The 72,089-nt window shown below is 40.8% G+C and overlaps 1 protein-coding gene across 3 annotated transcripts; it reads right to left on the bottom strand.

Moving 5' to 3' along the window:
• Positions 1-43,415: 43,415 nt before the first annotated feature.
• On the bottom strand, positions 43,416-71,402 carry IRS2 (insulin receptor substrate 2). 3 transcript variants are annotated; one of them, XM_057397225.1, is made up of 2 exons: positions 67,820-71,402; positions 43,416-44,816 (listed from the first exon to the last, which is right to left on the bottom strand). In XM_057397225.1, exons 1-2 carry the CDS (start codon positions 71,340-71,342, stop codon positions 44,812-44,814), a joined length of 3,528 nt encoding a protein of 1,175 aa, XP_057253208.1. In that variant the 5' UTR covers positions 71,343-71,402; the 3' UTR covers positions 43,416-44,811. The 3 variants fall into 3 exon arrangements, with proteins under 3 accessions (XP_057253208.1, XP_057253206.1, XP_057253207.1); XM_057397223.1 differs by lacking the exon at positions 43,416-44,816 and adding an exon at positions 64,007-66,187; XM_057397224.1 differs by lacking the exon at positions 43,416-44,816 and adding an exon at positions 66,047-66,504.
• Positions 71,403-72,089: the final 687 nt, after the last annotated feature.

Here is a 72,089-nt window from a genome sequence, read left to right as displayed (position 1 = left end):
TGGCTGGAGTCCACAGTGTTATGTAGCTTAAGAACAGAACAGCCATACTAACATCTTCTGTCTGGAGATGGAGAACACACAGAAAGCTGCAGTTTTCCTCATCAAAGGGTGTATAAACTCTCCTAGCTTGTGAGAAGGAGGACACTCAGAGGAATGCATCTTTTGGCCCCAAAAACATAGACAGCCAAAGCCCAGGGAAATTAATCAAAAGCCTAAGGAAAGATGTTGACTGAAAGAGATATTGAGGAATACTTGGAATGCAGGAAGACTGACAGAAGGGGAAGTAGAAGACCACCTGTCGTAGTCCAAACTTTAGAATCATAGAATTGCTAAGGTTGGAAAAGATCGTCAAGTCCAACCACTAACCCAACACTGCCAAGTCCACCACAAAATCATGTCCCTAACTGCCGCATCTAGGTGACTATTAAATACCTCCAGGGATGGTGACTCCACTACTTCCCTGGGCAGTCTGCTTCAATGTTTGACAACCATTTTGGTGAAGAAATTTTTCCCAATATCCAATCCAATTCACCTCCCCTGGTGCAACTTGAGGCTGTTACCTCTTGTCCTTGGGATCTGTTACCTCTTGTCTTGTATTTGTTGCTTGGGAAAAGAGACCAGCCCCCACCCCACTGCAACCTCCTTTCAGGCAGTTGTAGAGAGTGATAAAGTCCCCCCTGGGCCTTATCTTCTCCAAACTAAATAACCCCAGTTCCTGCAGCCATTCCTCTTAGGACTTGTGCTCCAAACCCATCACCAGCTTTGTTGCCCTTCTCTGGACCTGCCTTAGCACCTCAATGTCTCTGAAAGGCACAGAACTAAATACAGCGCTGGAGGTGCAGCCTCACCAGTGCCGAGTACAGGGGGATGATCACTGCCCTGGCCCTGATGGCTACACTGTTGACGAGACAGGCCAGGCTGTCTGGGCACACTGACAGCTCATATATGGCTGGCTATTGGCCACCACCCCCAGGGCCTTTTCTGCTGAGCAGCTTTCCAGCCACCCTTCACCAAGTCTGTAGCACTGGATGGGGTTACTGTGACCCAGTTGCAGGACGTGGCACTTAGTCACATACGACCAGTAAAAGGGATAAGAAAAAGATGTAAATGGTATGGAGGAAGGGACTATGGTTTTCTCCCTTTGGATCCATTATTCTCCTCTTCCTTCCTGTGTCCTTTTTTCCCCCCTATTATTTTCAATAGATTCTTCTATAGATGTAATGTGACAGACGTAAATTCAAATAAAAAGCCAAATCAAAACAAGGCTTTTGTAACATAAAGCTGATCTATCCTGCTCTGTAGAGAACTCTACTGCAAGCTGGCCCCTAAAAAAAAAACTACCAAGAGTGACTCACACTCATAAGCATTGGCTGATCAATGGAAAATTTGAGGAGTCTTTTGTAGGTATTTGTGTATGAGAAAATGCACATAAAAGAGACAAAGAGCAGGAATGTGTTGCTATTAGATACTTCACTGTGGCCTAATGAATCCAATGTGTAACAATTATTCTGCACTCCAGAAGGCATGCTGTGTTACTCCTCTGGTACAATTGTTTTGGTCCTCTTATCAGAGCATATGTTAATAGCTTAATGCTACTTCAGTTGAGAGCTGGAAATTGCTAAGAATTTCAAAGCTCCATCAGGGAGGAAGAAAGGATGGTAGATGTCCCAGAAACACCCTACAGAGAGATTTAGCTCTTCGCTACATTTTTACCTTTAGACTGTTTTTTTTTTTTCAGGCACTTACTATTTTCCCTCAACCTAGAGAGACACCTATTTTCAGTAACATCTCTTAGTGAAGGAGAAAAAAAAAAAAAAAGCTATTCATATACACTTACATTAATCAACTGAAAGTAAAATCTGCTTCCAAATTAACATCAAATTAATAGACCAGAATAGCCGATTAGCCTAAACACACCAAAGTGCTGAATGAAGCTGTTCAGGTTCTGAAGCAAAGCAACTTACATGCTTGCTTTGTAAATCACAATAAAGAAAAAAAGTGATTCTTGTAGTACTTCTGGCAGCTTTTGTATTTTGTCACATATATTCCACCTCTTGATTCCTCAGTCACAGAATACTCTGTTTATATTATTAAAGCCTTTAGAATAATGAAATATGTATCAGGAAATATCAGTAAATACAATTAAACACTACGCAGTTGCATTAGAGCACTAAGAAAAAGAACAAAATAATGTGATCTGCAGTGGCATACTTCTTTCTGTCTTTATTTTTTGTCAGCATTTTATGCTCCTTGATGCACTGCTAAACTCATCCCCAGGAGGAAAAAACAAATAAAATAAATTTCTTCAAGAAGGGATGAATTTGTGAGATCCTGTAAGCCCTCTGGGAGTTTTCATGGACATGTGTTCAAAAATGCACTGCAGGCTAATAACATCAGCTGATGAGATACAGAAAAAAATAGTTAATGATCACACTTCTGCTAGGTTTTCAGAAAAAACGGGAGTTATAGGAATGCTGTGCAAGAGTGACTGCAGTGGATAGAACAACCTCACATGCAGCTTCCTTGCAGGGATTACTTCTTATCAGTGCAAAGTAGACTTTGTTAGATCAGGAAAACAGTTCTCAGATGTCTCTAGTCACTGTTCCCTTAGTTGTCCTTCACAGTCTCCTGGTTTGGCTTTGGTTTTGAGGGCGTAGGAGCAGGGATAATCCATCCTGATGAAAGGTAAAAAAAAGGGTGAATTGCCATCTCTACGAAGCCATGCTATTTTACCAGGTATCTTCTTTGACCAGGGTCAGTAGCAGTACCAATTTGCACTCTTTTAGCAAATGCCTACATAAACTATCTAATGAACCCTACTAGGGCCAGATTCAGACAGCAAACACCACATCAGGAAGTGCTACAGCAGAGGGATAGGTGACAAGTGAAAAGAAAGGGGTTGCAGACATGCCCTCAGGTAAATCTGCACATGAGGATTGATCTCCACCTACAAAAACCCATATGTCCTCCATGCTCAATAGCATAAATCCGCAACACCACTGAATTTTGGAAGCACCATGCAATTCCAGGTCAGTCCCTTGAGAAATAACAAGGTGACAGAGGAAAGGCTGGCAGAAGTGAGACAGGGACTGGCAAGGGTATGGAAGGGCTGCTCCATAAGAGGAAATTGACTTGCCTGTGACCTCTCAGCCCATGAAGGAGGCAGAAGAATATGACAGGAGTCTTAGGAGACAAGAGTGGCATAGAGGATTGAGGAGAAAATATTGTAGTACAAAAGCTGATATTTCTTCAAGACAAGTTTCTTTTTCCTTTTTTCTTTTCCCACATAATTAAACTAAGGGACTTGTGGCAGCTGCAGGATGGTAGAAAGCCAAAAACATACATAGATTTAAAGCTGACTCTGCAAACTTACAGGAGAATCTATTGTGAGCTAGTAAGAGGCAACATACTACCTTTGTGCTAGGTAGACCGTAGCCCACTGCTGTTGAAAGGTACAGCTAAAGGAGCATTCATTATACTCTATTTGTTCTCATACCCTCCTCTCATCATGAGTTACTGAACTGTGTCAGACATTGGGATAGGGAGCCTACCAGACCCCTATGGTCTGTCTCTATACCATTTGTTCCTTACATTCTTACACAAACTAGATTTATAATGCACAAGCTCAGATCCAGCAAGAATCTGTATCAGTAAACAGTGGCTGTTGCTTGTGCAGTAAAGGATCAAGAGGCATGGCTGTATCAAAAAAGATTATTTCCCCCCCCCCCTTTTTTTTATGGCTCTCATAGCACCAGAAGTTTCCAGTATTGAGAAATATCTGTGTACATGTATATATCACATATATTTGGTATATATTTATACCAGTTACACCATGGGCTCAGAGCAGTTGGTCAGTCTGTATGTAGCTCTAAGCCAAGCACTGATGCCTCCATCAAGCAGCAACCTAGATCATGCAAGTGAACACTGAGAATGAGAAGACAGTAGATGATATAGTCCCTGCAAAGCAAGCGAAAGGATATGTGTAGAAGTTATCCTTTGAGGAAGGTATATGTTTGAAGGGAGTTTGAGGTTTTCCAGTAAGAGAAGGAGCTACAGTTTAGAGCTTATAAATCATTTCATTTGCTAATCCATTTTCATGTGCTGGAGAGTTCAGTTTGTTGAACTAGTATATTTTTGATCAATATTGATATTACTATCACTAAGAAAACCAAACCTTACAAACAGGAAATTTATTACCAAAACATCAGCTAATTTACATCCATTTAACATCTATCTTCACCAATTGTCCTATCTGCAAAAACAACTGTGACATCATTCTGTTCAGCTCCTGTCTGTTTTAAATAATTTTGAGATTTATTGTGTTTATCAGCATTGAAAGAAGCTTCGTGCAAATGTAAAACAACTAAGAAAAAAGAGAGCTCAGAACTTCAGAAAATAGTGTTTTATTTTGTCCAAATACATACATAAAAAAAAAAAACCTTAGTAATTTCTCTGTTGAGCTCAATTTTCTCTGAACTTTAAAAGCACCAAAATACAGCTGAGAAAATAAGTTGTCTAGCTATATTTTGTTTACATTTTATTTATGTGGATCAGCTGCAAAACAGTGTGCTAATGTTATCCATCTTTAATGAACCTTTGTACTAAGGACAGGGAGTTTATGAAGACTAAACACTGCGAATAATATTGGACTTCATAACTAAGTCAGGACAGTAGGACTAAAATGCTTTATTGGATCTTATTCACAAGAGGTTTGTACTATCCTCCTGATATCTTCCTTTCCACTTAATCACTTTTATGAACATGAGCCGAGCCCCTACTGCAGATTGCCATCATTGTCTAAATGATACTTCACTGAAGCTTCAGAAGGTCTCTTTGTTCTGGAGAAAACATACTAAATCACAGCAACTTAACCCTCTTGGTTTCTATTTGCTTTAGAAGGTATTTGTCTCCACTCTTTCCTGGTGGGATCAGATGCATAAACAGAGACATTATTGAAATGTATCTGTCATTCATCTGTATTGTCACAGTCTGCATTGTCTTTAGGTAACTCAGTAAACACAAGGTAATTTATTTGCATTTCCTTAGGGCAAGAAGTTTAGTAACAAGGTTTTGTAACCTAGGTGACTTTGTATTAGCAATATTATTACATTACTTTTATATTCTATAGACACCATTACGGCATTTGTCGCTGTCACAAGTGTCAATAGTTATCTCCTAATTTATAACAGTAGTTGGACCTTTAAAGTGGTTTTTATTTACCCAAGCTCTCCCTTTCATTAGCAGTAACTTGAACCCTTGTGTGAGCAGGAGTCTGAGGGATTTGACAGGACACAATGTCTACCAGGGAATTAAACATGCCATGAGCTGTACCCTGGCATTGAGACCAACCAGCCTACAACTGATGATTGTGTTCATACAACTGACTGTGTTCATACACCTGAATGCTCTTGGCCTCCAGAAGAACTTGCTCACACACAGGCTGCCTATGGGAAATGATCCCAGTGCCATAAAGCTCCCAAACCATTCCCAGAGACTGGAAGAATGCCAGTTGATTTAGGCAGAACCAGGGCAGGAAGCACCCTAGTAATTAACCAGGACAAGCAGGCTCCAGATTACTAATGACATGGACTTTGGTTGCTGTGAGCCTGTACCTCAGCTCTCTATCAGGGATCATGGTACTTCACTAGAACATTCACTAGAGCAGATAGTGGTGATCAGAAGGTGTTGAAATACAATAGTAACGGGAAGAGGCAGCAGGGGTATAGAGGTACTGAAAAAATAAGACACTGTTTTCATACCGACAGTAGAGACACTGTAAAATTCCTTGTAAAATGAATCGAGAATAGCAATACTGTCAACTTAGAGCTTCCTGGTAGTACACTAAACAGCATCAGCGTGCTTTAACTTGCACGAGGGTGAAGGAATGCATCTCTAAGAAGCTACAGTGCATTCAGATCACAGAGGTAATACCCCATGCAGTGCACCACTAAAGAGATCTCATTCGCTGTTGAAGGGAAAGAAGAAAAAAATGTATACACTATGGTGCAGAAAACCTTTCTCTCACAGAAGTTTTCATTTTAATTGGCTTTTAAAGACATCCTCTTCAAAAAACACTGAAAGTGTCTTCTGACAGTAGAAAAACTGCTCCTGCATGTATTAATATGATGAAGGTATAAAAGAAAGTAATTAAAAATTCCGTGAAGCCATTCATTCTGACTGTCCCATATGTAGCAAGACATTTTTTCCCACCATTTCAGAGAAACGTGTAAACAACATGAACTACAATCAATAACATCCTCATCTGCCAGCAGTATTGCCAAGTGACAGCCAATCTAGCCAGCACTGGGACTGACCATTCAGATTACTTTCAGCAGATTGAGTTCCGATGATCAATAGCAAATATTTAACAACCTTACTTCCTGCTTTGCTCAAGCACTAAGAGGAAAACTGAAACCAGTTTGCTGCATGGTATGCTCGCATCACTGGATTTATTTGATCACAAGCACACATTATTGGTTCCCAAGAACTTCCCACATTTGATCTCCACATTCCACAGATTTCACAGAGAAATAGATGGTGAAATCTATAGAAAACAAATTGTGAGTATATTATCACATGTTCCCAAAGCCTGGCATCTGCTTTCGTGGGCACTCAGAGTATCCTGCTCTTTTTATTTATTTATTTATTTAATAGTAATCTCATTACCTTTTCTACTAATCAGGGCAGTCTGAGTCTGCCCAGCTGATTAGCTATTATTATGTCAAAATACTTTGTAATCCTCTCTGATCTCTTCTTAGCAGTGATGCCAGGGCAGTGATACTCTCATTTGAATGTGCTCAAACATGCAATCATAGGAACAATGCAGCATGTTTACCAGTTTTCTACTTCGATTTCTTTATGTCCAGAATCACAGGCCAGTCTAGAAAATAGTATTTGCTGCTTCTGACTTTCCACAGGGGCGAGACAGACTGGGAGGCTGCTCCAGAGCTACCTGGGACAGGGGCAGAAGGAACTTGGAGCTCCCCAGGTCTCTAGTCCTCAGCTGCCCATATTTTTCATTTCCTTGGCTGTCAATGCATAGGTGATGCTACTCGTTCATGTTTTCCCTTGGTGCAGAGCCAAGATCCTGTTCTTAGATCCGGGATCTGGGAAGCATGCTCTGATTCCCTAATCCTCAGTGTTTATATTTCTTGTGTTTCTGTGCCTCAGAATGAGTAAATCAGCAGTTGTCCTGCCTGGAAGTTACTTTTGGGTAGCTGCATCCTGGATCTTATTTTAGGCACAACAGATAAACAAAGTAACAGAAGGGGAAGAAAACAAACAAAAATTAATATTAAATCTAGGAAGACAAAAACACTGCAGTCCCAAATTCTCTTCTGGTAAATCAGCACGGATTCATTGTTGTTTACATCAGCTAAGCAGAACGGAAACTGCTGACAGAATGGGAGCTCAGAGGCGCGTGAGTCACCACTCACTGAATTTCCATACTCTTGTGACCTAGTAATGCTGCTGGGCATTCAGCAGAAGATGCTGCTTTTTCCTCCAAATAAATGATTTTTTGCATTCAGGGTGCATACAGGAGGTTTCCAGAAAGCTTTCTAATAGAGAAGAAACAATTCAGGCTATCAACTTGAAATCACTCAGCCTATCTGAGGCAAAAACTACTTGCCAGGGATATCTGCTAGGGTAAAGCAGTCTCCTAAGGGAAGTAGCAGAAATTTCGTATCTTGACACATCACAACCTACCCTGGATAAAACACTAGTACAAGCATGAGAAGAAACAATCTTGCTTTTTGGAGGGAGATAAGTTCAAACATTGAGCTGCTGAGATACTCTGGAGACAAGTGTGATGTGAGGTCTAATATAAACAGAGCACTTCATTGCACTGTCAGTAATGAACTGCAGAGAACTATCCTGGTTGTTGTACTCTGCCAGTATCCTGTAAAATACTGAACATGATAAATTCTTGTTAGAGAGAACATACAGTAATTTCTAGGAAAAGAAAATAAAATATCTCTGCAATGAAAAAAATACCCCAACAAATATAATTACTTAGGTAAATCACATTGCTGAAAAATAACTAAAGAGCAAACACATGAACTGAAAATCCACCACCAAAACAGTGTTATTTTGAAACACACTCTTCTCTCTAAGTGTACATTCAAGTTGCCTTCATATATACAATTCAACTATCCTTAGTTTCAGCATGTTCTTCCAAACTGGATTTATGGCCAGTATTAATACATTTAAATATCTCACTTTAAGTGATTCATAAAAATTCTTTCAATGTACCAAATTTTGCTCTAATTTGGGCTCAGTGTTCAATATTTTTACTAGGTCTGACTCTAAGTACCTCAAAAAAAATTTCTTCTGCTGCACAGGAAGTTGGAATAAACATTCCAGCCATTTCAAAAAATTGCATGAATGGAATTTGAACATAGAATATTGGACTGGCTCCTGAAGTACTTACCCATAGTTTGCAACTTTTCTCAAAGCAAAACATTTATCCTAAAATCCAGAAACCCATACCAAGTCCTCTGTTTTTTATTAATCCTTCAGAAATGTTCATGGTTGCCTGAAAAGCCTTTCAAGGATCATAGATAAGAAAGAGTAACGTAACTTTTGCTGTAATTAAATTGGAAATCAGGAACTTTAGAGTTAATATACACACAGGAGAGAAATCTCTTTCATTTGTTCTTATTTTCACATAAGAGCAACCTTTCTTACCAAATAATTTATCTACTCTTTACTTTAATTTCCTATCATAGATTTTGGCACATACAAAGCATATCATTCCAACTTAAAATTTTAATAACTTTGAGCATTTGGTGAAATAAATAGAAGTAGCAGCTAGACCTCTTCTCTGTATCATTCATAAAGAACAGAGAACTTGGCAATTCTCTGCTAGGGAACAAGAGACTGAGATGGAAAATATTTCTGAGACCCTTTCAGCTGCAGCATATATTTGTAAAAGCCCTAATGTTTCTGTGCAATCATGACAACAAATTGAAACAACCCCTGCTTCCCCTGACCCAAGCCATAGTTCCCAGCCTTGCTCTACAGCTCATTATTCCCCTGGTTGTGCCTATGCCACTGTGTCTGTAATGATGGGTGGGGTACTGCAGTTGCATCAATAGCATAAGGACAAGAACTATCAGTAACAGTCTTGTATTTCCACAGCTCGAAGCATTCATGGCCACAGGGGAAGAAAAATGAAAAAAACCTCTCAAGTAAATCTTTAGGTTTGGGATTTTTTTAATTCAAAGGACACTAATATCATGTGCAATATGAAAAGTTTCATCCCAGAAAGCTGTATCATCGTCTCATCAAGCCAGTGCTTATTTCCCATCACAATCAAATGATCTATTGTCATGACAATGGATGAAAATGTATTTGTTGCCTTTGCAAAAAAATTTTTTTACTCTATTTCCATATTTCTTTCTATACATTTTTCCTCAGAATTTTTTTTTTTTTTGGAATCACATTAGACTTATTTTAATCATCTGCTCCATTTGTATGCAGGCCTCCATCTGACAGTCTACTGCAACTAAGGGACACTTCTGTATAACTTGTGATATGTCTTACAGTAAAAGCTGCTATCTGATCCATGAAAAATCATTTCTTTGCTCCTTCCACAAAGTGAGAGCTTCTGCCTTTTAGTGGGTGTACCCTGGCTTCTTGTCAGAACATGGCCACTCAGTCAATGGTCAGCTACAGTCCACAAGAGACTGTAAGAAGTCAGCCAACTGAAAATGCAGAACTGTGCCTCAGCCTAGGCACAGATCCCTGTCACTTCTATTTCTTTTGCATTGCACAGGACCAATTTATCCCAGACACTACATATACAGTAAGCAGCAAGTGTTGTTCCCATACAGCAAGTTTTTAGCCTGGTAGACATACATAAAGGGGCAATATCCACATACCAGAAGCTGAGCATAGAGGGGAATTCTACTTACAGTTCTCCTGGGCAATACATTTCTAGTTTAGCTTTTCATGTTTCAGCAATGATTTGATCATTTCTGTATAAGGTCTCCAAAGAAATATAACAATATTTTTTGTTTTGTTTTAAAGGAGTACATAAAACATGAACTGCTGTTGGCTGTTATCATGTACACAGACCTTGATTTCAAGCCATAATGTGGTTTTGATAAATGAAATGGCATTCAGCAAAGGTAGCTTAGATCAAGTCACTCAAATGTTGCTCTGAGTCAGCGAGCACTCCCAGTACCTCCCTGGCTTCCCCACCTTGCTCTAGCCAGATCCTTCAGCCTTCAGCAGTGTGTCAGCATGGAAACTGGGGAGGCTCCAACCACACTTTTTTTACAATGAAAGTTTTACCACTGTCCTCTGTCACCCTCTGCATATCATTACCTGGGGATATAGGGAACCCATTTTTCTCTACAGCTACATCCAGAGCTCTAGACCCAGCAAGGAGCGGTAGTTCTGCTCCATCCATGAGCTACTGAGCCAGAAACCTCCAGTGAAGATCCTGTCTTGAAACATCCTGGCTCTGACAGAAGAAGCTGTCTAGACACATATCAAAACTCTGCCTTGTGCACAGTACTCACTTCATAACTGACCCTCAGCCAGCTGGGTGCCTCTACCTTTTGCTCTTTATACAGCTGTTAATTTCTTTCAGAAGTTGCCTTGCTTGTGTAAAATTTCTTGTATGGGTTACAAAGCAGAACCATGAAGCAATAGTGTGCTTTACGTGGCAATCTGAAACAGGAAGACAAATCCATGATTATTTTTTCCAAAGTATTCAATTCAGCGTAATCTTCAGACAACACAAAAAGAAGAACCTTATTTCTTCTGACCTTGGTTGTTACTTTTTCTAAACAGTTCCTCCAGGCTGAATTTTGCACTTAGTGCAACATTTAATCAACATTTATATTGCTTAGAATTGCACTATGAATGTCTGATCATTTGACTGACTAATCCAATCTTCTCTTTCCCTCTACAACACTGAAACGTCTTCTAAAATGGGGGAAACGTAGTCCCCTGCAGGTTCCATTTCAAGAGAAAAGGCCAGTCTCTCGGCATACATGACTGGTAGCCATCCTAACTGACTCAGCTGGAGCTCTGGAGGGCACTCTGCCTGAAGAAGGCACAACAGCCTCCATATCATAAGCAGACAGCTACAGCAGCAGCTCGGAAGACATGCTGACTCTGTGTGTGCCTTGGCAGCCTACAAACCTCTGCCAGTGATTGGGAGGAGAGGCCTCTTACCCCGCCTCTCATTCTTCTCTCACAGTTGCCAGCATCTACTACAGCAAAAGACCCTATCATGGGTTGCGCTTTGTACAGAGGCACATAACAAGCTTTTGGCTTCTTCTCTGTCCATTGTGGCACCCTCTCTGACCTAGCCTAACCTTCTTAATTCCACCACCTCAGTCACGCTGCCATGTGGTGCTTCTTTTTACCTGTCTCAGCAAACAGGGTATTTCCCCACAGAATGACAGTGAGACTCATTTAATATCTGTAAATCATTTTGAGTTTATATGGAGCAAGGTATAGTTAAATGATATATCTGCACAAGTCTCTAACACTGCATATTGACTTATTTAGATTTTCCATTTAATGATACTCTTCATGTAATTTACAATTAAACGATTCGGTTTTGTCTGCCTGTGGAATTTCTTACACTGAGGTGATAAATCAGACATACCCTATAAAGTGTTTGGAAAAACTGACCCTCCCAAAAGCATGCCTCTGTGCAGGCACGTAGAATCACAGAATTGCACATGTAGGACAAGATTTCTTGCACAACATACAGACTAAACCACTGAATTATGAATATCTCCAAGGAAAAATTTTTCCAGTTATCAGGAACCTTCCCAGCTGCCATAATCTCTCAAAGATGACAGAGTGAGACCTCACAATGGCACCAAAAAAACTGAACAAGCACATTTGGGTGCTTCCCATCCAGTCCCATGGACATGTGTATGTTCAATTGTCTTTAAGGCTCCCTGGCTATATCCTCACAGTATGGTAGCCACATTGCTTTTCTTTTGCTTCTGCATCCATTCCTGGTCACCATTCTTGTTGGTTTACACTGAAGAAGAATAGATCTGAAAGACTTCCATGCCACCAGACCAAGTCTTGGACTAAAAGACTTTTTAACAGCCCAGTTAACCAGTATGTTTAACGCTTTTTCACTGTAAATTTAGCCTAAATTTTAAAGCTTCCAATTCTCATGAAGGGTATATTACAAATAGTCCAGTGACGCAGGCCTAGATATGAATGCCTGGTCACTCAAATGAGCAATGTTGTTGAAAAATGCTTTTATTGCAGTAGCTGCTCACCAACACAAGCTACATGTCAACTAGACTATAGCAGCAGAAAACTGAAAACATTTTTAAAATAGGTTTTAACCAGCCAACCTAAACTGTACTGACAGCAACTACAAACACTTAAGTGGATCGCAGTTGGCTGTAGCCTCTTCCACCACTTTCTGCTACCCCAGCAAAGCTTCCTAAATAAGTGCTATCAGCCACTGGAGTGCTAGGTAATTGCAGAGGGATTTTGAGTCTTTAAGCTATTTGTTGATTCCTGACATCAGCAAAACCACAGAAGATTTAAATCCATCTCCACTTTAAAATATTGTCATACCCTCAAGCAACAAGTAGGGAACTCATCTCAAAGCCAGTGGTTTCATAAGGATGGCAGAAAGTGGAATATGAGGTTGTGGTTCATACAGATAATTATCTGAAGTCATAGTGACCTTTGTTGAATGCTGCACTGAAGAATAAAGAAGCATTATATAAACCGTGCCTCCTTAAGAGAAAGCAAAGGTACATAATGGCATCAAAGTCAGTTGATTCCTAATAGATCCTGTCACACAGGGACCTTTGCTATCAAATAACTAAGTCAGTCCACTGGGTTATTTTTATCTCTAAAACCCTACCTTAGCAGTCATTTTCATACAAAAAGACCTATTAATTCTGATTTTCAGGATTTTAATGTGTATATTTAAAATATCATGAATATTCTGAAGGCTTCACATGTGGAGGTCAGCAAGGGACTGCGTTAGCACTGCCCTCTTTAATATGTATATTAGCCACTGGTGGCTGGGGTGATTGCTAAGTGTACAGCATAAGCAATTTGCTGAAGCCACAGCTCTCTTCCCTGCCATCAAATGCAGATGAAACAGGTTTTTTCTTTACCCTGCAAAACACACTGTCTTCGAGACTGGTAGTCAATCCAGCTAAGGAACTGGTATTAGAAAGCTACAAAGAAAATGAGAGTGAAAGAAGTACAATGAAAAACAGGAAAACAGTGTTAGTGTTAGTCAGTTAGCTATATGTTACTTATTCTCTCTAGTATAGGTTTCATTGCAACATTGACGGAATACAAATTGACACAAAATTCATGTAAATTTATGTAAATGCATATATAAATGAGTTGCAGCCCTCAGGCTCCTGGCAAGTTGCCACAGTGGCTCTGAGCAGAGCAGAGACTTTGCACCACTGTAGTACTCTGAGAGGTGTTATTGTGAATTAGAGTGTGGTTTTCTGAGAAACATTAGTAGCTTTATCAGTTTCTACAAGGAGTTTGCCAGGGGCGAAAGAAATACCACTTTGTGAACTTTCGGCTTCATATCTGCATTAGTAATAGCACTGAGCCTAGGAATAGCGCATGTGTGACCATTACAAACTCTTTCACTTTCTCAGCAGAGTTTATAGCTACTGTGAGACAGAAACACACAGCTCATGAATATGATAAACCTCACTGGCATTTCTTTGGAATCTGCAATAGCCATGAACTCAGAAATAGCTGGTTCATGACCATTATAAACTCCTTTGGCTTCTCAGTGGAGACTTTCTAATAGCCATGAGCACAGAAATAGCTGGTTCACAACCATTAAGATCTTTGTCAAATGTCTATTGGGAATATAATGGTTGTAAGCCCAGGAACAGCTATTTCAGAATTTTTACACATTTTTTTTTACTTCTCCATACTGAAACACAGTAGCATAATCAACAGTAACAAATAATGCCATCATATGGACTTGCTTAGCAATTCAGGGGTAATGCAACAGAATAAAATATAACACATTAAGGTAAATGGCAGGACTAGATTTGGGTAGCTTTCCAAAGCTTGTGGCTTTTATCTGATGGTTTTCCATCTATCTGTCATGGTATTTAGCCCCACTGGATTTGCGTTCATGGAATCCAATCCATTCTCCATTCATAAAGGGAAAGGACAGCTCACAGGAGGTGACACAGACACTAACAACAGCAAGGCTGGGGTACTGGCCTAACAGGCTGATGGGCTGTTCAAGGAGGCAGATCTTCTTATTTTTCCATATAAAGGATCTCAGGATGAATAGACATCTCTACAAAAATAGCTGTGCCAGGTCTATAGATGTACTTGCTGGAGTCTTCTAACTGAAGATGTATTGAGTCTAGTTGGTTGAGTGTTGACCATATAGCCAGATTAAGATAGCTGACTGGTAACTGATAGTCTGCATGAAGACACCCCTCAGCCCTAAGCAACCTACCTACTGAGCCTATGCTCAGGTGTGGCATAACGGCAAGGTAATCTGCTGACAGCCCTCTTGAACCTCAGCAAAACACCTGGTCTGTGAGAAAGAACCTCCTTCCCTTCAGAAGTCTTCTAGACCAAGTATGGGAGGCCTTTGAGGTCCTCACAGATCATTGCTAGAAGCTCTGTATATTTACAGGTGCCTAAATGACAGCTGAGTATTGTTTTCAAGCTTTTCCAGGGGAAAAAATATGACAAGCCCCAACTTCTAATTCTCAAAATAGAAAGAAGTACTTTTGCTCTGCGGCACACATGGACCCCTCTCCCCCCAGCCTCTGACTCCACACCTTTTCCTTCAAATTTTCCTAGAGCTCTCTCCTATGTGACCCCCTAGTTACTGATCTCTCAAGGTCCTCATTTTAAGACACCTCTCATCAGAGAGAGATTTTCTGGGGGTGGAAAGTCTCTCCTTTTCCCAGCTCACCATAAAATGTACTAAGTGGAGACAACAGAGCATATATGTACTGATGACATAGGGGGAAGCATTTAAGTATTTATATGTTCTTCTCCCTACTACTTTAGGGAATTTATTATTTCTTTTAATAAGATGTGTTTGTGTAAATCAGCCCCTCTGGGTCTGTGTGGCTGTAGTTCTGGGACCTAATTCTGTTCCCACTGAAGTCAGAGGACAAATCTCTATTGGTTTCAAATGAAGCAGCCCTGGGCTCTTCAGTGTTTATATTTCCGACTAAGAAATTGTTTTCTTTAGCTATCTGACATCACATGATGCAACCCATTGTAAAAATTATGCGCTTGGTGTGTGTAGATGCAGACAAATGGAGGAGTGATTTTTCAGTGATGATGATAATTCTTGGTGGCACAGCAATCATGGGAGCTAAATCATTGCAGGATAGAAAGCCTCTGGAGAAAGCATGTACTAACATATCAGGCTTTAGAGAAGAGATCACAATCCAGCAATTTAACATAAGAGGAATCAATCATTTCAATTGATTTTACCTGAATTTTCATTGTTTAAAAATCCCCAGCCTTTGGGGGCCTTGGGAAAAGGACAGATGGGGCTTTCAAAAAAGTTAAAGAATGAAATAAAAGATTGGATTGGCAAACTGGCAGGAAACAATAAGAGAAAGAGGTGCCAAAGAATGTTGTTATGGTGGTGCTGGGAAAGGACATTAGTCCCAAGAGAAGAGAGGAGGCGATCAAGGGCCTGATCCTACAAATCTTTATTTGCTTATGTGAATGATCTCATTGATCTTGGCTGGACTCTGTGCCTGGGAAACTATTTATGGAATCAGATCACAGAGTGTTAGAGAGCAAATGCTACCTCATTCATTGCCTAACCTGCAAACATTTAGCCAGAGGTACAGATTAGGGAGTGGTGGGAGAAAAAGGAGGAAGAGGTATCAGAGTAAGAAGAGAAAGTAACACAGATGAAGAGATTTTGCTCTGCTGCTAGCGGAGAGATGTCGTTGATGCCACCTTGTCACCACTTGATCTACTTCAGAATGTATGTTAAAAATTAAATGCAGTTCCTGGGTTGAGGTTTATTTCACCTAAGGCTTAGCCCAAGGAAAGGTCTGCAATAAAGTTATGAAAATCCTCAAAAAATAAGAAATGTTGACACACATGTATCTAGTCTGGTGTAAAAGCCATATCCTACTGATATATCATGCTAGGTCACAATGCACGATGAAACTGCTGAAAAATAAATACCTACTGAAGAAATAAACCTGTCAAAGCAAAAATTTCATCTTAAATATTCATGTATTTCATTTCTTTGTACTCATTACAGAGCCTGCACAGTCCCAAATTCTAAATAAATTTTTGAATGCCTGATTTCTACTGAAACCATTAGGAGTTAAGCAGTTGTACGTCTTTGAGGGCTTGACTTCTAGTTCACTAATATCATAAATTTAACCATGCTCTACCTATTTTCTTCTAACGATGCTTCATCCAGTTTCTTTTATTTTGTTTCACAGCACTGGTAGCACATTGATAATAGATATTTATATACAGGAGCTATCAGGAATGTTTTCCAGCGAAAAAGATTTTCACTTCAAAGAGCTTTGGACTGAGTAATAAGTTACATACCCATTAGTTACTGTAAAAATGGTAGTTATGGTAACTGTATTTTCTCTAGGAACACAGATCTGTATTTGTTACTAGATGCTCCTGTCCTTGGTGACATAAAAGGTTACTTTGCCATCCCTTAGATAAAAAACAAAACAGTAGATGCAGTGTCTTGTATTCTATTGCATAACCTGCTGCTAATCACAGAACAGCTTAATTGTCACAGTGAGAAAGCTGATGCTTTTAGCTCTAGCATTATGCACACTGATGTTCTTCAGAAAATATTATGGAAAGGATTTCTAGAAATTTAAAACGAGAATAAACTTATACAGAGGTTTTTCTTAATAAAAAGAAAAGAAGTGGAAGTCTCTTCTTTAAGTATAGGCTGTAGCGTTCAAAAATAAATCTATGCTGAAACAATTACAATAACTTGCTGACATGAAATCAGAAGACAGAATAAAACTGTATCATGTATAAAACTGGGAAATAAAGTATATTCACTTCTAATCTTTTCCACATTGTAGGCAGATAGGAAGGTGGACAGAGAAACAGGAAAACATGGGTAGGTGACAATAGCAATTTTTTTTAAGGTCCTGAGCAGTATAAAATCAAACTTCTTTTTTTTTTCCCTAGTGTATATTTAGCTTCAGAAAGAAACAGCTCAATAATGAATCATGCCAGAGAAGTCTGTCCTTTCACCACCTGAATCATAGTTTAATCTAAAACCATGAGGATCAGATCTATTTTTAGTAAACATAATGTTAAATAACTTTCTTTGCTTTAATTGAGCTCATTGGAATAATCACTAAACACAGGAAAACAAGGCACAGATTCTCAGAACTACGACTATAGTAAATATGGTCAATATTTGCAATCTTTTCTAAAAGAGAAAAGGTTAATATCTTTGATTCTGATCTCTCCCTGGTTTTGCATGAATGTACATGCAATTCCCTGGCCTCACTAGGGTTTCTACACATTCACCCCAACATCAGTAAGATCAGAAACAAATTCATTTGTTCACCATTCTGAGGAAAATACATGGCTTTTCATAATGGCAGGTTTGTTTGTTTGTTTGTTTGTTTTTAACAAGTATTTTTGTGATCAAACATTTTTCATTTATATTTCAGGTCGTATCAGGAGGTGCAAAGCAAAAACCTAAGTCACAGTCCTCTCTAAGTTCCTAGAGCTAGAATCACATGTAAGAATCATATAATTTCCTGTTATTAATTTAAACAATTAATTGGATTTATTTTCTGTTTTAAGGTTTTGATTATTCATACTCAAGATTCTCTAAAAGCATGAAGTCTGAAAGAAGCGTTAATCAAATTTTGATGCATTTCCTTCCCTTTATAAAAAAATTCCTGTCATTAGGTATTTTTTTTCTTAAGCTATATTTTGGAGGTTTTCTCCAGCTTATGTATCTTTACTCCCTTTACTCTTGTCAATAACTAAAATACTTTCCAAATGTTTTATAGGGCACTTGCTCGCAAGTCCTTAAATTTATCAAAGGGTGCCCACCGCATAAGTATAGGACAGTGTATACTTACAAAAGATGCTCTAGGACTAGTAAGTGGGAGTGCATACACAGGGATGGTAAGGGATAAGGTGGGGCCACAGTAACAGAGCGGTTTGCTGTTTAACTTCCGTGAAGGTACATCCTGGCATTCAAAGACAGACACAGCTCTAAGAACCCCAGCTGTGCTCATTATCAACATCATGTTCAGCACCAGCTTTTGGCACAGAGCCAAGCTCCACATTATTACCACCAAAAGTAGACACACCAACAGTACCTCTTTCTGTTGTATGAAAGGCAGGACAGAAGATGACAAAAACAGTGAGTTACGCATGTGCAGAAGAGTTACCTGCTGCCAGTCATATTGCAGATGAGTATAAGATTTTAGGTTAGGCCTGAAAAACAAGTAAGAAAATTGCTCTTTGATGGTCAATATATTTACCCACTGTGCACCTAAGACAAGCCTTGAGAACATCCACATTTGCTAGTAAAAGCTTATTCAGATATCTAAAATGTTTCTGTTCCATATCTCTAGAGAAGCCACCATTGTGGTGGTGATTGGCACCCTCTCAAAGACTGGAGATCACTAAGCACCAAAGTCTTCCCTGCACACATTCCTCCTTGACTAATCAGAGGAAGAAACAATGATCCACAGGTTTGTTTTCTTTTTAACAGCCATGCAGTTAGGCCATTCAGCCTTGTTGTAGGAGACGATATTCTCAGATCCTACTTAATCAATACAGCTATTCATACTTATTAAAAGGAGCTCATTGTGATGAAATGACAAGGAAGAATTCTGATAAGCAGGAGTCTTCACCTTAAATTAAAAATGCCTCATTCTCTGTTTGCTATATAAATCTGGTGTGTATTTTGGAAATACCTAATATGTGTCAGTTTCAGCTGATGCTCCTAATGTAAATAGGCATAAGAACATTCATCAGAAAACCCAAGTTTTCTGGGTTCCACCACTGCAACTTCATTAGAAAAAAAGACATATTAGAAAACTAATCTGCTAGGAAGTGTGGGACAAACTGATGCTTGCCTTTAAGCTCCTACACTGCCTGAGTTATAGAATTTATTATTATTATTAATTTAACATATTTTAATTAAAGACAATCAAGTACATACCTGAACTCTAGAATGAATTATTATCACTGTCACTGCCTTGAAATCTGTTAATTATCTAGGAAGGATCCATTTGGAGACTAGTTGTACAGATAGTCGGGTACCATATGCCTGATCTGAAGACTTTCACCTAAAATAATATTTAGCTCTTGAATGTCAATACATGAGTACAGGGTCATGAATTTGAATTAAATGCTTCAAAGGCTAACTCATAATAAAATTAAATTCCTTTTTATTTCTCAGGAGGGATCTACAAGATCTCAGGACATTAGTCACTAGAGGAAGACTGCTCTATAATGGAACTTAAGACATTCGATAGATTAAATATTAGAGGTGAAATCCTGACTGCAGTGAAGTCAGTAGCAAAACTCCCTTGGACTTTTAAAGGCCAAGATTTTCCCTTATGTCATTTTAAGTATCTTTGATCCCAACTTTTTCAGAAGATGATTCACAATGACTGCCAGAGTTATGACTTGATTTCAGTTCAGGCATATCTATCTGATACATTTCTTCAGACCTTATAGGAGAGGAGATGCTCAGTACATGTGGGAGCAGGTCCTTCGTAAACTAGCAGTAAAGACTCTTCATTATTAGGGTACTGTTCACGTATCCAGAGAGAGGAACAAAACCTTGAAGGAAAGAAAATCCCCTGCACTCATTTCTTCCAACCACCCTCTCTACCCAAAAGCAATAAAAGAAGTTCTTTCTGTTACCTGCACAAGGCAATTTGACTAAGCAGAAAAGGAACCAACAAGACAATTTACATCTTTGGCTACTAGCCTCCTAATTAAAAAGAAAAAAATAATAAATAAAACTCAGGACAGCAGCACAGTAAGGAAAAAGGAAATAAAGCAGCTCTGCAAGTAAAACAAGCAATAACACATTCCTATTGATTTCGTTAAACAGTCCCAATTATAGTTGGATCCTGATTCAGGATTGATTGTGAGTTATGGCAAAGGGAAAAAGAACAAAGTCCTAGTAACAGATAGAAACCTTTTTGAAATACAGGCTTTAGACTCTGGGAGGGGAAAAATAAAATAAAAATATATGCAAAGGGTATCATGCAAGTTGAGAAATCATGGGTTTATTTAAAGGAGAAATATGATGGATCGGTTTCATTCATGAATTACATTCCTGGATTAAACCAGCAGGATTCTATGGATATAAATTCAAAACCACAGAGAAGCCAACTTCAAAATCAATTTCTTCTTTGACTGGTTTAAAAGATATTGTAATTTCTTGCTAACTCTGTACTGAACAGCTTCTTCAAGTGGGTGACCAAATGGGGTACATTTTTCTGCATTCCTATTCTCACACCTTCATCTGCTTTTATTTCCTGAATGTTCAGTTTCATCTCTATTTGTTAAATCTTTTTATCCTTATCTCATTTGGGGATTTATATACACAAACACAAAGCTTTCACGTATAGCAAGGTGCTTAACATGAAACATTTATAAACACAGGAAGATCTGAGTTAGAATAAACTAGAAAGCAGTATTAGAACCTCTTGTGACCAGTCATCAGCAAAACATCTCCCAGTCACCACTAGAACAGCTTTCAAGCACCTCCTCCCCTACAAGATTACCTCCAGTTACAGAGCTTGCTGAAATCCCATAGTAAACTGGATATCAGCCAAAGTAACTAGGAGATATCCACATGGTTAATACCCCACTTGCCTTACAACAAAATGTTGATTCCATTACGTTTCTGCACAGGGCTGGCTAACGTGACCTGGTAATTCTGTAGGAAAAACACACCTCTCTCTCAGTAGTGACAGCCTTAGTGTTTTATGCACTCTCCTTGTCAAATCAATTGCATTAGGAAAATAAATCTCCTGTGAACCACACAGTTGCAGGTGCTTTTTTTTTTTCTCCTTGCTTTGAAGTTTTGATAGCACATACTTTATATATCTTTGCTAGCTTTTGGTGATGACTTGCATGTTTCTTGGGGCTTGAGAACGAAGTCCTCACAGCCCAAGAATGCCTACAATAGTTCAAAGCAGCACATTTGGAAATAACCAAAGAAATTCTTCCAAGAGCTTCTAAGATAGAAAAATTACCTTGCAGATACATTTTTTTTTCTGAATACCACCTATATAACAGTGATCCAAAAGCATTAGGGTATGCGTCTTTGATCTTTTTTTATCTTTTACAATGTCATAACTGTGGTTCCATTATTCATAAAAATTATAAACCTTATTATGACTCCTTGGAAGATCTTGGTTTCTACACAAAAGAGCTAGACAGACCTGTTCAAACAGGGACAAAATGAATACTAACTTCTACAGAAGCTTTCTGAAAATATTTTGCTAAGTTTCAGGTACAGATCAAGAATTTAATCTTAACACTTTTAATAGACATTAGTATATTGAATAGTGTAAGACAGCATTAGAAATAGTCTAAGATAACAGTATCAGTACCAGCTTAGCAAAGCATTAGTAGCAACTGTAAACAGTGTGTGCTTAGCTTAGCTTTAGTCATGGTAACAAGAAATAAGATGTCTGCAAAGTATCAGTAGTGAGAACATTCAGATGTTTAAAGCTGAATGAGAGCTTTCAATTGGTGAAAACCTGAAAGCTGCTCAGGTTGTAAACAAAGGTGAGTTCTGTCCCCTCTGGCACTGAACATGTATTCCTGATTAAGTTAGATAGAATGTGTCCTAAACGACATACACCTGCAGCAATTTCTGGAATAAATATTCTTCCTTTATGTCTATTATTCACACAATTACAGATCTAATACATCCCATATTACTGTGATATAGGCTAATAACAACTAGGCTGCACTGCATTGCTCTTTATTTGCTTATTTAATCATGCGTTTGAGATTTTAAACAAATTTATTTTAATCTCTTACTGTGAGAATATTGTTCATCTACAATTGGTTCATTGAAACATCCTTATTTCCAGTTATATCTAGGGTTCAGCACAAGTACTCTTTTGCATCAGTGCATGACCTTGAAACTCTGGCTAATACTCATTTATTGAAAGAGATTTTATTTTTAGTGATGCTCTATATTTCAAATAATTTTAATAAATTAGAGAAGGAACACTAACTATTCAGTCCTCCAAAACACATTCACTATGGTGATGGCACAGAAAAGTGATAAATAATCCATGATTTAAGAGTCACCACATCCAAAGTAAAGAAGGGTGTTTGAGTTACTCTCAAATCAACTTTATTCCAAGACAAACATTAAGAAATAGTTACAGAAGTAGATGCATAAATAGTTATGGAAAAGAATTATTTACTGTGGTTCAAATAGTATCAAATACACTGATAACTTGGTTTAAATTCAGATTTAAAGAAATAAAAAGGAATAATGATTATATATGTATGTACTTCAGATCCACTCAAAGGCATTTTTCTTCTTTGCTTCAAATACTGCTAAGATGCTCACATGCACACTATTCTTAGAATGAAACTCTTTTGTTTCACTCTCAGAAGGAAATCCTGTTAAAGGAAAAGGCTTGTGTTGAGATCATACTCAAACTCAAACCTTTACTCCAGCACAGATACCTGTGATCTGCAATTTAATCAGTGATAATTTTGACACTTCTCCTGAAGGGTTATTGGCCCTCCCCATCTAACTTTGAGACTTACTAATGTCTCTTTCAGGTGGAGACCCCTCCACAGAAACAGAAACTTGCTGGGGACTATTTCTGTATTTAATATAAACAAGTCATTAACCCCCTGGGGAGATAATGTTCCCTCCTGCCTGCTGTTCAAAGAATTCAGCTTTCAGTGTATATATCCTTTACAAACAAAAATCTTTATCTCATGTAAACATCTAAGCTGACAATTGTATTTTATACAAGCATATAAAGTACAGTGTGATGTGGCTCATTATGTGTTGTTGATTGAGGGTGGACATAGTACTAGATAAAGAACTACTAGGAGATAGTAGGTTTGAAGGTTTCCTTAATCTGGACTTCGGAGAGTATCATGCTGTACTTTACATTTTCCTATACCAAGTAATCACTGCTATGATGACGAACACTTCTTTCATTCCAAACGTAGAAAATGTTCTTTATTATATATCTTCTAAGTACACGTCAGACAGGTGTAACAAGCAAGGCCCGTAAGCTCCCATGACAAAAGTGCTTCTTTGTTAAAGCTGGATCCCAGGAAAGACTGAACTGTTCCCAGCTGGCACCAGTTCTTTATTTATATGATCAAAGCTGAAAACACAGCTGTCACCTTGATATCCTTAGCCTTTTGTAGTCACTGTTAAAATTTGTATTTACATCAGTGGCTGCAGTTATGCTTCATCTGGTGCTGTACACTACCCACTTGTGTTCGCTGCAGCCTTTACTGAAAAAAAAAAAGCTAAATCCACGTAATTTAGACATTTGTTTTCTCCAGTGGCAAAGCAGTGTAAAATAGTTTGTCATATCCATGTCCCTGGATACTTTGTTCCCCTCTTTGCAAACTCACCTGGCTCACAGCTGCAGCTCAGTACTCTCCCGGCTCTGCCAACTAAAGCACTGTAGGTGCTGCTTTGGTCTGCTTTGGGCTGTCCTCTGATCACAATCACCAGAAGGATCAGAGGGATTTTTTTTTTTCCCTTAACTACTTCTGAAGAGGGTTTTTGATCACCTCAGCGATCCAGTTTGCAACACGTGTCCACAAATAGTTGTATCAGCACAACCAATTATTAGTTGTTGTAGTAGGAAAAACATCACAGAATAGGAATAGCCAGAGGAACGGGAAAAATCAGAACCTGGCTTTACTGATGGGAGAAATGTTACTGGAAAAATGTTACTGGGATGAAGTTTTCAGGGTATGGCTTTGTTCAGCAGGATAAGCCAAATAACTGGAAAAGAGAAAGCATGAGCGCTGTTTAGCTTGTGCCAGGCTGGGCTGTTTGTCTGCCAGCATGGAGGGACAACCAAGAAGTCTAGTACTTCTAGTACACTAAAATGACACTAAAACTCAGCGGAACAGAAAAAAAAATCGGGTTGTTGTATTTGAGTGGTTGGGTTTGGGTTCTTTTTTTTTTCAACTGAGGGAGTTAGCTTAAAGAGGAAGGGAAGGGTATTATGCTTATGAGTGAGAAAAGAAATGAGAAGATGTGTGAAAGAACCAGGGAAGGAAAAGAAACAAGTGAAGAAGGAAAAGGGTGGCATGCAGTCTGCCCCTTCAGGAGTAGCAGTTATTAATTTGGTTCACCTGTGTCAGGAAAACTTGCCATTACTCTGAAAAAATAGCAGCACTAATAAGAAGATAACCAGTGCAATCAATGAAAATTATCCACTTGCAGTCAGGTTTCTTGTTATAATGACAGAAATGGAGCAACATTACTAAGCAAAACTCCTCTGTGCAATGTCATTTCCACAGGGTGGTTCACACTGTTGGCACTTCAGCAGATGGAGACAAGGGGCTACATTCCAACCTGGCCAGGCTGGACTTTGGAGCAGGGGATGCAACAAGGCTATAAATGTGTCTGTTGTCTGACATGATTTTTGAAGGTGAGAGACAAATATATGACATTAAGCCATCCTTCAGGGATTCATCTTCCTTCCAAAACTTCCCAGCATACACATTGCCTTCAACTCTTCTGAACCTTCATTTAAGTCAGCATCATTTGTTGCACATGGCACTGAAGCCAGAGGAAACAGCAGGATGCCATTGCAAGAAATCACTGCAATGATGCTGTTCAGACAGGTTTTGTCTACTTTGCATTACCTACAGGATTCAAAATAAGGATAGACCAGTGACTTTCCTTTGCAGTAGTAACAGCCTTGCATAGGAAAAAGGATTAAGAGGCCTGAAGTCACTGACTTCTCACTGATAAGATTTTATCATTGATAAGTTATTAGAATTCCTATCTGATATGTACCTGCCATTATATGAAAATAGAATTCTTTCAGATTTTTGCTATTTTCATAGAAGGGACTTTGTCATTGTCACACTCCATTTCTGTACTCTTACACTGGAGTTAACCAATGCTCTCTGATGGAGCAAACGGTTAAATGAATACTAATTAGCATCCGATTAAGAAACCCAGAAGAGATTACAGAATTCAGGCAGCCTGGGAAATGAAATTGAAGCTTTGTTCCTACAAAGAAGCAAGGAAAACAGCATCAGGGCCAGCAAATTACTGTGTCTTTTATCATGACTGTGCAAAATAGCTTTACTTACTGGCGAAATTTTTCAAGGTTCTGGAGCTCCTTGCCTACAGCTCATTAATGATAAATCTGGGAGTCATTCCCTAGCACTGCCTCATCCTGCCATTGGGCTTGATTCTGAAAGTATCACCTAATTTTGTACTGACCTCTTTGAATCTGAGGTCCTCAGCACTTTCCTGAGCAAGGCCATAAGCTGGGTAATATTCACTGGTTTTACTGCAAACAAGTCTGCCTTCTGGTGGATTGCTGCTGTTGCTGTTGTTATTATTATTAAGATCAGCCTGCATCCTTCAAAAAGATCATATTCTCCCTGTAAAAAGTAAACAAACCCCAATAATTTCCTCTGTTAGGAAAAGTTTCTCTACTCTCTTCTGTCAGCATGCACCTGACTGCTGCTGTGGATGACACTGATAGCCTTTGCTCTGTTTACTTTAAAGAATAAGCCACTGCTGTTTGATTTAGTTTTTCATTTTTAATCCGTAAGCCCTCTCTTGATCCTGTATTCCAGAGAAAAAGAAACTGAGTTCCTTTGCATTTAATGCTGGGTGCCTTCTGAAGCCAGAGTGGTAGATGTAGATGTAGATGTTCCCAGCAAATTTATGTAATTGAGATTTATAGCAGGGGGAAGAAAAAAACCCAAACAAACATGTGAGCACCAAGTTCCCCTGGCAGCATTAATGTGACAGGTGTACCTCAGCCAAGCCAGTTACCTTTCACTGAACTGTCAGTACACTTGTTTAAAGCTTCTAGCTGCATTGCACCAGTACAGCTTTTTAATTCTAAAGGTCAGTCCCACACACCAAAGTTCAAGAAGACATTTAATGCAAACAAAAAATTAAACTAAAGGTGGCTTTCATCAGATCTGATTTGAACTAGCTAAGCAAGATGAGGCTCACAGGCTCCAAATTTTAAAGAAAAAATCTTGTCAGGCCTGTATGAATTGCAAAATGAATAAGATAGAAAGAGCTATATTCTTCCTTATGCTTGTATCTGTTTAAAGTACTTGGGCTACCAGAGTTACACAGGGAGGGGTTTGATACCTGTGTATGGAAAGAAAAAACCCAGAAGAAGGAGACTTAACATTTCATTCTTAAGGGAGAAATAAGGGCCTTGATCCTTTCTTTGGAAAATTGGTGCAGTTGATTTGGGTGTCCAGAAACTTGTTTTAGATTACAAATTATGAACCCCCAATCCCAGGTCCCTGATCCTGAAGTCACTTTCCAAGTGGTTGTACTGAAGATGCCTAATGAAGCTATGATGACTGCTCCAGCATTTAATATCAAGAGAGGAATGATCAATCCAAAGCCCTGCTATCTGAGGCTGCCGGATTCTTCCCCATATCACTGAAAGGCACACAATGACCTGTGATGACTTGTCAACAGAAGATGTCTCTATACAGCTCATAAAGCCAGTCTAGAAGGGAAAAAAATCCCTTTCCCTTCTCTTTTCTTTCCTTTCTCATCTGGAAGGTGGTAGATGAAGCACAACAGCACTCATCCTTCTCTGACTAAATTGCCTGGGTTTTATGCTGCCAGATGAACAAAGCAGCCACTATGTCAAAATGGATTGGAAACAGGGTAATAAATATGAAATTAAATAGGTTTTTGGTTTGGTTTGATTTTATACATGACCAAAAGACACCAACAGCTGCTCAAGATGTAAACATCTCTTTAGTGTGGAAAATACTTATACAATTTGTTTGAATTGGCTGATCCTCAGCAAGGGAAATAAGGTATTTATATAAATCCTACACTTCATCCCAGATAGCAACACAGAGAAATTTTAATCCAAATGACAAGGGGCCTGGTATTTCAGACTCTGTGTGAGGACTTCCTAATGAATTACCTGTGTCAGAAACAGGTTATTCATTTATTTCTAAGCGATTTTGTCTGATACAAATATTTACAGTTCTTCATTAGGCAGCTCCAGTCCTTGGGCCTCTTAGCTGATTTCATGACACCTTGATGGCACAGTGATCCTGGAAACACCTCTAGGGATGTACAGCAATCCCTGACTATGCTAAGGTAAAAGGAACAGATTTTGAGGTGGGCTTTTCAGTACTTTAAACATTACGCAGTCATCTACAGCTCCAGAGAGCAGGGTTGCAAACTGTCCTTTCGAAGAGAACAGTCTGAACAAACCTGAGTATCAAACTCAACCATGCTGAACATGGGGAATTGGACTCTGTCTCAGAAGTCATCATATCTAATCTTCAAACCTTTCAGGCTGGTTTATATACCATAAAGCAGGAAAAAAAAACAAACAAAATCTCAACAGATTTTTTTTTAATCTCTTCGTTTTCATGTTGCGGTCTTACTTTTTCTTCCTGGGTCAAAAAGGAGTTCAGGTTCATTTTGTTTAAATTGTTCATGTTTTGTGAGAATGAAACAAACAAACAAAAAAAAAATAATTCCAGTTGGAAGCTTGGCTTTCAGGAGTTTAGAGTTTTTCTTCTTGTGGAATGTCGAATGATGTGAAATTTTGCTATCAACTCAAAAGCCATTTCAAGCACAAAGCAACTTCTAGATTAAAAAATTCATCAGTTCCCTTTTGAATGCAAATTTACAGAATGTTTATACAAAAATTCTGTGCATTTCAAGGTACATTCATACTTCTTCACCTCCTTCAATAAGGCTATGCAAAGGCTTAACTTGAAGTGTTTGTTCAAGTGTTTTGCTGCAGAGGAGCCTCTGAGACCTTGATGGGAGAAGGCATTGTTGTGGTGATTTCAGACCTTGAGGCAGGAAGGAAATTGCACATGTTGCATCTTGCAAAGAACAGAAAACAACACTGGCTTTTTCGGAAAGTATAAAGGCAGGCTTTTCCTTGGATTCTAAATGGACAAATTAATGGTCATTGGCAAAGGCAAGGAGAGAACAAGAAAAATGATAGAGAAAGCGAATAAGGGAAGAATAGATGTCTTTTTTTTCTCACAGGTTTTACTGAAATCCTTTCAGACTATTGTCTTTGGATCAAGAAAAATTCCTGACTGATTTTGCAAAACAAAGCACAACTGCAAATGAAAGCAACACTCTGACAACCAAAGAAGTGCTTCCCAACTCAAATATAGTAAAACAAAAGGTCAGGGGGTGGGAATGCATGACTCTATAAAAGAAAAGAAAAAGAAAGAGGGTTTTAGAGGGGTGGAAATGGCTGTAAAGGTGGGAAAGCACTTTTAATTTCCGATGTTTCAGTAGTACATCTATTACCAGTGTTTCACAACCCTAACATTGACTGGTGCACTTTGTAAGAATTTGTGTTTTCATCCTCTGCCCCTATTTTGCATATCAATTGAAGTGTTTTCCTCCAACCTAAGATAGCCATACACTCTTACTGAACAAAGCCAGCCTCCCATTGATGTAAGACAACCTAGAGCTTTCTACAGGAACCCAAGACCACTTGCAATGTCTTAAGACATATTCCCTCCATGCATGTGCAGTGCCTGCACTGCACTGGGCTATCCTTCTAGCCATCACTCAGCCTGTTTTTGTGAGGGGCTCTCTGCCCTCTACACTATGCACTCTTATGAACAGGGACTCACTTCTTTGTCACTTTCTTAAGCCCTTACCCAGGCTGTAGAACCCATAGTCCATCCCAACATATAGGAAATCTGGATTGATTTTTTCATTTGGAATGTCTGAGTTATTGTGCAACATTTGGAAGACTTCCATTTTTGTGCCAAACTGCACATATTTCCACTGAGGAGTGGCCATGCTGGACCTTGACTCATACAGAGTTACCTCACTCAGAGGCATCAAGCAAACACCTCTTGTCTAACAGTGTGGGGCAAAAGCTGTGCTTACTCACATGTACACCCCACTACTAAAGCCAGAGTGTGTCTGAATCATAACCATCCAAGCACCTGACAAAGCATCTTTTACTGCAGACCCTTACACTAGCCTCATTTTCCTTTTGGAGTGGAAGACCATGAGAACTTCTTTATGCTGAGGGTGGCAGAGCACTATAACAGGCTGCCCAGGGAGTTTATGGAGTCTCCCTCTCTGGAGACATTCAAGGTCCACCTGGACACGTTCCTGTGGAACCTGTTCTAGGTGGTCCTGCCTTGGCAGGGGGGTTGGACTAGATATCTCCAGAAGTCCCTTCCAGCCCTAATGACTCTATGATTTTGTGCAGAACCACTCAGAGAAGGGCAGCAGCCAGAGCTCCCTTCAGAAGGGCAGTAATTTCTGCTGTTCTCCAGTTGTCTCCTGCCCACTACACACACAGACACACCATGCCATAGGCTTCACACCAGGAAATACCCAAGACCCCAGAAGAGACCACTTCAGTGCACTGTCAATTCATGGGGACAATGAAGGTCCCCCAAAATATGCCAAAATGTATGTGTTGGTCCCTAATATCTCAGTTTGGTGTACAAGAAAAGGGAGTGCATTCTGACTCAGACTGGAAATTACTTGCTGCAGTTAGGCATTATTATACAAACTTCCACAAAAACCTCAATGAAAAAATAAATATATTTATTGCCTGTATTCCAGGAACCTGACTAAATAAACAATGGGTGTTGCTTACCGTAGGCCAGAGAAAATTCTCTGCCAGAATAAGATTTTATTCATGGTTTAGCTACGCTAATTCAAGAGATTCAGACCTGGCACCCAGAAACTTTAGTTCCACAAACATTTTGGTCTGGCACTGAGGCCAAAAGAAGCAGTCTCATTCTCCCATTGCCTTCATTTTATTGTGACTCAACATTGCTTTCTCCCTTGTTCTGGCATCAGAAGGTGTGTGTTGATGCACTGGACCAGAAAAGGGAACAGACCCATGTTTGAGATAGCCACGCCCCTTTTCCTGGCATAGTTTTCTCCGGGATGGATTTCCCTGCCCAGTGCACTATGCAGCTGCATGAAACCTTGCATGGCACCAGGGATGGCATGGCATAGGGTCAAGGGGGCAATATGCACAGGGGCAAGGAGAAAGTAAGACTGCTTTTTCCACTGGCAGTGCTACGTGCTACTTTAACTCGGCTGTGAATGACGGTGGTGTTGGGGTTATTCTTTCTTGCTATACCCTCCAAATTCACTGGCCAGTTTTGGAAGTGCCTCCTCCAAAGTGCCATGCTCGAAATGGGTAAGAGGATGCTACTTACATTGGATATTTATTACAGTGACTCCATAGAGCCTACACAAAATAAATATAGAGAATATGCTGAGAGTATGCAGCATACATGTGTTACACAGGTTTATAAATGCTTTTAACTATTTTAATGCTGAGTATCTCAATTTGGAACTCAAAATGCTGCATTTTATGAACACTGGCATAACAATGTGTGATCCAAAATGGGAAAGGAACCTAGGTGAGGACTGATCATTTAGTTTTTTCATGATCTATGGCTACCAATAGATAGAGCAGAACCTCTGTTGAAACAGACCTAGTGAAAACTATGTGCTGAATTAATTAATCTGATTTTAACAAACAGTTTAAATAAAGAGTATTTGTTTTCTCAGCTAAGTTCTGGGTAGTCTTTAATAAGGGCGGGGGGGAGCAATATTTTTCTGGGACCAAAATGTAGCAGTTTGGCTGCTGGCAAGAGTCCCTGTAGAGTACACAGAAAAAGAGTGAAGAATTAGGCTGTGCTATTTTAAAAGGCTGCTTTCACTGACTGGAACGTTATTCACTGGACTGCAGCACATTAACACTAGGAGACTATCTGACTTTTTTTGCAGTTCTTAGTAAGAACTTTCATATTTCCTTGTACCAGTCAGACTAAATACTAAGTACTTCCTCTGTGATGCTAAATGTTCTTCTGTGCTGCTTCCTGTGCTCAGGACAGCCTGATCTGCTAACAACCAACTACCTGGCTATACACTTGGGTTTACACATTGCTATTCAAATCTTTCAGAATACAGATACTACCAAATGCCATGTTGCAGGTGGCCTTATGTGAGAACAAAGGTACTGTTTCTCCTTATTAACACCCGTTTTTCAGACAATGGGACTGTCTTGGCAGCTTCACTCCAGAACAGAGATTCAGGAAAGCACCATCATGAAACCTGCACCTCCATTGCTTTCTCTTCTTGTCTCCTCCTCTTTCATCCCCACAACTCTTTCTTTCTCTCTCTCAGACCATGGCTTACTGAGCTCTTTCAACCTGGCTTTCCAGTTTTCCTTTTCTTCTGGAAACATGGCTCACCTTACCCCCACCAGTCCCTCTGTCCCTACAGCCCCGGTCCCCGTTAAGATTCATCCTAGATCCCCACCACACCCTCCTGGAGAGCAGATCAGTGACATGGTTGGGAGACAAGCAGTCAACCATCTACTTCATGCTGATGAAGTAGAGGACTGTGAGGGATACAACTTACAGATTCAAAGGTATAAGACCAAAGGGGATGAGGGTGGGGAGAGAGGCACTGAAGGTGGGCCGCATGGTTAGCACACCACAGAACAGCAGACTGCTGTTGCAAAGGCTACATAAGCATCAGCATTTAATAATTTCGATACTACTTGAAACCACGTATGTTCAGAGATGCAGCATGCTGCCTAGCTCTTCTGGAAATGGGGAAGGCATGGGGGAGGAGGGAGGGAAGAAAGATTTGTTATGATTGTTTTGGATATTTACTGTCTTCTAACTGTTTTTTATATTCCCTTGTAGTGAGCAAGTAGAGTGGTTACTGTACAACATAAGGCTGACTATTAACTGACAAGTAGGCACATCAAATCTGCTTCTTGTCCCCTCAGGCTGTAGTCCCTCACTCTTGGCTCAGAGACAACATTTTGAGCACCAGATTCCTCAGCATTACTTGCAGCTATCAGGGAAAGCAGAGTACAGCATCAGACATGACTTGTGGGGCATTACTTCTTCAGTACATTACCGAGGCAAGTGAGTTCTCTGTTTGGGATTAGACATTGGCCGAAAGACATCATAATGAGAAAATAACAGAAGGTGGAAGAGGAGTTAGGTGATCACAAAAACAGTCTTGCCCAGTACCTGTAAGCTCGTCTTTTCACTGCAGCAAGGCCTGAAAAAGAAGACTGCAATTCTTTGTTTCAAGTGCTTTCCACAAACTCCTTCCTTAGGTTCATGAGAAGAGAGATATAATCTCTGCACTAATGATGATCTTATAATGCCAGGCTGCATTTCACAGGATAGCTAGGAAAGTGAAGTCTTTATAACAAAAAACTCCCAACCAACCAACCAGCCAACCAGCCAACCAGTTAAAGTCTGGAAACATAAGAAAGTAATTCAGATCACTCAGAGCTATTCACCTGGTTTGGGATAATTGTTGTATTTAGTTTAAAATAATTATTTAAAACATTCTGGAGTTCAGACTAGCCCCACATGTCTATTTATGTTTTAAGTTTGAGAAGAAAAGAAAATTATCCATGAAATACTAGCTAAGCTGCAGCATACTGCTGATCCACAACCACTGATAAAGCAGATTCCCACTGACAAACTCTGAAGGCATTTATTTCGTACCTTGAAGTATAACCTTGAAGTATAATATGACAATGGAAAAAGGCTACCTGTTTTCTGGTATAAGGGGCAGCAACAGTAATGCCTCTTCAGCAGAAAAAGAGGGCTGTCCAAGCAAGGAAGATAGATACAGAAGTTAGCCTCACAGATAAAATAATCCTGGTCAACCAGATTTGAAATGACACACTCATTTATGGATAGTGTTGTAAACATGTGTGTGCTTGATATTCTCCAGATTTGGATTATAAAGGTTACACATAGATGAGTTAATCCTCTTCAATGCACAACCCAGTTGTGGCTGAGAGAGATGATCTATCTTAAGGGATTTCATCTTCGAATCTCTACTCTGTACTCAGGAAAGCTCCCTAGGCAGGGCTAACAATCTTCTATAGATCTGCATGTAAGAGGAGGAGAAATACCTTTACTGGCCTCTTGCAGCCATCTCAGTTGGGTCAGTGGCTCACTTCTCAAATGTAATGGGCTCCCTCAGGTTCACCCTAGTACACTGACGATGTGCTTTCCTTCCTACTGAGTAACTTTCTAATGCTCTGCAAGCCCCATGCATTTGATAGTCGTGCTGAGAGCCGAATACCTGCAGCAGCACAGCTTGCCTTGCAAGTTGCCAAGGCTACCCTGAAAACTCTTTCTTCCTTTTCTCTGCTTTGTATATTCTTTTAGTGGTACGCAAATGTCAGCAGTTGTAACCTACTGTAGGGAGGCATCTGGCAGTGATGGCTGCCACAAAGGAGGAGGATTTTGCTGAAGATGCTCTGCCAGCAGTGTTATGCAGACTCCCCTTCTCAATTCACATTTTCTTGGCACCTACACCCCTGTCTGACTGACTTTTAAACGGGCAAAGAGTCAACCCAGCAGATGGGCTGGGTGGCAAGAAACCAAGATGCTATGAATGTACATTGTCTGGGTGTGGAGAGTCAAATTGCCAGTCAGGAATATCCAAGTAGCTGCCTGTCATACAGATATGTGACGACAGCACAGAGATATGCCATGAATAGCCAAGTTTGAATCTCTTCTGTAACAGCAGCATTCATAGACAGAAAAAGTACAGCAAAGTGGCATTGCAGCTGACCATGCTTGGGAGGAATCCAGGAGGGAATTGCAGTGGAGAGGCAAGTCCAGCTGAAGAGCAGCTTTCCTCTTGTGAAAGGACTGTCAGTGTCCCGCATCACGATACCTTCTGGCATCACAAGAGATTTCCTACAGAGCAAGGCAAGCAGTAGAGAGAGTTTATCTTTTGTCTCTTGGGAGCCCTTTAAAATTAGTACAAATTTTACAATAGTACTAATGAATTAAATGTTTTTGCTAAATGGCTCAATGAGCTTTGTATGGTATGCAGTGGCCTTTGCATGCATGGTGTGAGCAGACTAGCCTAGCAATTCTAGTTACCAAGGAAACAGGTTTTAAACTTGAAACATAGGTAGTCAGGATGACAAAGAGCTCTTACACTTTTGGGGAACGCGTCTCTCTTCTGAGGAGGGCATGTGGAAACTGGCTTTCAAAATCCTCCTTGCTGTGGTCACAGGGCTGGTGGAAAATATTGCATTGCTGACCCTGACTCACTAGTCTAGCAGGGGAGGAAACAGAATATATAACAGAAGATCATTACACAGCATTGCCTAACACTTTACCTTAAAAGAAAGCAAATGAGGGTGTTAATTAGACAAGCACTTCCTTTCTTTCAGGGATCCAATCAATCATATTTTTTTTCATCCTGAAATGAGGGGATCTTTTTAAAAAACATAAATCTTTTAAGCCCAAATGCTATGCTTTATAGGAAGAGGAAATTGATCTCAGACATTCCCTTACAGACTGGCACTGAACATAAAGTGTCTTTCTTCCAGAGCGTATTCATCGGTTCCTTCTCTCAATCTGACCTTGAGCAGATTTGATTAAATGATTAAAATAATTTCATTCCCAAATGACAGTTTGTGGGACAAACTTAATTAAGCTCTGGGACTGAGGAATGGAAAAGCGTGTGCTACGCTTCTTGCTTTGTATGAGTTCCTACGCTTAAATAACCACGTGAGGGCCATTGTAAGCCCCTGCAATATGTTGGACATCTGGCCTCCCTGATTCCTCTCAACCTGATGGGCTCCCAGCCAGCTACCCCCCTTCCCTGAAAGTAGCAATTCTACCTGCACTGTGAGCAAAGTCCCTCATCAGCATCTTCTCATTTCAGAGTCCCTCCAGAATATACAAACCGGCCACAGAGAGCTTGAAAACTCATTTGATGCATGTAATAAAAGGGAAGGAATTCTGCTAAATTCATTGTCATCTCATCATTTACAAAATGATACAAAAAAAGTTACACCCTCTGTAGGATAGTGCAGTGAAAGTTGTGAAAGTATTACTTTTTCGCCTCTGTGTTTGATAAGCCTGTCTACACTGTCAAAAACCTGAATCTGATTTCTCTGCTAAAATAGCACCACCGATTTTGGAGCAGCAGTGAAATATTAATGCAGGTTGAGATCTTCAGTATTATTTCTTTTACATTTCTCAGATAATTTTATCCTGGCAGTTTGGAAATATGCAACTTCATTTGCTAACATTCACACTGCATCTAGTCCTGTTGAGGGGCCTCTGGTGCTAGCAGTGTTGGATGTATCATTTAAGGCCTGAGAGAAAACTACAGTGGACTTACTACAATGCTCAGTAATAACTAAGCAATTTTATTGACTTCAGTGGGGCTGCATAAAAATAACTGCTAGCAAAACTTGGCTCAGAAACTTAAAAAAAAAGGAAGAAAAATCCTTAAACCACAAACAGTATGTGGTTCATTTTGCAAACAATTACTTAACTCACCAATATATCAATGATTAAAACAAACCTCCCCCATTCCCCAGCCAGCAACAACAACAATAAAAAAGGACTAGGACAGCAAAATTGCCTACATGGGGTAAACAGCACACAAATAAACTAGAACAGGAAAAACATATTAATGAATCTTCTTTTAAGAGGTAAACAAGATGCTGGCTTCTTGCCAAGGAGGCATGCATGAAAATCAAGTCAGGGATCCCTGAAAGTGCAGCAAAGCAGCCAATAAAGCCTTAAATGAGCCAGACACAGTCTGAGAGATGGCTACACCACACACACACAGCGGAGGGGTGAGCAGAGGGGTGAGTGGCCCACCTTGGTGTGTAGAAGCTGTGTGTGTTGCCAGGGGCTGCTTTCCTCCACCAGTCACCTTTGAGGAAGCTGCTAAAAGACCTCAAGGGTCCCATTCTTGCCCCTCTCTCAGTGGGAAGAGCATAAATGAGAAAAGAATTGACTGAGGCTGAGTTTGATGGTTTGTGACATTTCCCACTGGTGTGGCTGGTTAGAGTGGAAGCAGCTTGAGCAGAGTCTCGCAGATAATGCATCCATCCCATTAGCCCTCCCTGTCCCAGTGGCTGGGGAGGACAGCATCCATTTCTACACTGCTTCTGTATCCACCACCATAAAGGCTATGGTGCTTCCTGTACAATGAACCATTCTCCTGTGTAACACCGCTCTCTCCTTAGCTTGTTTGGACATTTTTGTTTCTTCTCTTGAAAGGCTTGAGAAAAACCTGAAATGAAAAGGAAAGTACAAAAAGGCTCACTTTTCTTTTCCTCAAGTCAGTCATTGTCCAACAGCCACCTTGCAGCTTAATGCATGAGACAGGGTTCAAAAGATTCTGGCCCTCACTGTATCTCAATCACGCAGATTAAGGAATTGGCGGTATGGTTGCACTCAAAGAATATCCAAAAGAATTATGATCAGCAGGTCAAGGAGGTGATTCTCACACTCTATTCTGCTCTTGTGAGAACCCACCTGAAGTGCTGCATCCGCTGTCCCCAACATAAGACGGCTGTGGACCTGCTCAAGCAAGTCCAGAGAGGGCCATGAAGATGATTAGAGGGCTGGAGCACCTTTTCTGCAAACACAGGCTAAGAGAATTGGGATTGTTCAACCTGGAGAAGGGAAGGCCCAGGGGAGATAGTATAGCAGCCTTCCAGTAACCTCAGGGGACTTACAAGACCCTCCCTGGAGAGAGACATTTTACAAAGGCATGTAGTGGTAGAATAAGGGGCAATTGCTTTAAAGTGAAAGACAGGAGATTTGGGTTAGGTATTAGGAAGGAATTGTTCTTTGTGAGGGTGGTGAGACACTGGCACAGATTTCCCAGAAAAGTTGTGGCTGCCCCACCCCTGGCAGTGTTCAAGACCAGGCTAGATGGGACTTTGAGCAACCTGGTCTAGTGGAAGGTGTTCCTGACTGGGGCAGGGGGCGTGGAACTGGAAGATCTTTAAGGTCCCTTCCAACCCAAACCATTCTACTTTTCTAAGATTGTATGATAAATGCATGTGCATACAGCAGCAGTTCAAGCTCTAAGGCAGGAAGATTAAATCCTTAGTGGCTGAGATAAGTTGGAGGTCCACTTGAATTTCATTCAGGGGACAACTGATTTTCACCTTGCAAATATTCTCTGTTAGAGGACAAGTAAAATAGTCACTCACTCATTAGCAAAACAAAGCCAACTAACCAACATCCTCCACGTACATGTCAATTGGTACACCAACATCTGTCAAACTATATTCGGATGCACACAAAACATGAGATTTGTTGTGTAGTAACAAGTATAATTAGGCCATTATCACAGTATCCATTGTTAAAAATGGAATGCTGCTTCTGCAGAAGAGGAGAACCAGAGCATTTCGCTGAACAGCATGAGAGAGCTTCACCCACAGAGCAATGATGCACCTCACACTGTATAGATATATCAGTGGATATTGTTGCTTTACCCATCAATTTGAGGGCAATAACAGTGTAAAATAACAGCATTGCTGGAGCTTAGAATTTGCAGAAGGCAGACAGTTCAATGGCTGGAGAATGTAAAGGCAAGTCCAAACATAAATGAGGTTCTTCTGACTATGACCCCTGGATGTTTCTCCCAATCTGAATGTCTGTAAATGAAAAGCCAAGATCAAGGTGTAATCCGGCAACAAAGTCCTCCAAATATGTCACATACCAAGTGTGCTTGTTCAAGAGCAGGTTTCCAAAACGAAAATTATGCTGTCTTGAATTTCTTTGTAGAACCACATCTCTGGTTTTGAAGGCATTAGACTACAGCTGCTCAATTAGAAATCTCATTTCCTTTATTCCTTTAGAACAGGAAAATCCTGGGGTCTGTTACCTTCTGAGAAATACAAAGTCAATAAAGTAATGAAATGTTTATACAGTCCAAGTATTTCCTGTGAAATATTAAAACCATTATTTTATTAAAATAATATAGAATCTAGCACTTGGATATTAATCATGCTGCATCAAAGGCAGAGGAGGAAAATATTCCTCATTTGTCAAGTCAGTTACTGAGAAAAGACTCTACTCAAAGTAGAAACACTTCCATATTTGTTCTTTAGATAAATAAGATTAAATTTTAACCTTTACTGTTCTGAAACCTTTAAAGAAACATTCATTTATCTGCAGCTGAAATGAATATTGGCTTGTTTTTTTGGTTTATTGGCTAAAGGCACAGACTAGCATGAAAATTCCTCTCTGCTTGCATTGACACATTGAATAGGAACAAAAAAAGCCAGTCATTTAAAAGCAGTTTAGCCTTGAGAAAATGGGCAGTCATTGTGAGGTTTGGCATTCTAAGGAAAAAAAAAATGTTCTTCATGTATCCCACTTAGGAATCAAGGTATTTATACGGAACAGCTTGATAGACATGATAAATAACTGACTATAATTACATTTCTTGAGGTACTGCTCAAAGGCAATCTTATACCACAACACAGAAAAGCCTTCAGTGGTCATAAGGTTTAAAAACCAAAATATCAAAAATATATAAACAACCTCCTAAACAACATTGAGTCAGAGCTTCAGTTGCAGTAAATCACCCTGAATGCAATAGTGGCATATTCCTAATCTGCAGCCACTGAAACTGGGGCCCCAGGGTTTATCTTTGTGCAACAGCTTGTGATACTTAAACTGCAAATTGGCAGCAATAAAAGGGCAATCAGGTGAGTACATCGTAGGTGATCTGGGTGACCCTACTAAAGGCGAGTTCAGCGTGAACTTACTTCCCAGTCTCTGTGTTTATGCCCTGATCTCATGGCAAGTGTGAGATAATTCAAGGTAATCACTGATCAGTAGCGAAGGGGTAAACATCTCACAGTTACCACTGGGTCAGATTAAGGAAAATGATAGACATGGTAGTGGTGTTGCTGCATTCCTTATTTCTCCCCTATCTCCATAGCCTGTTTAAGTATATACACACTCACATGAACCGTGACAGCTTTACCCAGGTTTATCACACAGCTGAAGTAATGGCATAATAACATCCCCCACCCCCCCTTTTTGGTCTTTTTGCAGGATGGCAACACTTGTCTGAAAGTGACAAGTTTGATGACAACATTTTTGATAACAACAGGCTGCTTTGTCACACTGACCAGCTTCACCCCTGATGCCTGAGGAGCAGTGGGAGCCCTGCTTGGAGGCCCCACAGGAGGTTGACAGTCATACATGATGGTTCTTCTCCTGTGAAGAGGAAAGCATTTGTGTCTCCTGATATGAAATGATACTGCCTGCAACTGCCAGAGAGGTTGATCATGGTTTTGCTTTGTTTTTTTGGATTCATCATGTTGAATAAGGAGTTTCACCTGCAATTGGATAAGAGGACTCCCAAGCAAATGATCTGAGTTTTAACTGAGTAACCAGTCTCACCAGTTTCTTTCTCTTCAACACCTGCATCTAAATCAGGTCAGTTGGCCAGTGAAGGGACAATGTTACAGAAATTATCTCCTTTTTTTTCTCTTTCCCCAGGGGTAACTTCTCTGTCAATTAGGGTTGTAATGTATTGTAGCAGCACACATTTAGACTGTGCCTTGGAGACCTCATAAGGGATACCTGGGAGACCTTTCCATTTAGTGTACAAATTTGTCCAAAAAGCCATTCTGCCTGGGTGAAAGAGAAAATTTTAAAGGAATTAGGAGAATGCATTAACTCCACTGTTTTAAGGTCAGACTTCTTACAAAAATATTCTGGTGGAGACATAGTAAATTCATCCCTTTATACACGTTTGTGTATATAATGTGTATAATATATATATAATATTTATATATATAATATATATATATAATCATTTGATCTGATATTTTGAATTAAGGGCAGGTACACCTCAGTTCACTTTTTGGGAGTGAAATCTAAGTCATATTACAAGAATTTAGTCTGGACCCTTTTGCTTGGGCAAAATTCCCACATGAGAATTTGTCTGAGGTAGAATGGTAGACCTGGATGTTCACCTCTGCAATACAGCTTACTCACACATGAATGAATTGGGAAGTAATAACTGCATTGTTGGGTACACCCACATTTTCAGACAGGTTCCTTATTTAAAGAGAAGGAAAATCATTTTTAGGAGCAGTAGCAGAAATTTCAAAGGTTGAGACAGAATAACATATTAATGTTTAACTCCTATCAAATGTGGGAGTTCAATCTGACTGGTCCATCTGCAGCAAACACATTTCCAAGTCAGGAAATCACATTCCTTTATCTAGACCCTCCTTGTATTCATATTAATGGATGTTTCAAGGTGTGTCTCATTCCATCTTCTGCCTCCTCCATTTACAATATGTAAACGTCGCCTGATGTTTATATTCTTTCTTGTGTAAAAGCCAGTATTTTGGCAGTAGTGCTCCTCACCTTCTAGACATAACTTTTACATTCAGTTTAACACTTATGGATGCATTTTTATGATAGTGTTTATTACTCATTTTAAACAGAGGAGCAAAAAGAAGATGCAAACAGACCCTGTAAAGAAATACTGATGACCAGGTAGGCTTTGCAAAAACATGTGGCAGCCCTAAGCTCAACACATGACACTGTGTTGCCTAATAATATGGAAAAAATTATGAGGTCATAGCTCATATGAAGCAATGTTCTGTGTCATATGCATCCCACAGGCAATAGTTTCCCCATCCCTAGCTTAAACATTGTAAAACATGTTTGGTCTGATAAAAAGATTGGACACACCATAATAATAAATAAAAATTTAAAAAGAAACCCAAACCAAACCAAACCAACAAACAAGCAAAAAGAAACCAAACCAATAAATAAACAAACAACAAAAAAAACAAAACAAAACCAAAAAACCCAAAACCCAAGTATCTATATTTTCAAAAGTATTCTGTCCCTCTTACTTCAGCAGGCCTTTGCTTCTAAGCACCAGGGCAGAGGTAAGTGCTCAAGGTAACTTCATTCCATGCTAGGATGACACAGACCTGTACCAACCCTTCCCAGAACCCTGTACCACAAAAAGAAAACCAAGATTCCCAAGGAGGTTGAAAGCCATGGACTGCTTTGAGGTTCTTGAGCAGTCACTGAACAAGGACATTGAGCATCACTCTCACATCAGTGCAAATTGCTCTGTTTGAAAGCAGCCTACATCACACCAACCTGTGCTGTGAGTGGGCTGGGTATCCAAAGGTTTTCCTTTATGCTTTGATTATCAGAAATTAAACCCACCAAAGAATCTGACATTGAATTTCCAGATGTCTTACCATTCGCCTTCTGTGGTATCATAATGTACCACCCACATACCCTGTTGACAGTAGGAGAAGATACTCTGTATGTCTCCAGAGCTATTTCAAAGACTAAAGCAATTGCTTTTCTTCTTCAAGGATGTATGCACCCTAAGATCCACAATGTATCATTTTGCTTCCCCTAGCTCAGCCTGCAGCTAAGACAGTGAGCATGGTGAGAGAAGGAACTGAGTGTTCTCTCTTGAGCAGCATATACATTGTCTGCAGTTTACGTCTGCACTCTGTGGCTTATATGGACGCTGCATCAGCGACAGGATGATCCTACGGCAGCAACAGACATAATTGCTCTTTTCCACACAAGTTCCTTTCAGAGAAAGGACCTAATCTTGCAACAATGAGCCAGGTTTTGTCCAAGACAAAGTTGCATGAGTACAGTCCTTCAGCCATCCCCCAAACATAAGGAAACCATGAAAGTACCAGCCCACTTAGTGGCAGATATAGCCAGATGAAGCAAGACCCTTGAATGGGCATCCAAGTGTTCTTATGAACCTGCTGTTGCTGTCCCCTTCCCCTCATCACTGTAATTCCTGTCATGAACAAGTCAGGGACACTCACACAGGTCATTTACCTGGGTACAAGGAACATTGAAAAAGAGTCATTTATACATGCATAAGGGACATTCCTACTGACCAGCAGCAGGTCAGCCTATGGTGACCCTGTAGTGTCTATGACTGCACCCTGGAGGTCCTGCATGCAAGCCAGCAGATGAAGATACCTAAGCAGAGCATTAGGCTCCCATTCACCTTCTACCAGTGTGACTATACAGCATGTATAGACCTAGTCTGTTCCCACAAAATAGGCTGCTATAGTCTATAAATAGGACTCCTATGGTCTTCTACCCATTTTTAAAACTGGAATTAAAAATTAAGACCAAATTCTGCTCCTAGTTATTTCCTGAAATATACAGACCTTGCCTTTATAATACTGATTTTTTATTATTAAATAAGATTTAAACTTATTTCATGACTTTTCATGTGTTACAAATGTTGAAAGGAAAGCAGGTTAAGTATTTGCAGAGCAGTAAGATCTGTTCAGAGAAAGTGTGTTTCTGTTTAGAAGAGAATAAACTGATTTTATGTAAACAACCAGAAGAAAACACCCTACCCCTAGAGAAAAGAGGCACAGAAATACTTTATTCCTTTCATAAATAATGTATTTTATTGCATATGGCTATTAAGGAGAGCATCCATGATCAATACAGACTAAATACAATACACTACTCTAGTTCCATTTATTCTGGTCTCCAGCAGCATCACATTTATCCTTATATACAGCGTGTACATTGGAAGACACAGCAAGATAAGTTAAGTCTCTTGTCATATCACAATAGCAAGAAATATATTTAACACCTTGATATCCAGAAACAATACGTACCCAAAAAGAAAACACTGCTTAATAACTGTTAAGGTTATATAGCAAAAAATATTTTCAATTTAAGGTAAGTCAGGCAAAATGTACAAAGACCCGATATACATCGTGAAGTTTTAGCAAACATAACATTTATACATTTTGGTTCCATTCTGTAAACTAAATTAAGAATGTAAGTATTGCATATGCCTTTGTGAAAGATACAGGATAGAGAAGAATTGACTATATTGTCAAGTTTTTGTTTTGAAGTTGCTGTATGCATTTTAGCCATTTGTTTTAGTGGCATGATTTCTTAGTTGGTACAGAGGGCTACTTCAAAATAGAAGTTCAGAACACTGAACTCAGCAGGTACCACACTCAGTGCTATGGGGGAAATGAGACAGAAAATGCCAAAGGTGTTTGAGTTTTTTTTGTAGTCCCAGACTTGAACAAGCAGCATTTTAGAGGGTCTTAGAACCATTTATAGTATCATTATTAAAAAAAAAGAAAATAAATTCAAACAGATCAGATAATTAAATTGATTTTAGATCTAATATTGTATAAGCCTATGCATTGCTGTGATTTAAGACCCCAAAAATTACACTGAAAAATAAAGTATGTCATGGGGTAGGGAAGAAATTAGTTTACATTCATCTTTGTCTTGTAATACAATCCTCAGTTCTAAAAATTCAGCATGTAAGCAGGAAGACCGCACTGCTATTCATTATACTTGTTAGACATTTCTTCCTCAGAAATAAAAATGCATTGTTAATAGTGAAGTACAGGTTCCACCTAGCACAATGATTTAAAGCAAAAAAGTCTCACCCAATCATAACTTAGTAATACTTACATGTCTATCACAGCAGGCACTGGGGAAGTACCCTTAACATGTATACAAACAAATTTATCAAAGGAGAAACAAGGTGGCATGACATTCTGCTAGTCTGGTGCAACAGTTGTATGTGACATTTGTGACAGTAGCTGCCACATCACTTGGATTTTCAAGGTAGCCTTGAAAAGAACTCAGGATAAGTGACTGCAGTGGTTCTTCTTCCCTGTAATAACACCTGCAGCTACAATGGTGCTTTCCTGGTAAAAGGCAAATATCAGGACTTTCTAAATGGCAAGATAATACCATGTTAATATTAGCGCTTGAATCCGCCCGATACCCATTATCATCCCTGCATTCCTAGCATGCTTATGCGGATTTTTGGTTACAAGAAACGCAGCTAAGAACAGGGTTAGCTGACAAAAGTGAGCTTGTAAATAGGAGTAAAGGCTTTTGCAATCTGAAGTACCTACATAAACACCTACATAGAGAGGATTAAACAAGTGTGTCAAAGGTACAGAGAGATACCCCCAATACAGTTGGATGTTTTTAATTTACGTTGCTTCAGTTATACATTTTATATTTTTTTTTAACTACTCTGAATCCTCTGTCCAAGTCCCATCCACAGAGTTTCATCCCATTTTAAACTTTTCAGTGCCCTGGTTAGGCTTTGTCTGATGAGTAAACCCTGCGGCTAGTGATTCACAACCCATCAGCAGCAGCTGTACGCGTTGCAAGTTCAGTAAGGCTGATGACCATTCTTGAGAGACTCAGCATAGAGATAAAGGAGATCCTGTTGTACACCAACACTGTAAATCCGGCTTTACTTTGAACTGAGGTAGTACTGTGGTAGGCTTGAAATTATGCCAGTAAATACCAGATCTTACTGCTTCAGCAGGTGTTACAGAATCCCCTAATATGCTGAAGAATAAATACAGTTTATCTTTGCAGAAAAAAGAAATGAAGGCATTGGCTGTTAGTTAAAGAGGCTGGCAGAAAAGTTCCTATGAGCTAAAGAGCATCTCCAACTTCTGTTGCAACAGCAGCAAAATGATACCGTAGATGCCATGGACAGGTAATAAGTTAGGCCCGTTGCTCTCCCTTCCGCCCAGGTCTGTTGCACAGTTTAGCCCACAACAGTTAAGCAACTGTCTGGACCAAAAATAACAACAATGAAAAGTAAACGTTAAGCAGCTTCAGTTACAAAAACCAAACCAAAACAAAAAACCCAAGACAAACAAACAAAAAGGTATATGCTGAGCAGCTTCTTTGAATGTTGTACTCTGTTGTTTTGAGGTCATGGTGAGAAAACTAACTCCTTCATTCTGAAAAGAAAAATGAAAGAAAGTCAATAAAAGCTGAAAAAAAAAAAACCCAACATATTTACAACTTAGAAACACCAAAAATACCATAGGGAGACTATTTAGAATGGGTTTCATAGGGGAGGGTGGGAGAAGCTATGCAATAACTGTTTTTATATTGGTATACATAGTAAGATATTGCAAAAGCGTACTCCCCAATCCAACACCACCTCCTTTTTTTGGAACTTTTTGGCTGTGGCAAACCATGAGAGACACAACTGGTTAGAAAACACAACATCACCACCACCACCCCCCAGTTCAAGTTGTGACCATCACTGTTTTCAACTGTGGAAAAAAAGAGGGGTTGCAGAAAGTAGGCACAAAATCAACTGGTTTTTTAGTCAGCTGTCTATGCCCAGACCTTAAAACTAAGACTATATGGTCTAAAAACCTATAAGCAAAGTACAGAAGGAAACATCTCTAACTGACTTATGTGATTTACTAAATAAAAGTTATTTCAGAAGTAAAAAAGTGAGTAGGTGTGCAAATGGGAGGAATCTTCTCTGGATTACTGAAGACAAAGCTGTTTTAAATAGTCAAGGTGATTACAAAATAACCCACCCTAATTTAAAGAACACCGCAGACTCCTTCCATGATTTTTTACTGCAAAGTATTAATGGATAGTATGTGCCACCACCATAAAGGGACATTATTATATTGAGGAAGTCACAACACTGTCATTAAAAAAAAAATTATCAAAATTTTCTCAGCATGTTGCTTATGGTGTAGATGTTTCCTGTTTGATATACTATTTGGAAAGAGCTGTTCACAAACGGTAGTGAACAGAACACTGTGACTGTACATTTTATATGACAAAACACTGACACCTCATTTCAAAAGGTTCCAACTAAGTGGTAAATTCCAATACGACATCAGGCTGGTACATTACATTCACATTATGTGCTATTCCCAACGTGTAGTTCATGTAATAGTTTATAGAAATATTTTTTGTTGTATGTTGTTGTCCTCAAGTTTACAAATTAGACGAAGATTCTGGTTGAAGATGTACTACACAGGTTTTCCTAAAAATTGAAGTTATTTGAAACATTAAGGGAACTAACACCGTTACTTAGTAAAGTCTATAAAGTACATAACCCATTTATTTTGAATGTACTGATACAATTACTCAGTATTCTTGTGTATTTTTAGTATCTTTGGGACCATAAAACCAAAATAAATCATATATATAAAACCTGGATGTCAAAGTAAGCATAGTGCTTATGTGTGCATGTTTCAACCCATATAAGCCTCTGATAAACCAATACAAAGGCTTTTCCTTCAAGTCTACACAAAAACAAAGGTTGACGTATCTTGGCATATAGTTGAAAATTGTTAAATTGCCACTGAATCTCTCAGAATTATGGTATACTTAAGGAATTAGTCCCGCTGGAATCAACTGGAGAAACTACATGGTCAGGTAATTAGGATATTACTTAGAATTTTATTTCATGACACAGCTTGAGATGAATTAATAGCTTGCCAAAAGGAGACCAAAAGGACAGCATCTCATTGCCCCCACTCATTGCCATTTATTTGCTGCCACTTTTCTGATCAGACGCCAAGTCAAATCTACCCATTAATCTTCAGAAAATGATCTTTCATTGTTTGGGCTGGGGGGTGTTTCAGATTAAAAACCTGAACTGGCTTACAATGCAATCAAGGGAGCCCCAAAACTGACATAACCATCCAGTAAGGCTGTGCGCAAGAACATTTGGCAAAACGGATGCCCAGCAAAAGCAGCAGAGACCTCTCATTTGAGGAAGAGCTAGCTAACAAATCACTTTGTTTCAACTTTTGTTCAGGGAAGCAGTATAAATGTATCATACAGGCAAACGAGTGTTAAAAGACATACGCTGGCTCTTCGTTACTGCTTTCCTTCTCCAAATGGACACCAACCTGACAACTAAATTTAGGTTCTCAGAAGTGGCCACATGATAGTGAAAGCTAAATAAAGTTAAAAAAACAAAACCAAAACCAAAACCCAAACATATTTCAGATAGGGAATCAGAGGAAGATGTTTTTGTACATGCAAAGACAAACAAGCACATTTCCAGAAGTATGTCAGCCTAGGGCAGTCATCAGTGAGGATTATTAGCAACTGAGTAAACCTGCCATTGTTCTTACAGCACAACAGGTACTTTCCAGGCAGAATTAAACTGGAGCAAGTGAAGTGGCCGATGCTTCAAAGGACTTCTAAACTTGGTTCACAGGGTTTTCTACTTGACAATGGGACTGTGGGCACAAGCCTAAGTGCCTGTGATGCAATAAACACATCATCCAGTGAGTCTCTAATGCTAACCTAGAAGTCAAAACCCAAAACACAGTTTTCAATAATGAAACATTTTCTCCTGACTTCAATAAACTCTGGATCAGGTTTTGAATAAGCTTTGAATCAAGAAAGTAAAAGTAACTACTGCTACCACTTGATCCACATAATATCAACGACAGCTTCAGAGGAAGCCTACTTGCCAGAAATAAAGCGCAAACTCCATGTTAAAGTGAAAAATTTAAAAAAAAACAAAACAACCCCAAACAACCACAACCAACCAAAAAAACCCAAACAAACAAAACAAACCCCAAAACCCCAAACAAACCAAAACCTAAACAAACAAGAAATCAATACTGCTGTTAATTTTTGCTTCAGTGATTAGTATCTTTTACTTATTTCAAGTCTCAGGTCAACATTCCACTTACACAACAAGTCACACTACCAATACATTGTCTTTACCCAGGAACTAAACAAAATTCCTACAGGATACGAATATATTCTTTGATAACCTCATTGTCCATGGGCACACACAAATCAAAATACAAAGTCCAGCACTGTGACAATACTCAAGTTTCCTTTTGGTTTTAAGCTTTATCAAGAAAAGCATCCATGATCACTACTGAGTTTCCAAAACTACCTGAAGTCATCTGATTCCACCAGTGCTTCTTGGGGAATACATAAACACACACACAAATTGCTACGAAACTACCAAATACTCAAAGACTTGTTAAACATTCTGTGAAGAGAATACGATGGTTAGTCAATTAAAGAAGATGAAGTCTGCATATTAATTTTCAAAGTCAGCAAGCAATGAATAAAAATTTTCTTAATTCCTAAAAATAATTCTCATCTGCTAACAAGCACACAGATAGTACATGACAAAACACATCGCGGGTTATTCATAACCAGCAAATTTATTCCACTGGTAGCGTGACTGCCAGAGTGGATCAGGCACTGGATGCAGAATCCCCAGCTCTGCCACAGGCTTCTGCCCTGACTCCAGGAAAATCACTCAGAAGTTTTGTCCCTTTGTTTCCCCTCCCCATGCTGTCTGCCAAATTGACTAAGGCTCTGATCCCACTAACTTTTCCTGGAAGAGAAATCCTATTGACACAACTGAATCTGGAGGTTAACAATATGTACATCCGTGGGCATAATGACAGGCCATTAGGTGGCACAGCCCAAGGAACTGAATTCCACCTACAGGGAGAAGTAACTGCTTCCCGCCACCTCCCTCGGGAAGAGATGCAGGGTCCTGGGTGAGGCAGCTGACTGGGCAAAGACAAACGTCCCCCCATCAGAAAGATACACCGCCTTCCCTACCCTCCAGCTCTGTGCATCGTACCTGGCACCCTGCAGGAGATGGGCTTACAGGTACCTGCCCAGGTTGTAGCCCTGCACCACAGCAGCACCTTCCCTATGCCTAGAGCAGTTGGTATCAGCAAACAAGCAGAGCAGGGAGGCAAGCAGCAGGGGCAGAAGGTGAGGAGGGATAGCATGGGTCCCATGGTGATAAACCCATGCCAGCCTGGCATCAACAGCAACAGAAGATGGTCTGAACTGCAATCTCTGAGGGCTTCTTTACAGGAGGGATTGTAGGATGCACACATGCATATTATAAGGTCATAAAATTGGCCAAGCACTCCAATGCAAATGCAGCGTGCCTGCTCCCTGGCATGCTACTGGGGACGTGTACAGTAGGAGCCAAATCTTGACCTGGCTCTGACTCTCATTAAGCAATTTAATGAATACTATACTTAATATCAAGCACATAGGTAACCCTGCTAAAGACAGCAGAACTCATGTGCTGAGCTATGGCTCTCCACAGGTTAATTCCAGGGAAACTGAGCCCTGCACAGCAGGACTGCTCATACCAAATAAAGCTGAGCTTGACCATCATCACAGGAAAAGGTTTCAATCAACTTAAGCATTCACCTTACCAACACTTCGCGGGAAAACATAGTGTGCTCTAACAGTTTACAAAGACTATGAATAATATTCATCCAAAGTAAATGATTCCACATTTGATGGGAAAAACAAATTAAACTGTGAAATGAAAAAGACATGTTGTTATTATATTTTTAAACAAGTCATGGTTGATCATAATTGGAGACATGCTGCCCCAAGTAACGAAGCTCTTCTGGTATGTTCTTCCACTAAGAAACAGTACACAATGTTATTTAAATATGTCTCTGGTGGCTTATGAATTTAGGAAAGCAAGCACCAGGTCAACATAGATTCTTCATGACTGATACTAAAAATAATAAAAATCACTGAATGTCTTTAAAGTAGTAAGATAGGGATTTTGCGGGCACAGTTCTCTATATTAAAATGAGCTTGATAGTACTTTAACCTCTTGTGTCAAATAGTTAAAAAATCCTAACATCTTGAATTGCATTAAGATAACCATGTGGAAAGATACTATCTTCTACTGTGGGAAACACACCACTAGATTATGTGGAAAAAGATGGTACATGACAGCACCTGAAAGTACTTCTTTTTCTTTTTTTGTCCTAGCATACGCATGAGAGTCTAAAATGTTCATCTGATGGCACAGACAAATCTCCACAATTTATAATGAGTGTCAACTTCTATCCATAGGTACTGAAAAATCAAAGTAATCTGTACTTGATACTATATATTTACACAACTAACACTTCTTTTACCTGCAACACTTATACTAGAGTTTAAGCAGATGAGTCTACAGTAGAAGTACAGATGACTAGGAGGGCTATGCTTAGTTGATTTCAAAATTTGATGTAATTTGTGTTTCATATCACTTTGTCAAGCTTCTTAAGATTTTGTAGTATGAATAACTAAACATTTAAAACGTAATTAGGTGGAAAATAAAGGATTTAATTTACTAATGTCATTATAATGAATTTTAGCTAAAGTGCCGGTCCAGAAATACATTTCCCATATCAATTATAATAAAAATAGGCACTTCAAATTTAAAATTAAGAAACCAGACATGCTCATTTTTCCAGGATTAATTTAATACAAATGGCATTATATCTCTTAATTTCAGAGCTACAGCCACTGTCTACTATTAAACAAGTTTGCAAAGATGTGATTTAATCCCATGATCAGGGATAAAATAAATTAGACAAAAAAACCCTCAGTATAGTAGTATCTGAAATTTGTTCACTTATCCTCTCCTTTGCAAATTGGGTATACAACCATTCAAAACCATTAAAAGCAATTAAACAAAACCAAGCTGTTTTCCAAGAGCGAACAAAATACTAGAAAAAAAAATGTTCAGTCCTTTTGGTCTTCCACTGGGAGTTTGTAAGAGGAACAGAAATGCACAAGCAGAAGCAGATGTGGAAAGTATATAGAAAATTTGCGACTGAAAAGCTTAGTCTGTGGCAGCCAGCCAGAGAGCCACTCAACAGTTCGCATGCACAGGATTTAACCACTGTGGAACAAGAAGTCACGTTCTTATCATGCAACTGGAATTGCCTCCCACCTTATACCCATCACACCATTTCTTTATGAGTGCAGATTCAAAACCCAACACTGCAAACGTGGCCTCTATTAGGCAGCTGGCTTCATTTTTACACCTCCTTCCACCACATGACCAAGAGAAGCAGCTCTTCCCAGGAGGAGACTGACAGCAATACCCAAATTCCAGCAACATTACTTTGCATACAAAGTGAGGCTGGAAGTTGCTTAAGAGACAACATCTTCACAAAACAACATGCTCACCTTAGAAGTGATGAAGGGCAAGGGAGGAAGGGACTGGTGACTAATACACTGAATGATCTACCAACCTCATCTTCAGAGACACAACAAAAACAACTGAATTAGCTTGTCTGCCCCTGCAGCATAAACGAGGCAATACTCAGCTAACTTCTGCCACCCCCAGTATGTATCTCTGCATCTCTGTCCTACTCACCCTATGAGGAGCTAGTCATTCTAGCTCCTTATAGTCAAGGAGAAGAAACAGGCACTTCTAAGCAACATTTTTTCTGCTCTATTTCATGTTAGGCTCAGATAAATAAGTTATGAAATTCAGTCTTACAAGTTTACAAGTTATGAAAGATCACCAAGTCTCTGAGGTGCAACTTGGTATTCATTTTAGAAGCAGAGACCAAATCCTTTCACACACCTTTAGAGCTGCTTTAAAGTTTGCTGAACTGGGATGTCACAGGCATATCTGTCCCTCTTCTAATATGTATCAATAATCATTAACAAAGGCAACAAGGTCTGACAAGGAAGAAGAGCTCACATAACTGCACACTGAAAAGCCATCAGTGCTGGTGGACTCATTTCAGGAAGGTAATGGTGGGGGGAGTATAATCATTCTTCTGGTTAGCTCCACATGCGAGAACCTGGTTGCCATTCTAGGTATCAGTGGCCAATACCAAAGTCCAATGGCTTTTTCTGAGCCACTAGGTTACCTCCATCCACATGCCTGAACATGCAGTGTTAAAGTGTTCTCAAAGAGCTTAAAAGCATTTGCTCTCTCTCACTGGGGAGAAAAAGCAATTTCTTCCAGTGATTAAATTGAAGAATTATTCATATTAAAAATTTAAATATTCATGGGAACAGGGATAAGGACTCATGTAAGTTGTGGGAAGTCATGTCCATTCTCCCTTTCCATTACAGTGGATATCTAATTATTCCATGAAAACAGCTTCAGCAAGAAAGAACAAAAGAACTCTACCAAAGAATATATGGCTAAGACACACTAGGGATGGGGAGGGGGGAAAGGGAATTGAGACTTTTTTTCAGCCAGGCAATGCTGGTCAGTCCTGTGCGAGTGCTCTAGCCATGTAAATACTGTGAGCAGGGGAACAGAAGCACTTCATCCAGGCTTTCTTTGAAAGACTGATCCCTGCCTCCGTCATTGCCAAAAGGGCTTAGACGCCTAATATCAAAACAGGTTTCAGATTTACAGAGTCTTTATGGAGACGGGAGCATTCCTCTGTCTTAGAGGAAGACGTTTATCCTCCAGAAATGTCTTAAAACACAAGGTTCTCGTCAACTTTCACAGTCAGCTACCTGCCTGTTCTGCAAACTGACTTTCAGACTGCTCACCAAGAACACTGAAACACCCCGGCATTGCATACATTCACTTTTGCATCTAACCTGGCATCTAAGCCCACTGAATGGTCACACACGAAGCATTAGGCTGCCTGTTACAGCTTTTGGACTTTCAAGTTAGGAGATCTGTCCAGAGATGCTTCTTCTCACAGAAAAATACACGGGGAGTGAAGGGATAGAAAAGAAAGCCTGGACAGGCTAAGAGGAACAATCTGGCATGCACAGGAGGGCAATCTTTTCCCTGCTGCTTTCCCTTGTTGTCACACCCCCACTTAAAACTATAAGCATCTGACAGTAAGGTAGAAAAAGATTTTTAAAGGATGATTTTCAATTTCTGTCAATGCTTTTCTAGCAATCTTTTGTATTTGCACCATTGTGTGCTGACCGTGAACCAGTTATAGAGGGAAAGATGAAGCTAGGTAAGAAGTTGCAAACTTCACGTATTGTGATAAAAAGACATCACAATCCTCTTAACCTCCCCCAAACCATTTAGTGAAATGAGCAATACAGCAAAAAATGGTGGCACTGAAGCAGGCTAAAATCTCTAATACAGTTTCCTCTGTGGGTCTAAGAAGCAGAGATGCTTCCCTAAACTCTCATCTAGTTTCTAATGATTTACCTATTAAGGACCTCCTGCACTTCACCTCCCTTCAACTACAGGCTGTAAGAAGAATTATTTCCTTCTGCTTGTTCTGAACCTGCCACATGTTGGTTTAATGCTCACAACAAAGCTGAAGTCTTACTTCCCATGTACAGTTAAGGTTCAGTCCATATATCATCAGATGCTGTCCTTTCTTTATATAGTGGAACTGCAACTGGAACACAGCAACAGGAACTGCAATTCCCCCATAGGGATATTTCTTATCTACAACCCAAAAGCACAATGGAAAGGCTCAAAAACAGAGTGCCCAAGCATTTCTATGCAACCCTGCAAAACTGGGATGAAAAGCCCTGCACAGCTGGCCAGCAGTTCCTGCAGGATTCTTGGAAGAAGCAAAACTATGCTGTATGTTACCTGAAAACATTTATAACACTTTGATGGGAAATCAGTTGCACTAAATTTCAGTTTAGAAAACAGCACTTATTTTTTTTCAGCAGTGATACCGGCAGTACAAAGTTTTACCTTTCCCTAGGAGAATAAAAAATAAAACATTATTAAAACATGAAGGATACTATGTTGTCAGAGTACAGTGTGCTTTCACAGCACTTTTCTCAGAACTTCAGAGATTTTAGGAAAAAAAGACCAAAAAATTACTATCATTTATATGCAATATTGCTAACTCCAGAGCAGGATGCACTTTCTTCTGTAATTACAAGAGCTCTCAGTAAATATTTACACAGAGCTGTACTCTACTGTTTCACCAGTTCTGTTTTTCCTTCCTCTCCCAAGTACTCTCCTCACACAGGTGTTTTTGGTTTGTTTTATGGCTCCCGTGATTTGTTGCCAATAAATATGTTTATAAGCAACCAATGACAATTTCCTTGAAAAGGCTCACTAGTACCTCATATACATGTTACTTATAGCAATATATCTGACCAAACAACTATATAACTGACACTCTCACATCTTTCTGAAAGTCAATAATGTTACCCGGACTATTTCTATAAAACAGATGAAAAACCATCTTTGTCACTTGTAAGAGTTTGGCTCTAGTCTCATGATGTGCAGCAGAGAATTCCCCTAGACTTTAGGGATGTTTTCCAATACATAAAGACCTATGTGCATTTTTCTCCTATTGCCAGTAACCCAGCTCTTTAAAGCTGCTTAGGACACTTCCAATGAGTGTGATAAGCACTTCAGGGCATTGCATTAAGGAACTGTAACCTCCTGTGGGATACTGTGCAGTAGGTGAGGCTTTATAAAGCAAAGATGCTGCTCAGGAAGGATGTTCTGCAAAGAACGGAGAAGGAAAGATCGCAGACAACATGCATGAAGAAATACTTTGCAAAATACCAGTATTTGCCTAAGCCATCTTTGCCCAGTGCATCTATGCCTTTAAAGCCCAAGTTTGCTTCCAAATGCTAAGGCCCTGATTCTGTTGCATATTTCACATATCGTGATTGACCACGAAATATATTGAAAAGCATTCAGCCAACAGTGCAGCAGCTGCATAGCTAGAGAATACACAAATCCCTTTTAATTTCACATTTACTGAACAAGTACAATATCTCACCAACTAACTAGAGTACAGTCCAGGTCAGGCAGGAATACTTAGCTATGTCAGCTGATCCACACATGACTATCAGTCTCACTTCAAGTCCTTCTGCTTACAACAGACTCCACACAAAGTTTGATCTCACAAGCCACACACCTCTGAAAATCAGATGTTTTATTTATGCCAAGCGTATAGGCTTCCTCTATAGCCAGGGAAGGCAGTCTCAAAGTCTGACTTTAACCCATCTCTTCAATACTTAAAAGACACCTGTATCCTTCCAGTGACTACTTATGGAAGCCAGATTTTTAAGAGGGCTGTTTCAGTAGGCTACTAACAAGGTGCAAATGAGATGTCTACAGACTGGGATAAACCTCTCAGTTCTACATAACATGCAAGAACACTGGCTAGATGAAAAAAAACCCACCACATGTGGGAACCTAAACCAGGAAAATGGACCCTTAGAACACACTTGACAACACTTGAGCTGGTATTTGCAACACAAAAGGCATTAAGCAGCTTCACTCAGAACATCTACATTAAGGTCCCCTAAGATTTTGAAGTCTTGTGGTCAACCTGCAGCCTCAGATGAAGATATTTCTGCCTTTTAATTATACTCTTGTGTCCATCAGACCAAAGTAGGAGCCCAGCACAGATGAATTCCACAAAACCTATTAGGAAAAACAAGGATAAATAGCCTACTCTGGAATATACTCCCTTGTCTTGGAAACAATCCCATCCCATCTATGCTAAACAATCCTACCAAAACTTTTCTGTAGCAATCACAGGATGCCTATTTGTGAGAAAGAAAAACCAACCAACCAATCTGAGGCACTAATAAAAGGCATAACTACTTTGACTGTGTCTTTCACTTTGATGCCTCAGGCTAAGTGGCATATTAAAAAAAAAAAAAAAAAGAAATGTCAAGTAAAAAAAAAAATAAAAGAATCTGAATTCAACCTATGAGACAAGAGACCACAGATACGCTTTCCTATACAGCAAGAACAAGACTAGGGCAATTACTTAACCATTGCCATAAAACGCATACAAAATAAACCCAGTATGAACAGGCTGTAAATGTTCCTCCACATTACAGCTTTCCAAATTATAGTCCATGGACTATTTAATACTGTATCAGAGGTCCCTATATCCAGTAGCTATTTTTAATTAAAGTACATTAAAAAAATTAATTGAAGTAATTCATTATTACTATTCCAGAAAGATATTATGTGGTCACAAATGGCCCAAAATGGGACCTAAGACAATCCGTGAAAAAAGAGAAATGGTTGCAAGAGTCCTTATTAGTATCTCACAGCTGCTATGAAAAATCTTGGAAACCGCTGTCAAATTTATATGTACACATTACAAAAGCAGAAGTTTAAGAAAGGTGCCACCAAATATACCAGGAGAAATACACATACTAGGAGAAAAACCTCCAGTACCGTCTGATCCAGTGAAGAAACAGAATTGTAGACTTAAAGGACAAATAGTAATATTACTCACTCAGACAGTTACAGTCAAAGCCCCACTATGCTACATCCTGTACTAATATGGGTAGCATTTATTTCCACTGTTTTTCCTAAACTAAAACACGAAATTTGGACAAGTGTTTCCTGCTCCTGAATTTACTGACAACTACCAAATATAATTCTTTTTAGCACAGTGCTATTTTTAACTGATCAAATACAATTTATTTCCTTCTTCCAGGTAAGAATCAGCTTTGTCTGTAGCTGATGCCATAACAAGTTAATATATTTTGAGACATACCAAAGCATGAAATGTTTCTTTGGCTACAGAAGCAAAATTAAGATCTTGCTCAGGTTCACATACATAAACACAAACCCACAGCTGCACTAATGAGTAAGATAAAGCCATTTCACAGTCCAATAAAACAATAGGTTTACATGACAAAAAAAAAAGAGCAAATTAGAAATTTAACATACAGTTTCAATGAAAAACTTGTCTACTGTTTTGCCATCTTCAGCAGAACTTAATAGAAGTTTGCCTCCAGCGTGGAATGGAGAAGAGCTGGCTGCTCAGGCAGCCCTTTATGGGAATGTATGGGGAAATGCCTCAAGACGACAAGCTAAAAATCAGTGCCTGATAAATGGCTGGTGTCTAAAACAAACTAATAGGAAATACTAAGAACGTCTTCAGGGTTAAGATACCTTACTAAGGACAAGATGTATACACTTCATTCCACTCAAGGTAGAGTCTCTACAGCGGAGAGTCTAAAGTTGTCTCCTACGCATCAATACCCAAGAGTTCACCATTTCCAAGGTACATGTTCTGAAGTACCAGGCACCTTTTTTGTGGGTTTTGATTTGGGTTTGTTTGGTTTTGGTTTTTTTGTGTGGGTTTGGGGGTGGTTTTTTTTTTTTTTTTTTTTTGGGGGGGGGGGAAGTGGGGAGATGAAGGGGGGTGGTTGGATTTTTATTATTTTTTTATTTATTTACAAAGAATAACAACCAAAACCACAAATAGACAAACAAAAATATCCTGACCCAAACTTCAGCATTCTGCTTCTCCTATACTTAGGGTAAGAAAACAGAGTAATCTGTGCTATAATGACATGGAAATTATTAGTAAAAATCAATGCAATTGTATTCTTCAGCAAAGTAAAATAAACAGAATAAAAGCTTGAGTCTTTATGACCAAAATTATCATGTAAATAACTCTCAATATATATACATTTTTTTAAAACGGTACAATTGAAATGTTATCAACTTGTAAAAGCGACAACAGCCAATCTATGAGTAAAAAGGAAATGGAAAACATCCACCAAGGAGTGAGAGGAACAGAAAATGTTGCAATATTTTAATATGACAACATAGCATCCTCATGGCCAGTATGGCAAATTAGAGCTTGCCATGTTTGTGACTGATGAAGCAAACTCGAGACTTGGGGAATAATTTCAGACTTGCAGAAGATTCTCTGAATGACCTCTTACAAGTCCATCAAACATCAGTGTGGGACCTAAACATCCTACATAGCTCAGTCAGCACAGGCCAGCTCCCTCTGCATTCAGGCACACCAGTCTGGATGTGCTCACTCAAGCTTCAAGATCTAAGTCTACTGTTCTCACTTTCTAGCATAGTCAAGTATATACCTATGAAAATAAAAGTACATCAATTTATTTATTTGGGGCCAAGTTCTAGTTCATTAGTTCAAATCAATAACAGAAGTCCAGCTATTTCTCTATCAAATTCTTTTTAATAAGAGATGGACTATCTCATGTTACCATACATTGCACAGCTTTCAGGTCACTGTTACTTGAACATTCATACTAAAAGAAGAAAAAAAAAAAAAAGAGTGAGGACCTAGACCAGAAGTCACAGTGCTGAAATACAGCGGTGCATTTGTATCTGGAAATCATCCTATTGGCTAATATTCAACACTACAAATTTATTTATTTAGAACCCATGCAATCTACTATTTATTTAAAAATACACCAGATATGGTGAAAGTTAAAAGCCTGTCTTGATAGGATTTTCATTTGACATTTAGATATTGAAATAGAACAGTGTAGTAAGTTACCTTTCTTAGATATCCAAAATGCAGTATTATCTTAGCTTTCACTGACACATGTTAGAATCTCTCACTGGTACCTGTGAGAGTAACTGCCACACTGTTGAGATTATGAAGTCTTATGTGCTAACCATTTTAAGTTTATGGTCAATTCTCTCCAGTATTCTGTACCTATGCATTATATATCTATATCTATCTATATATTTATATTTAACGCTCCACCACACAGTCATTTCTCTGTAACTATGGTTAAAGTCATGAGCACCAATTCTGTAAAAATCAGAGGGAATTATGTACCCTTGCATTAAGTTATACAAGCTTGATCCCAAAGCCAAACAAAAATGTTGAAAGCTTTATGCTAGATCAAAACTAATTTGCTGTAAATAATTGTAATATAGTGACTTTTCATAGTTCACCAAAAACTCTAATATTAATCATCATCATAAATCTTTATCACTTTTGTGTACGAGATTGTTACAAAAGTATAACTTTTTTGTCATTAAAAAAACATAGTTATATTTCATTAATTTTGGCAGAAATAATTGCTCAGGACTGGAACCTGTTACAAAAGATGCAAGCCACCCTCCTTTAAACTTTTCTAAATGTTTACTTCATAAAAACAAATGATATAGACTGGATATAAGGAGGAAATTCTTTCCTGTTAGGGTGGTGAGGCACTGGAATAGGTTGCCCAGGGATGTTGTGAATGCTCCATCCCTGATAGCGTTCAAGGCCAGGTTGGACGAAGCCTGGGGTGACATGGTTTAGTGTGAGGTGTCCCTGCCCATGGCAGGGGGGTTGGAACTTGATGATCTTAAGGTCTTTTCCAACACTAACCATTCTGTGATTCTATATTACAACACAACCCAGTGCAACTACCTTACAGGACGGCCGTGCCTTCACTTTCCAGATCCAAACCTCGTAATTCCTTTGTAAGAAGTCTTTTCTTGGCATCAGTGAAAATTTTGGTTAGACACGTCACCTGACATTTGGCCTGCCTTCTTTTAAGGCCAACTAAAGCCACTCACTGGAGCTTTTGAGAAACTGGTAAAAAGACTAGAGAATAAACTCACACCATAACTTCTAAATAACTCAAGCACTGGAGAGACCACAGTAGTAGAAGCAATAAACTTGGTGATTTAAAGGGGTTTTGAATTCACTAAAAAACTGATGAAGTTGGCATCCACTTGTAAATTCTATTCTTACTTCTTTTAAATAATGCTAAAATGTAACATTACCAGTTATTGCAAATAACTTCCTATAGCCTCAATTAACTCCATCAGTGAAGGCAGACTAAGCCTGCGTAGTTGCTGGTCCTTTGTTCTAGGGCAACTATTCAACACCACCATTTCCTACGTAAGAGTTAAGCCTAACTCTTCCTCCCAAAAGAATGTCAGATGCCTTGTTCAATCAATCTTCTGACTTATGGTGAGCAAAAGTCTAGATCCAAAGGGGGAAAAAAAAAATAAAAAAAAGGGAAATATTCCAAAGTCTCATTCCATACATTACCTTGCCAATGCTATGCAACTTAATGAGGGGTTAAACTGAGTATTAGGACTGTCCTAAGCACTGTTTTAAAATTATATATTGCTCCTGTTGGGAGCACACAGCACAAGAGGCAAATCTAAAACTGCTTAGATCTTATTTCATTGACATGATTTTCCCACTGTCACTGGAATAATTTATTGATTTGTCTTTGACTGAACAGAAGCAAAGTCCTCTGCCTTAAGTCATACTTACAGTGTTGTTCTTAGTCTACTGTAAAGTACCTATGGAACAGACTTGGAAATTGAGACCCAATGGTAACGTAAAATGTTAAGTTTCATACTTTACGCTTGTCATCACAGCACGTGTGAAACAAATTTTACTAAAGCACCACTTGAAAAAGCTTGGAAAATTATCCACTGTGCTCTAGTGTTTCTAAGAAACTTCTGCTGTTTCTGGTATCAGCAAGTTTGCTATTTTGGCATCACACTAAAGCCCCAGTGGCTTCATTTCTAACCCCTTCAAACAAAAACAGGCTGCTCAACAATGTCTAATCCGTGCGTCATGTAATCCTGCTTAATACTCTACAAACTCTGGGTAATATTCGGGTAGTTTTTAAATTTAGCAAAGAACATCCTGGCCTACTTCAAAGATACCCTCGCCTTGGGTAGTGTCCCCTAGAAACATCACCCACACTCTTTTCAAGGAAGAAAACCAAACACACAAGCTTATAAGGGAAACGTACAACAGATAAAATTAAGAGATCCTGGTCTAATGACCTAATAAAAACATATAATATCAGAAATCAAATTATTGAAATGGGAATGCATTATCCAAGTACCAAACACACCACTCAAACAATTAAAGAGACATTCTGACTTTCTAACACTGCTTAGGCCCCATTTGCCAGAACAGGACAGAGCCCTGCACAAGTACATCCGACCCCCTCCTTCCAACAAGGGCAGACTGCTGCAAAGGACTGTGGCAGGGCCAGCTAAATCACACAAGCCTTCCTCCTCCCATTGACACGGAGCTATTAATATAAAGTCAGCTATCGCTCTGCCAGAAAAACAGAAAATCCCTTCTTTGAGACATCATTCACCTTCTGTGGCATCATTATCTTAAAAGTGGCTCACATTGCAAACACTACCAAAGAGGTCTAAATTAAATTCCACTATAGTTCTCCATTATACTGTCCTGACTGTCCTTCCTAAGGTCTCTCAGACCCTCGCTGAAGGACAAATATGTTCCTATTTTGTTTAGGCTGTCAGGCAGACAGTCTCCAATCATTAGCCTCTTGTCAACAGTAGTGCTGGGGTAGATTACTAGTGAGCAGTGCTTGTAATGGCAGGTGCATGGCCCTGGGGCTGCCATCTGCCAGGAAGGAAGTGTTCTCCTCTAGGATGCTGAGGAGACTGACAAATAATGTAAACAAAACACTGAATCACTCCTGATCTATGGAATCAAGCTACTGCATTACTTTTCTGCAATCTAGATGTTACTATCACAGGTGGGGGCTTAGAGTTGAAGCTAGGGTTGAATTTTTTTTCTCTTAATTATTTCTGTGACTGATTTACTGAGATAAAAAACACGCTCTAAAATAACTTCCATTTAACTCAAGCACGCAAATCTGGATTTGAAAAAAACAAACAAAAACACAGCCTAGTATCAAAGATGTTTGTTTTGGAAAGCATTTCCCTACTGCTAACTTGTAACATACCTCTTTCAAGCATGTACTGCCCTTCACTGCACACAAGAAGTGAATCATTTTAATTGCTATTTTATTTACATCTATACATAATTTCGGGTCATAATCACTGACAATAAATTCAGAACATCTGTTTTGGAAAAAAAAATTAAATTGTGAAAGTAAGAAAACCTGGATAGTAACAGAACTCCGCGTATTTAGTCCTTTAAATCTATTTCCACAAGGATTTCTCATGATCAGATTGAACATCTTTCCTAAACATTGCTGGTTTAGTGGCCAGTTTTTCACCCCAGCTACCAAGCAACAGCACAATGCCATGCAAATGCACATGCACATACAAGACTAGTCGCTGTGATCACACCTGTTCTTCAGGGAAATTATACATTACTGTCTAACTGTCAACACAGAGATTACACACTATTGCTGTCTTTCAGTGAGCTTCAAATGTTACTTACTATATGTGCTAGCACTTCAACACTCCATGAAGTGTATTTTTCAGGTGAGCCTCTGTAAAGACATAAGCAATCTTTACATTGATTTATCCACGCTTTGGATCAGGCACGTAATAACTAAGCCTTAAAAACTTGTTTTAAATACAAACTCTTACAAACTAAGGGATGCATCCTACCTAAATTCGTGTGGAAACTGCAAATACAATCTAAACCAGTAATCCTGGTTTCCACTGTAGCAGACAGAGACGCAGGGAGGAAATTCATGCTACTTTGTAACTTGCATTTGAAAGATGTGGGAACATCTTTCTCTTGCTGGCTCTGCATACTGCTGCTGGTTCTCCAGAGCACCCGGTGGACTGACTAACCCCAAATGTCCACATGCTGGACAGCTAAATGCAGATGAGACAAACATAAGTGTAAAAAAAAAAAAAACAAACACCCCCCCCCCCCCCCCCCCCAAAAGCCACAAACAAAACAACTCACAACCAAACCCCCCCGCAAAAAAAAAAAACAACAAACACAAAACCAGCAAGAAAAGACATCCTTTGGAAAAGCTGCAAGAGGAAAAACCAGCCTTGTCAACAGCTTGCAGCAAGGCAATTGCTCAGTTGAACTTGGCCTTTCAAGACTGCCACTCTTGACCCCCTACATACATACACACAAAAACTTTAAAAACAGCTACATGCCAGACAACAGACACACAAATAAAACATACCTGAACTTTGGGGTCACTACACCCTCTTCTAAAAACTCAAGGGATGCTACTGATTTCCATGTATACACAGATCGCTTCTAAGCAAACACTAAGAAACTACAACAAAAAAAGAGTTGCGAAACCCTTATAACTACAAGCCCTAATTTATCACAGTCACTACACTCACTTCAAATTGCCATTACACACACCAACATAACATTAAAACTTCCACAAACTCTGCTTAAGTATATAATGACCAATACACAACACACCTAAGACAGATAAAACATATGGACAACCAGTACAAAAGCATACCATACTTCCACTAATGGGGGGGGGGGGGGGGGGGAAAGAAGACTCCAGATACAGCCATTCCTTTAGGTGTTTATTACTTTAAAAGAAACATATTAATGGGGCTTTAGAGAAAATCCAATATAAACAGAAAATACCCCACTGTACCTATGTTGCCATTTAACTGCTGAATGGGAAGAAGTTAGATTACATACACAAACTCTAGCTTAATTTTTCTGTGGATGCTTGCTGTGTTTCAACTGTTAAACCGCTTCAGCATTCCAGTGTAATTAATGCTATTTAGAAATAATAGTAAATCAAGTATAAACAAACCCATGTTATTCTCTTTATTAAATTAAAAAAAACAAACAAACCACCATATAAAACATCCTAATACTCAAACATTCCTTTATCCATTTTACTTACAAGCAAATGTTAGCCTCTGTAGCTATCTTGAAAGAAATCAAGCAATCAGAAGCAATCATCAACCTAAGCACTTCCTCTGCCTTGAGCAATGACTGCAATGGTTCATTTTAGAACAAACCCACCATTCAACTTGGTCTATAACAATTTATCTTAAATGACTCAAAGTAACCATGACAATTCTTTCTAGGAGCAGTATAGCTAAACAGGAAGTATAAAGCAAAATAAAAGTCTAATAGATGCTATACATTTTAATATTCTGCTTGTAAAAGCTGACATCCATATAATAAACATAATTTAAACTATCAAAGGCTTCATTTAATCTTAGACAACTTCACTTTACATTTTACATTTCACAAGTGGCACTTCAAGGTTCAGACCTAACTATTTTGGTTTGGTTAGCTGTAAAATGCAACCTGAGAGAAAAGAAGTTGATTTCTCAAGGTTGGAAAAAAAAAAAAAGCAGCAACCTAAAAAAAAAAACCAACCAAAAAACAAATCCCTCAAATTTTTAATTCTAAGCATGAGGTAAAAAAAATAAATATATATATATATATAAATATAAAATCAAACTATGTAAGGTATTAGGATATTAGTTCTTTCTGCTGTTAATTTTAATGTTCTTGCAGAATTTACCACAACTACTTTATTCAAAAAAGAACTTTAAAAGATGTATAGCTTTCTAACACAGCATATAGTTTTTCTAGTACTTTTAAGAAGCCATTTTAAAATGAATACATGTTTTGTTAAAAAGACAAACATTCTCATGCTACTCTGAGAACCAAAACTTCATGGCAGTTGGCATATTAAAGAAGGGGGAGGGAACCCTTAATAATTCACTGTGCGAAAGTAATCCCAAAGAAAAACAATACAAGGGTTATGTCTTCAATAATCTAAAATGCCATTAGAAAGACACAGAAGAGATTTCTTAGATAGGCTTTTTATTGTTTAGCTGCAATCATAAAACCCTCACAAAAGAAGAGCTAATTGACAAGGGGGGATGTCATTATTATCAAAAATCACCTTATTACGATGTTAAGTAGATGCATTACAGATTATGACTTCTTTAAATAAATCAAGACAAAAGAAACTAACACAGGAGGAAAACAACCCTCAAGTTCTTTTGCACCATTACACAGAGCATCTGTTCAATTTTAGAAAACTAGATCAACTACTAGAAACATTCACAAGTTACAGAGTATTTTGTTAAAAGAAAAAGAAAACAAAATTAAAGATAACCCACCCAAGTCTGGTGTTTTCTATTAAGCAAAAATTCCCTATTACACACCCACTAAATTTAATGGGAATTTTACTTCAGAATTTCAGGATTACACAAAGAACAAAATCTTGACCCCACCAGAGACAACTCCCATTTGACTTCAATAGAACTAAGATCCACCATAAAAAGTCACATAATTACTAAGTGTAATCTGTCATAAATATACTGGAATAAATAATTTACACTGTATGAGAAAATTACTGTAAATTTCTCCATAAATAATGAAAACCATACACAGTTCATACGTTTTTTAAGCAGGAAAAGCAGTCATCATTTAAGAACAAAGGCTAATTACCAGCAAGTAAGAAGTTTGAACCAACCAGTAACAGCATTACTTTATTTACACATCAGATGACGGCAAGTGTTTCTCCAATTCTTAAACATTTGCACACTTTCAGAACACAGTAAAACTGAACAAACCGGTAATTTCAAGCAACCTTCTAATTGTTCTGTTTTGACAGCAGTTGTGGATGCACTCATTTGCTCTTGCCATGACAGAATAACACGGACAGAGATTTCCAAAAGCACAGCACTAGCTACAGCAGAGGCAAGTTACTGATAGCAGAGAAACAAGCTACACGGGAAAGCCAGCCACCTTTAAATAATACAAATAATTTACCTTAGAACACCCACATGAAAACACATCTACTACTACAGACCCCCAGGCACATTTCAAACTCTTGTTTTTTACATGTATTTTACACAAATCAAAATATTAATTTACTGAGGTGATTACAAGGAGTCTGTTTGTATTCCCTGTATCTCTTACATTCTCCTGTTCTAAATATTAAATGTATGTGAATTTTCCAATGTTTTACAATCGCTAGAAACCTCTCTTGGGTTTTGAAGAAGTTCTGAAGAATTAAAGCTTCTCATTTTGCTAATAGAGTTAAAAACAAAATTTGAAGAAGTGCAAACAACGAAGTAAACAATGCTGATCATATATAAGCTATCTCTTGTGCAAACGATTTTTACAAAATTACATTCTCTCAAATCTACCTGAATTACTACTGTGTTAAAATGATCTTGTTTATGCTCAAAATACAATTTTCTTTAAATAGCATGTTTTTCTCTGTAAAACATGGCATTCTTCATAGTCTCCCAAATCACAATGTTCAAAATTCAAATACACTGGTAGAATACTCGGTGATCTTTTTACAGAGTGGAGACAGTCCTTCTGTAAACAAACCTTGGTGTGAAATCCCAATGAAAACCAAAAGAGACACTAGGACACCTGCAGAAGTCAGTGACTCAATTCAGCTTACACCAATCAAGTACTTTGTGATACATTTCTCCTTCCCCCATGCTATGGCTTTTCCAGTTTGCCTGCCACAGGTGCAACTAACCCGACCCCCTGGTTTTGGCGCCTAATACTGTGTGATGCTGGGGTAAGGTTTCTCCTCCCCACGTTGGCTTTGTTACTCCCCAAGTCCCCCAACCCTGAGTACACGCAGCAGGCATGCACACTTCTCAAGGAACAGGGTGGTGGAGAAGCCAGCCTTGCCTCCTACAGAGAGAGGAGATTTCAACCACCTTCTTTCCCTGCACCACTCCTTGATGTGTTCTGTGTTTAAAAGCTTACGGGAAAGAGGAGAAATAAACAGGCATGCAGATTAAATATTAAAATAAAGCAAGCCTATAAACACCCTTTAACAAATTCATAGCAGAACTGAATCCCCTCCTCTGGACACCACCGTGTACCAAATTAACATGACTGTGTTTACTGCATTCTCCTTTTTACTGGGTGGGAAAGAAAGTAGGAAGGAAGGAGGGAGGGGAGGAAGGACAGCAGCCAGTTGCCCCTGCTTATCCCACCCACCGTCTCCTTCGCTCCTGCTTTTTGTCCATCCACTCCAGGTTTTCTTTGTAGCCGGTGCCCGCCGCCCCTTCTCCCCCCCTCCTTAAGGTCAGCAGTTAGGGGAATGTTGTGGAAATAGCTCTTTCCCAACCTGGGCCTCGGTTTGCAGTTGGGGCTGTAGGTGGCTGAAGAAAAACTCCTCGTTTCTGTGAAAAAACAAATTTCAGTTTGCAAAGCAAAGGGCACAATCATTTGTGGGTGCCCGGGGCACCAGCCCAAGGCTAAGCATCCACATCAGTCCGGGTCAAGCCCAAAAATCAACCCCAGCAAAACTAAAAGCAACAGACTCAAAGTAATGCTCTGCCCTCAGCCCTTCCAGTCCATCAGAGTAAGTGTCCATCATCCTCACAAATTCTGACACTGCATTCAGCAATCCGCTCGCCTTAATTAGGTGCAAAGCTTGCTCTGCAAACGGTGTCTCTCTCTCTCTCTCTCTCTCATCTTTTCCATCTTCCTGTACTTCCTATCAAAAGAGAAAATATTTTCTTCTTCAAAATCAACTAGCTACTGAGAACACAGAAGAAAAAAAAAAACAAACTGCGAGTGTTTTTTACAAACTGTCGCTGTTGGGCTGTTACTGGAGCCCCCCATCAGCACCATGACTACAGCAGCAAGCACTATCCACCTCTAAGAAGCTGTTTCCTGCAGAGTGCCACCTCACCTAGCTAGCCCCGTGAACATACAGTACAACTATGACTGCATACAGGGTTGAAGTACCATACCTTGCATAAACTGAAGAGCAAAGAGAATCCCTACAGCGTCTCATCATTAACTTTTAATCCTTGACAGGCTGGCTTTTTGGTGCCTTCCTCAACCAGCCCCCAGCTGCACACAAATTCTCACTCCCTGAAAGAAGGCAGGTTGCTATTTTGGGAGTGTGTGCATATTTCTTTGTTTCTTTCCTTTTTTTTTTTTCACAGCATAACTGCCACCTCCACAAAGGAACAGCTACATAATTAAAACCTAAATTCTCTCTTGCCCTAAGTTTCCCATTTCTTTGGTTTGCTTTTGCCTTGGAACACCCGTCACTTGCAGTCGTATAAAAGCAAAACAAACCAAGTGGTCATTCATACTGGGGCTCAGCTGACAGCTGGGACACAGTTACAGCCCACCATAGAGCAGGCCTTGAAGGGAAATGTACAAATGTGCGATACAACATGCAACAGCTCATGCATATAGTGACTTCTGGAGAGAATTATTACCTTTTTTAAATTCATTTTCCATGCTCACCATGATTTACTGTTGATACTTTTGCAAGATATTTCCAAACCTAAATATTAAATTTATCCTTCTTATTTTGGCATGATTGACCTTCCCAGCAAGAGAGCCAAAGATTAGTTTTTTGGGTGTTTTTTTTTGTGGGATTTTTTTTTTAAATAGGATTTTAAAATAGTATTAGAAGCTGCATTAACATAAACTATTTTGGTCATATTTTCCAAACACTTTCCAAAATCTTACATAAGAAAACTCTGAAGTACAGCCCAAACATAGTAACTGTGTAAACATTAGCCTCTATTAGGGTATCCAAAAGTATACACTCATAGTAATAATAGCACAGAACTCAAACGTGAAGAAATACCCTAAAATTAAACTTTTTCTCATACAAAGAGCCAGTGAGTTCCTCCAAGACTGTTTATTACAGGACATATTGGGGGAAAAGAGATTTTTAAGGAAGCAAGGAGGGAGAGGGCTCTACCCAACAAAACACAACCCTGCAGCAAGGAACAAACACTAAGCACAAACACGCATGGCAGGCACTGTCAGATGTAGCTACTCACCTTTCACAGCACTTGCTTCTTTAAGGTTGTGAGACAGAAAGTCTATGCTGGCATAGGTGCTCATCTCCACTCCGTTGATGCCACCGTTCAGGACGTGCCTGGCTTTCGACCTGGCTTTGTCACAGTTTGCCAGGGTCCCATCCACCACATCAATGGCGATGTAGTTGAGGCCATTCTGGAAGCCAGCCGAGGTCTCCCGGCACATGGGGCTGCTACCCTGCTCCTCCTCCAGGCCTTCGCTTTTCCTGAGGGACACATTCTCCACGGAGGCCGAGTTGTGCCTTTTGGGGTTGTGTGCGAAGGAGGGGGACACAGGGGTCACAGTGGTGGTGGAGGCGAAAGTTTCCGAGCTGTGCCTCCTGCGCCCCTGCGGATCTGCCCGGATGACCTTAGCCCCCCGATTTGGGTCTGGGGGAGGGCTAGAGAGAATGAAAGCCTCCACCCCAGAGAGGGTGAGCCTCTTCACCCCTGCCGTGGGGCTGGTGACCCGGGCACTTTCTGGCTTCTGGACGATCGGTTGGGGTGGGGTGGTTGCCATGCCAAAGGTCATCTCGGTGTAATCCCCACCATCGGACGGGCTGGATGAACAAGCCACCCCCACAGCCGCCTTCAGGTAGCGCCCCTCGGGCTGGCTGGTGCTGGAGGAGGAGCCTGGTGAAAGCGCTTCAAGGGAGCCCACCGAGACCATGCCGGACTGCGAGGGCGACTGTGACCCGAAGTCAATGTTCATGTAGTCAGAGAAAGGGGAGCGCCTCTGCCCAGTGCCTGAGCCCAGGGAGGAGGCCGGGCTGTCCGCAGGCAGTGAGGGGGGAGAATAAACGGCAGCATCCCCAAAGTCGATGTTGATGTATTCACCGGGGCTCTTGGGCTCGGGCGGCAGAGGGTGCTCGTTCATGCTGGGCAGCATCGTCCGCAAGGTCTCCAGAGAGAGGCGGCTGGGCCGGACCGCCCGCTGGCACCGCTGGCTCAGGAAGCTCTCGGTCCGGCTGTGCCGCAGGGGCAAAGGCACCGTGTGGCTGGAGGGGGCGAAGGTGCTGGCAGACAACTGGCCCGCTCCGCACACCACCTCCTCGGGGATCATCCTCCCTGGGGAGTTCATGAAGACATACTGGTCACTGTCCTTCACCAGGCCCTGGCTCTTGTAAGAGCGGGGTAAGGAGCTGTACGAATAGCAGCCGGGCTTGGGGGGCTCACTGGAACCGTGCCCCGAAGGGGCAAAGAAGAAGTCCGGGGGAGTGAGGGAGGGAGCCTGGGGCCCATGCTGGCGGTCCCGAGGGGACATGTTGATATAGTCACCGTTACTCAGCCTCCCATCCGAGCTCTCCACAGACAGCTTGGAGCCACACCACATCCGCATATACCCGCTATCATCAGGGGAGCTCTCCCCGGGTGAGCTGGTCTTATAGCTGCTCCTGTTGCCGGGGGACCCGCCACCCGCCCCCGCCCGGGGCTGCAGGATCTGCTTGGGAGCAGACACGCTGGTGGGGCTCATGGGCATGTAATCATCGCAACCCCGGCCTCCCTGCCCTAAGGCTGCGGCCACGCCGGGGGTCATAGGCATGTAGCCGTCATCATCTCCCCCTCCTCCTCCCCCCCCTGCCGGCGGCCCCAGGTTGGTGCTGCTGCTGCCGGAACTGCGGTGGGAGCCGATCTCGATGTCCCCATAATCCTCGGGGTAGGGGGTGTAGGTCACTTTGGGGGAAGCGCCGGCTTGACAGGAAGGGAAGAGGCGGCCGGCACTGCCGGCGAAGGTAGCCCGCATCAGCGTGTACTCGTCGAGGGAAGCGGAGGAGACCTGCTGCGGGGCGGGCCGCTGCCGGCACGGGGTGGTCAAGGAGTAAGTACGCTTCCGATGGCCTCTGTCGGCCGCGGCGTCGGGGCCGGGCCGGTAGCAAAGGCGGCCGCTCGGGGGGCGCTCCATCGCCATGTAGCCGTAGAGATCGGTGCCGCCCCCTGGGTCCCGCACCGGCGGGGTCTCGGCCACCGACTCGGGGGTGTTGCTGCGGTTGCTGGCGGTGGAAGAGGAGGAGAAAGGCCGCAGGTCGCCGCCCGGGCTGGAGCCGTACTCGTCGAACGACATGAAGCCAGCGTCGCTGGGGGAGCCGGAGACAGAGGCGCTGCCGCTGGACGGGCGCTGCGGGTGATGCGGATGGGCAGCCTCGGAGCCGAGGCCGCTGCTGGAGGAGAGGCTGATGGGGCTGGTGGCAGAGGGGGGCGAGTGGGATGCAGGCATGGACATGGAGCGGCTGCTCTGCAGGCCGCCGCCGCTGGCCAGCACCGGCAGCAGCTTCCCCGCCTGCCGGCCCCCGCCGCCGCTGCTGCTAAGCGTGTGCGAGCGGCTGAGCGGGGTCCGCACGGGGCCCGGACTCATGGGGCTGCCGGCCACTGAGCCCACCCGGCAGCCGTCGCCCTCGCTGGCCGTCCGCACCCGGCACGGCGTGCCCTTGGTGCTGGCGCCGGCGGCGAGGCTGTCGGTGCGGGAGCGGCGGAGGAGGCCGGTCTGGCTGGGAGGCAGGTTGACCAGGTGGTGGTGCCGGCGGCCGGGCACGGTGATGGGGTGGGTGGAGGAGGCACCGCTGCCGCCGGGCCCGGCGGCCCCCCCGGAGGAAGAAGAGGTGGAGGACTGGCTCTTGCTGCGGGGCCGGAACTCGGACAGCTCCTTCAGCGCCTTCATGGCCTCCAGAATGGTCTCGTGGATGTTCTGGGCCACCACCGAGTCGTCCGCCTGCATCCAGAGCTCGCCGGGGCCGGTGGCCGCCGAGCGCCCCACCTCGATGAAGAAGAAGCTGTCTGAGTGGCCGCAGCGGCGGATGTTCATCAGCTGCAGCGTGACCGAGGGCAGCTCGCAGTTGAGGCGCACGAAACCGATGGTGCGGGCTGAGAGGCAGAGCCGGTGAACGCCGGTAAGGTTTTTACTCTGCCCCAAGCCCTTGGGCTTCAGCGTCACCTGCCAGACCTCCCGGTAGGCAGCAGATGCCGGGGTGATCAGCCCGTAGTTGAGGTCCTCGCCGGCGGCGGCCAGGGAAGCAGCAGCCGCGCTGCAAGAAGCGGCGAAGGGGGAGGCGAGGTGGCGGTGGGGAGATCCCTGACCGGCCACCTTTCCCTCGTTAAGCAGATCTGTGAGAGCCCGGTACCAGCCCTCCTGCTCCTGCTCGTTCTCTGCCGCCACGGCGAAGTACTCGTCCTTGGTGTAGAGGGCGATGAGGTACTTGTGCTTGGCGTCCGCCCGCTTGTTGATGTTGAGGCAGGAGTCCAGAGCGATCACCCGCTTGGGCGCCCCGGACTTGTTCCTCCATTTCTTCTCGCTCTCGTAGTACTCCAGCCGGGCGCCCCCTGCGCCAGCCGCCTCCTCCCCGCCGCCGCCGGGGCCCCGCAGCACGAAAAATCGCTTGTGGCCATGCTTCTGCTTGCGCAGGTACCCGCACTTCCTCACGCCCTGGTTGTTGTTGTTGTTGTTATTCAGGTTGGGGCCGGGTGGGGAGCTCACGGCGGGCAACAGCCCTAGCACGGCGGGGCTCGCCATCCCCGACCCACGGCGGCAATGCCGCCCGGCTCCTCTCGCTGCTGCTGCTGCTGCCGCCGCTGCCGCCAAGCGGGGCTGGGGACCGAGCGCCGCGGGGAAAAAAAAAAAAAAAAAGAAAAAAAAAAGAGAAAGGAGTAGAAGCGGGTAAAATAAAGTTATTCCTCCGCAGGAAGAGCGCGGCTGCCAGAAGCCGCAGCGGGGTCCTCCGCTGTCGCCTCTAGGCAGCGGGTGCTGCCGGCGGCTGCCAGGCGTTCTCCCCGGCTCGAGTACCGGCGGCGCCGCTGCCGCTCCTCAGCCCCTGCTGGTGCTGCCGTCGCCGGCGGGAGTTTCGCCGTAAGTAACACATCGCGCACCGAGTGCCCCAACTAAAGAGCAAAACAACACGTGACCACCGCCTCACCGAGACGCTCACACACCGAGACGGGGCGGAGCGCACCGCAGCCGGCACCGCCCGGCATTGGCCCCCACGCCGTGTAAAGGACGGCCCTGACCACCAATGGGGCGGCGGGGCGGGCCCTCGGGTGCGAAGCGACGCGAAACCATTGGTCAACGGGAGCCTCGCCCCCCGCCCCCTTCCCGCCTCACAGCGGCGGACGCCCTCCCGCCCGCAGGTTCCAGCCTCTCTCAGGCGCCGCGGCACCGCCTTCTCCGGTTCCCCCTTCCTTTGCCGCCGGTTTCCGCGCAGAGAGCCCCAAGCGTGCCGCGGGCGTGGCGGGGAGTGCCGGTTCACCCGGGTGCTGTCCCTCG

This window comes from Pezoporus wallicus, unplaced genomic scaffold (genome assembly GCF_028554395.1).
Source record: "Pezoporus wallicus isolate ANWC-B61680 ecotype Strahan unplaced genomic scaffold, APGP_CSIRO_Pwel_v1 contig_1851, whole genome shotgun sequence".
Taxonomy (NCBI): Eukaryota; Metazoa; Chordata; class Aves; order Psittaciformes; family Psittacidae; genus Pezoporus; species Pezoporus wallicus.
This window is presented reverse-complemented; position numbering and strand designations above follow the sequence as displayed.

Bases quoted from the DNA above. Each gene is read 5' to 3' on its own strand.
- IRS2 (XM_057397223.1), bottom strand. From the start codon at position 71,342: ATGGCGAGCCCCGCCGTGCTAGGGCTGTTGCCCGCCGTGAGCTCCCCA. The intron at 66,188-67,819 runs GTGAGTAGCTAC...GTTTTTTCACAG, and splicing joins AGAAGCAAGTGCTGTGAAAG to AAACGAGGAGTTTTTCTTCA.